The sequence below is a fragment of the Corvus brachyrhynchos genome, unplaced genomic scaffold (assembly GCF_000691975.1).
Source record: "Corvus brachyrhynchos isolate BGI_N302 unplaced genomic scaffold, ASM69197v1 scaffold23, whole genome shotgun sequence".
Classification (NCBI taxonomy): domain Eukaryota; kingdom Metazoa; phylum Chordata; class Aves; order Passeriformes; family Corvidae; genus Corvus; species Corvus brachyrhynchos.
Window position 1 is genome coordinate 1,229,087 of NW_008238983.1, and position 72,089 is coordinate 1,301,175.

General features: G+C 36.6%; 2 long non-coding RNA genes across 2 annotated transcripts; both read right to left on the minus strand.

Moving 5' to 3' along the window:
* Positions 1-6,296: 6,296 nt before the first annotated feature.
* On the minus strand, positions 6,297-33,607 carry LOC108447760. Its single transcript, XR_001863440.1, has 3 exons — positions 33,260-33,607; positions 22,354-22,429; positions 6,297-6,364 (listed from the first exon to the last, which is right to left on the minus strand). It is a non-coding gene; the product is annotated as an uncharacterized LOC108447760 (long non-coding RNA).
* A 9,395-nt stretch (positions 33,608-43,002) lies between these two features.
* LOC108447754 lies at positions 43,003-50,093 on the minus strand. Its single transcript, XR_001863435.1, has 3 exons — positions 49,589-50,093; positions 49,042-49,144; positions 43,003-46,529 (listed from the first exon to the last, which is right to left on the minus strand). It is a non-coding gene; the product is annotated as an uncharacterized LOC108447754 (long non-coding RNA).
* Between the last annotated feature and the right edge of the window lie 21,996 nt (positions 50,094-72,089).

Sequence of the window (72,089 nt, forward strand, 5' to 3'; positions counted from 1 at the left end):
ACCTGTATGGGGAGATCTCAGCTTCAGGGTGTCTGTCCTCATGCACCTAGTGGGGAAAACTGCTTAATTCACCCACATATCTATGTCTAGCTTACTACTTACCTTGGTGCTCCTTTTAGCTTATCGTGTCATGTGAACAAAGTAATCATGTTACTCTCGTGTTGATTAGTTTCTCACATCTATTCATATTTTGTTATTGCATTTCTCAGCACAGGAAATTACCTCTTTTGGCCCTGTTTGCTTCTACTGACCCTTACTGTCCCTTACTGTCAACAGCTGTCAAACAGAAGGGGAAAGAGAAAAATATTTTTGTCTTGATTTAGTTTTCTAAATAATGGTTTTTAGTTGTTTCTCATCCAGTTGCTTTTATTCCCACACTTGTGTACAGCTTTGGTTACTGCAGCTACTGTTTAACTTTAGAATAGAGGTGACCATACATTAGTTGGTCCCATAATTACATACTATTATGTACTCTTCATCAGGGATTGGGATTGCCTATCTTTTTTTTTTTTAATTTCTTTTCCATGAAAAGTCTTTCCTGGAATTAGTTTTTGGGTTTCCAGTTTCCTGAAGGGGGAATCAAGACCCTTTGCAATTTGGCACAACATCATATTTTCCAGGGTGCGCAGATACATAGCATACATATATTCCATATATGTCTCTGAAAATAAATTTGATAGATGTTTCCATTTACCAGGAATTTTGAAGGGATTACTGTAGGTAAAGAAAAATAGTGCTTGAATATGCCTGAAGGCTGCAAGATCAAGCTCTTAGTTTTAATATTCTATTTTGCATATTTAGAATAAATCACATGGTTGATCAATTTTACCATTTTTCAAGATTTCTATGGAAATAGAATGCTTAAAGTTTTGCATGAAATTCTAGCCTTGCCACAGTCAATAGCAGTATTCCATTAGTGGTGGCAGGGAGAGATTCTAGCCATACCTGCAGTTTAAGGCTTTCTGTCAGGTAATTTCTACTATTTTTCTCAGATCTCTGGCAGAATTCTGTCAGAAGAATGCTAAAGTAGTGTACTAAGAATCTAAAAATGGTCTCTAGCAGTGTCACAGATTTAGTGTGTGAGATTAGAAAGGGCACATAAGTTTTACATTCTTGGTTTTTTTTCCTCAAATATAAAGTCTCACTTGATTCTAATACTTGATGTTAATGGGACATCATTGTTCCTTTATATTTTGCATTTCCTGGAAGAGAAGCTCCTTCTTGCTATGTGGAATTAGTTGAGTGTTTTTTTAATACTAATATACAGTGAAATCCCACTGGTTTTTTCAAGAATCAAAAGAAAGTTTATATTTTCTTGCTTAGATAATTCTATAGAATTATCTGAGGAAAAGTCTGTTTTCCTATCACCCACAGTGTTCCAAGAAGAACAAAAATAATATTTCTACAGCTGCAGCCATTGCAAATATTTCATAAAGGATTACAGGAAATAATACACAATTGATAACTGCAAACATATTGAAAACACTCTTTTTGTCACTTTCTCCCAAGCAAGCACACTGTTCTAAGAGCTTAAAAACTGACTATTTGAGGGTCTTATGTTCTGTTATTGTGGCTGTTGCACTTTAAATGAACCAATCAGACTAAGGATTTAAAACTTAAATTTCTGAAGTTCCAACCTAAGACAAACTAAAACTATTGCACTTTCTCAGCCAAATACCCCCACACTAACTGATTCTTTATTTACATCAGTATGTTTTCTTAAAAAACTTTTTCTTAGATGAATATTCAGTCTTTGAGGAAAAACCCAAATAAGCAAAAGAAAAAAGACAAAAAGAAGGCATTTGATACCATAAAGAATATTAACCAACTGCATTTGTTTAGAAGATTATCAAAGAGCTTTGCTGTTCAACTAATGTAAATTTGTGTGCAAAAACCCCAGTAACCTTCTGCAGAACCTGGGCTTTATGACAATAAACCTCATATATAAGAAGCTCACATATTGTTCTCATGACAACATTTTAATTTGCATAACAAGATGAACCTGACAAATCATGGATCTTTCTAGAAGGAAGAAAGGTTAGAACAGATGTTCTTGGAAAGACCAGCTACCAAAGACACGATGTCATTATTCGTTAATATAATTAAAGGTAAAAAGATAAAATGCAGAATTTTTCATCTTCTGAAAAAATTGTCAAGACTACATCATATCTGAAGAAATATGAAGTAATTGTCAAGGTAGCTTCAGTATAAATGAAGAAGACCAGAATATTCCCACTTCTAGGACTTCATTAATTTTGTTCTTCAGCCTTCCTTACCCAGTTGGTTGCCTGACAGCTTGCCTACTAAAACTTCTCTTTAGAAGTTTTGCAGTTTTATAGAGCATAGACTACATTATCTGCTAAACTCCGTCTAGAAAGTTGTAGAGTACCATATGAAGGCATTGCAAGGAGGTTCACAGAATGGGTAAGGGGACCTCAGTGGATCACAGCTGCTGGAAATCCATCCATTTGAAAGCCAAAGCATGCCTGATTACTCCTAATTGGTCTTCCATCTTTCAGTGACCTTAACTAGGCAAACATTTCTAATAAGTTCAGCATGGGACTGGGCTTACTGGAGGCAAAGACAGAAAAAAAGGAAAGCATCCCTGCCTCACCAGCTGTTTCCTGCCTCCTGAGCTAGCCAAGATAAATCTTAAATTTTACATATACAATTTCTAGTGAAAATAGCTTTTGATTTTCTGCACATTTTCAGCATCTGTCCAACATAAGCAGATTTCTCTGGAATCTGGGAGACTGAGGAGGGAAATAACAGCAAGAAAATTTGTGCCAGCCTTTTCTTGCAGCAGTTCTAGAGCTCAAGTCCAGGATATATATTCTGGTGTGTTCTGCTTGGAGGCTGGTGATTACATGTCCAAGATGAAAAGCTCCTCTGCATTATGAACCTTTTAGTTACAAATGAGCGTTTCTTGAAGCGTATTAAACTTGACACATTAACTCCTGGATGAATTGCTTACAAAGGGAGCTGCTTAAGACTATTAAGATATATACAGTGAAATCCTAGGTGCTGAGTAGAGTTAACATTATTCCAAAGTGTATTTCTTTTTAGAGTGTCTGGTTTAGCTTAAGTTTCTCTCTTTAATCATGCATAGTGCCCCAGGCTGCCAAAAAGGCAGCCATCAGCATTGCTTAGTGAAGGCAGCTTAGTGCCGTCAGCCATCTTATCTCCCCTGCTGCATGGGCGATAGCTTTTATCTGTGAGTATAAACATTAAAATGGAACTATAATCCCACCTTAGTCCTACAGAAGATTTCCAGCTGTTTCTCAGATATGGAGAAACTCCTCCCGTTACAGAAAGGAATGTCTGTCTCTGTGCTTCTTTGTGCATATGTATGTTTGGACAGTGAAAATCATGATGAGCAGGTATTTGGACAAAGAAATTGTACTGTAGGAACTTTTTGGAAAAAGCTAGCTAAGACAAAGAGACAGTTTTGTATAACAATCCCAATCTAACATACGGAATGCAATTTCAAATATCTAATTATAATGTGAAACCGTGACTACAATACACCATTCTACTTTAATTTCAGGGCATTTCCTGTACAGCATCTCAGACCATCAGTTTAATTTTGAAAATAAAAGACAGAAAAGGCACTAGCATATGATATCCTAAACATAAGTTTGTTCCAGCATTATTTATGAAACAGAAAGAAAACAAATTTAATTAATCTCTTAGGATAATTTTACCATTTCTGCCCCGGAACTGAAAGTTCTTTCATTCTCAGTCATTGGTCGAATGCAATAACGTTTTCCAAAGCTTGCTAAGCATGCAAATCTAAAAAATAACACTTTTTTCTAAAATCAGTAAAAACATTCAGGATTGTTTAGAGTTATATTGTCTCATCATTCCGTGAATATATTACTCTGTCCTCTTCTCACTGTCCCTGCCTGCAGCAACATCATTATTAGATCCTTTGTGCTATAGCATTACCGTTTGGAACAACCTCCCTGCAACTTTTTCACTGCAATAACTCTTCTATTTTTTCTGACCATAAATTATTAATTTCTTACTCTTAGTTGCTTTCCTCTTCTGTTAACGTTGTAGGAAACTTAACTTTGGGAATACAAGGAATGTTCCTGGTTGAGCAGGGGTTGACAGAAAAGAAGAAAAGATGGATGGTATTGGGATGTCCTTCTTTTGCTTTTATACTGTTTCGTCAGAATGGAGTGTGAATCAGACCAGGGAATACAGAGTGTGAAGATCTCATCCATCAAGACAGAAAATTCCCATTTTCCCAGTTGACCACTGACTTCCATTGAAACTTTTGAAAGACTCCTACTTCATTCTTAATTAAACCCCAAACAGGATGCAAATGATGAAAAAGGTGGTTATGTTTAAGTGCACAAGTAATTGTCTTAATGTCAACTCACATGCTTGGAGTTCTTCCCTAAACGTTTATAGGAGTCCTTAACATATTTCTATTGGGTTATCAAAGCCATACAAAGGGTTTTGATTCCCAATTATCATTAGAAATTAATTGAAACAGGGTATTGAAATCCCTTATGTACAGTTCTGAATATGCAACTCATATAATGTGGATACGCAGAAATTAATAGGAAATGTCTGCCCCCAATGCACTAAAGCCTTGATCTTGGCTTTCAGTTAAATTGAAAATAAAGTTATTGTATTTTTTTAAGATTCTAACAATTCTCTTAGAATGCTATTCCCTAGCATTAAAATTACAATGAAAAACTCAGCAACAAATTATAGAAATTTAAACTGTCACATTTTAAAATCTCAAATGTATATTTATATAGCAGATAGAGATAGTTACAACAAGGATAACCTCTGCTAATTTCAAAATACAGAACCACATTTCTACTAAAAATGTACACAGAAAGGCATTATTATGTTTAGTAGAATCTCTATGCTTTTTCTTCCTTCTCACTTAATGCCTTTCAAGGAGCTTTGATTGTAGCTGTTTTAAAGCCTCTGTAGAAGCATTTGACATTCTTATCCTGGGATTTGATCCAGGAATGTGTCCTCAAATCAAGACAAGTCTTACAAGACTGGGATTATTACTGTCCTCCCTCACTAAAATCAATAGTTTATATCAGCTAGATTAGAACAGACTAGATATATAAACTGTTCCTCGTGTCATAGCTAACTGCACAAAAGTAAATGAATTAAACTAAATAAATTGAAAAAAAGCCTTGACCATTTCCATTTGGAATATATTCTCTTGATGAAAAAAAAAAAACCCAAACCAAAGCCCAACCCACTCTATTTTCACTGAACACTTTATATATATGATCACAAAACCAGAATTACCCAAATTATTCTAGCTCCTATTAAAATCAGAAGAAAAAAAATCCCTTTCTCATTCTGTAGACCTGGATCAAGCCCCTTACAAGCAGCTCCAGTAAAAATAGTGGAATTGCTTCCAACAGAATTTGGCCAGAACTTTTAATAATTATTCTGATATCATCTGAATTAAAAAAAAAAAAAAAGTGGAATTAAAAAAAAAAAAAAGGTTCTATTTTTGATGAAGCTCAGGTTTTTTTCTAATGTAAATTTTTATCTTGTGATGATTAAAATGGAACAAATTGTTAAAATAGTTCCCAACTTCCTAGTCATACTGAATGAGGGGGAAATTTTACACTGAAGAGATAATTGGCATATTTAGCTAATCTTTTATTAATGCAGCACAATTGTAACATACATCTTGTCTCAGAAAAGTCAGCATGGAAATTTTTATGTCATTATGCTGTGGCTCCACTTTTTAATAATTCTCTGTAGATTCAGTTTTTTGCAACAAAAATGAGATTTTTCATTTTTATGTGTGCTGTATACTCCGCAGTTCTATTCAGTGAAGAAAGAGCAGGTTCCTTTCAGTATTAAATCTTTATGCAATGTAGTTCTATTGTGGGAACTATGCAAAACTTTCAGTTATACATTTTAATCTAAAGAAAAATAATCATATTAATTGCTCTTTATACTTTTGAGTCTAGCATTTTATACAAAATCATGTTTTATGGAATGTGTAAACAGTACATTCTCAATCACAAGATGTCACCTGATTAACAAGAGGTTTGTGACATCTCAAAAAATTATACAGAAAGGTATCAATTATAACTCTTCAGTACATTCATGTGAAAAGTTTGACTCCTAATTTTGCAATCAGCATTTCAGATAAAAGAGATTTCTCCAAGAGTACAGAAATTCAGGCTATAAGTTAATGATAGCTATATACTTAACAAATTGTCACTAGACATAAAGAATAGGCAAGAATTCCTTATTAATGGAGGGACAAATAAAAAATTCCTCGCTTACCAAAGTTTAAAGAGGGTAAGAGTGTGTAATGTTCTCAAGTGTCCATTCCAATGGTTTAGGAGGATTGCAAAAACTGAAAAGGAAATAGTGTTAACAGAATCCATTCCATATTTAAAATGTAGCCACCTAGGACAGAATTTGGTGAATCTTGTTAGTGCTACATGAATACTCACACTAGAAAGATATGATCAATAACATCAATACCATTGCCCTTTGCACTGATTTTTTACTATCTGGATTGTAGTACTCACATTAATTGGAGATCAAATTCTCCAAATCTTTGAGCACCCAGAAAGGACACATCATCTAGGAACAACAAATATAATGGTAGATAACATTGGTCCTAATAATAAGGTATTATGTGAATGAAATTAGGTTTTTAGAATCACAGGATGGTTAAGGCGAGAGGAGACCTCCTGAGGTCATCTAGTTCAAACCTCTACTCAAAGCAGAGTCATGATATTGCTGTCGTATTTGTGCAGTAGCACAAATGCTGACTAGAGGGAAAGGATCACCTCCCCATGGCCTGTTTGCTACCATGCTGCTCATGCAGCCCAGGATGTGGACAGCCTTATTTTCTGCAAGGCACATTGCTGACTCCTCTTCAGTTTACTGTTGACCATCCCCCTTCAGTTCTCCTCTGCAAAGCTGTTTCCTAATCAGTCAATCCCCATCTTGTGCTGTTGTGTGGGATTATTCTACCCTAGCTGTATGAAATGGGATTTGCCTCATTCATTCCCATGAAGTCCCCATCAGCCCATCTTTCCAAGCTTTTCTAGATCATGGTGGCAGCCCTGCCCTCCAACATAATGACCACGAGCCACAATTCCATTTCGTGTCATATTCCATGTCATTAATAAAGTCATTCAACAGTTTTGATGCAAGGGTCAGTCCCTAAAGACTATCACTAAGTGAGCAGCTGCCAGAGATCCTTCCAAATTTCTATTCACTTTGTAGTCATCTTATCCTGTCTCTATCTCACCGATTTGCCTATAATGACACCATGGTAGATGGGGTCAGGAGCCTTGCTGAAGTCAAGGAAAGCAACATCTGCTCTCCTTGTTCACAGAGTTGGCCTTTTCATCATGATTTAGCATAAGAATATTTGCCCTTGGTAAATTCCTGAGAGCTGTTCCTGATCATTGTCCTGTTATCCACGAATTTGTAAATGGCTTCTGTTGGATTTGCTCCATCACATTGTCAAGGACCAAGAAGGTGAGGCTGGCTAGTTTGCAGTTCCCTAGTTCCTCCCTCTTGCTTTCTTGAAGAAGACTGTGATGTTTGCCTTTTCAAACACCAGCCAATTCCCTGGACGCAATTCCACTGCAGCCCATTAATTTCTGTACGTCTAGATAACTCAGGTGCTCCCTAATGTATCTTTCTCTACTGTGGTTACTGTTTCACTTTCAAAGACTGCAAGCAGTACAAGGAGCTGAGTCATAGAAGAGCAGACTCTACCAGTTTAAAAAAAAAAGAAAATTAAAAAGGCAGAGAGTACCTTGGCCTTTTCTGTGTCCTGTATCAACAGGTTCCTTACCCTATTGAATAGTGAATTCACCTTTTTCTTAGTCTTTTTGCTGCTGCTATATTTACAGTACTCAATATCCACTAAAAGTAAGGGGTAAGAATAAATAATTTTGTGTTTGTTTTATTTTTCTTCACAAGATAGAGGGGAAAACATGTTGCAACCAACTCTGTGATCAGAAACTAGAGGTGAGGGAGACCTATACAAAAAATTATATTTTTCTAGACTGCTGATGTTAAAATACTAGCAAATAGTCCATCAGCTTATTTTTCACTAACCTGAAGTCTACATTCAACAAAAATATTACTTATTGAATATTTATAAATTTAAATATTACAAAAGACATCACCATGGGTGACATGCATTTTCTGTGAAGCATTCTAAACTGTTTGCTTTTCTTGTTGCAATTGGAAATATTTCTAGAGCAGCACAAACAGATTTAAATTGAGCTACAACTGTTCCCCACTTCCTCCCTCTTCTTTTGTAGCAGCTCCAGCATTCACTTGGCCTACCAATGAATCAATTCAACTTACTGAGCTTGCAGGAATCTATTCTATTTCTTTTTTGGGTTAGTTTTCTGCTGAGTTGGCAAGTGAACTGACACATCAGAGAGCCAAGATAAGCAAATGTGCCAGAGCAAAGGGTGCACTGACATTTAGATTTACTTAATCTCTCATGAAGCTTCACCCTGAACTAGTACCCAAAATATAGTGCTCATCTAGATATTTGAAATTCTATATTTTTCTACACATTTTGTTTATTCTTTCTATTTATTATTACATTAGCAGCTAGAAGTGAGTTAGAATTGCCTGTGAGTTATTGTTCAAGTACAGCGTAAGAAAAAGTCATCATCAAATGGCCAGAGCAAAGTAAAACCAGAGAAACAAAAGAACAGAATCTTCTCCAAATAGTGTCGGTATCTTAACTGAAAGCAGAGCTGAGGTCTTCTTAATTCAATTTTAATGCCTGTCTGCTAGAGAGAAAACAGGATTATGAGTGCATTTCCCGCTCAGAAAAAGTTTGCTCCCTGCATATGAATATTGGTCTTGTTCTTCTCCCTGGCTGGGAAGTATCTTCTAAATACTGATGAGGTTTGACAGTCCTCCATAAAGTCAATAGCAAAACTAGTAATTCACTTCCAGCTCCAATTTATTTTATTAAAATAATATCTACTGAAGCTTGGAGTGCAAACAGGGAGATAGGTCTCCCTGTGCATGACCATCCATGCAAGGCAAAGATTAAAAGCCAAGGAATAACAAAAGACCCATCATTTTGTAGACATGATTCAACTTACAGAGGTTTCTGATGAAAATGTTTATTTCATCACAAACAGTAAATATGAGATCTTTCTAGTTTTTTTGGGTTTTTTCTTTCCATTAGCCTTATTTGTTCAAAAAATTACTAAACTTAAGGAAATGCTGTTTGGTTTTTTGTTTGTTTTTTTTTTTTTGAAATCCTGGCTACAGAAAACCCTTGTATCAAAAGAAGAACACATTAGCAAAGCTACACCTAGTTAATTTTAATGCTGGAACAATCTCCTGGAGGAACGATAACCAAAAGCATTGAAATCCACGACAATACTCTTCATGCGGCAAGATGCTGGCTGTGCCGGGGCTGCCCGGGCCGGGCCCAGGCGGTCGAGCGGCGCCAGCGGCCCGAGCGCGGGGCACGGCTGAGCCCCTCAGCCACGGGCGGGCGGGCGAGAGCCCCGGAAAAAGCCTGGCCAAGGGAGGGCAAAACGCTGCCCGGCAGCCAGGGCTGAGCGGGGGAACCGTGCGGGAAACAGCCCTGCGAGCCTGAGGGGACAGCGGGAGTGGGGACGGAGGCGGGAGAGACCCGGCACGGATGGCCCTGCGGCCATTGTTACGAAATGGTGAAAGTTAATTATTAAATAAATTGACACTATGGAACATTTAAGTTCTCCAACAGATGCTATAACCTAATAGATTTTGCTCATTCTTTGAAAGGTTGAAGATGGCTGGAGAAACAGAAATAACAAATGACATTAGAAATTTAGAATTCCTATTTTGTGTTTGCTTTACTATTCAAAACTGAATGTTATCAGCTATAAAGTCAACAGGACATAAACTCACTTTTAATTTATTGATTGATAGGAATACGTTGAAGTATATACTCAAGAGATTAAGCCTACACTTAAGAGATTAAACCTTTGCTGCTGAATTACAACTCTTTTGGGATGTTATGGCAGTAGTAGCATCATTGATCTTTGACAGGGATACACACAGTTAATTAATGTCTCAGAGGAGCAGGAAAAGGTTTTCAAGCTCAAGTGCTTTTTTAGCACTTTCCCTAATTATTTACATCTGAAATGGAAGTACATTGTATTATATAAATTCTCTGAGATGTACATCTATAAAGAAGATGTCCAATCTAACCATTAAAAGCATTAAAAGTAGTTCTTCCTAACAATACCACTGTGATTTTCCAAATCAGCTTGTTAATGATCTTGAACAAAGTGGAGCTACATCAGTGATGCAAGAGAAATACCATATCCTCTTACAAACTTCTAAAGTCTTTTGCAGGAGTATGCCCCTGGGCTATCAAGCCAAAGGCAGAATGTACATTAGTTTTAAAGTGGCTTAGGTTTCAGCTAGAAATCATTGTTATATATAGGAAAGTTCCATCTGAAAAAGGAAGATTTTTCTTTTGAAGTTTGTCTTGTGAGGAAGGAAATTTGGTCTGGATGGCTTTTTTGGGGAAAGAAACATAGGAACAAGTGCTAGAGAGTGTAGAATCATAGTTGTTGACTGAAGCTTATATGAGCATTACAGTAATACAGTGATAAATAGATAGCAAATACTATCTGAACTTTAAAATTGAGGTCAGATGTCTTTCTCAAGCATATGTTCTAATACCACAGGTTATTTGTTATGGTGCAGGAATTAGGAAATACAGCTTTTGAGGCTGAACAATGTCCAAAATCTATGAGAGTATGAGCTTTGGAGCTGAACCTTGCCTACCAAAGCATTTGTTCTCCTGCATATAAAAATGAAGCTTTTATGTAAGAGATTTAACATACCAGAATAAAGTGCATCAGCCTGCTTTAGGAAATATTATTTATCAGATCCATTGTGAGAAAATTACCCTTTATTTATCTGGCTGTATACACATTGCATACAGGTTTTGCAAAAACTTCTCTACTCTTCTTGACAATGATATAGGCTGCTGTATAAAAGTTACTGTGCTATTTCCTCTCTACAGCACTGAATTTTAATGTGTACTTGATAAGATTTGAGATGCAATGATGCTTAACACTTTTGTACTTTACAATTGTTGCTCCTGAATTTGTACTTGCATATTTTATTAGTTACTGGTTTTGTTGTTGTTTGGTACTTGCAAGGTGCTAGTGACAGTTTATGTTCTATTTTATTACACAGTTAGACAGTACAGTTTAGTACAATATAGTGCAATTAGAACTACTCAAAAATCTACTTAGCCTTCATATTGTAAAATCACAAGTGGTCAAAATATACAACGTGCCCTTTTCATGTAGACATTCTGTAGGAATGTGCATAAACAGGGCTTTTATTTTATTCTTTCCTTCTGTAAAGAGGGAGTAAACCGAAATGACAAGATAAATCCTGTGTGAATATTCCCTGTGGGACTTTCAAGAAACATAAAAAGAAACTTGATTAATTTCTGGTCCAGAGCATAAAGAGTGATAGAAGTTAGAGAAGAAGGACTGGAGAAAGCTAAACAAGTAGAATTGAAAAGATTCAAGCAGAGCTCTGTTTGGAGTTTTATTTTGCAAAAGATTTTTTTTTTTTTGTCCCTCATGAGAAGACACTGGTTCCATAAGAGTCAAAATTTCCTGTGAAGATATTTCAGGGACATATATTAAAAACATGTATGTTCTTTGGGATTAGGATAGAACTACTTGGTTTTGGAATCTGTTCCTTTCTCAGTCCTTACTTATATCTAAAGGATCAGAACATGTAATTTTATATTCTGATGACTGCAAAAGTAACTTGTTCACCTGGGATGGGAGAAAATACTTAACAATGGTGATTACTTGATTAGTTTGAAGAGATAGCTATAAGGCTGAACAAGCCAGGTCCATAATAATAAATCACCAGGTGGCTAAAATACTTGTAGCGAAATAACCAAGCCTGAATCTCCCACCTCCTAACTCAATACCCTCCTTAACAGGATTTTTGGTATTTTCACTTAATCTATAAAGTAAGTTAATTAATCTCTAAAATCTACAAAATCCCACTCTTGAAGAACTGGAAAGGCATTCTGGGCTTGAAAATATACAAAAGCACCGGAGACATTTTCAACCCAGCATTAAGGACCCGGATAACAGGAAAAAGAACTCACATAGCAGTGGACTTGAATCCTTGATAGTACCATCACATAAGTCCTAACAAACATTCAAAGTCACAATGCTTGTCATTATCAACAATTTTTGCACTGGTAGTCTGAAGATGCAACTGAAGCTTTACTTTCTTTTTCTAAATTTATCTGAATCTTTTCAAAACAGATTTTTAAATGTTATTGTAATTTCCTGGTTATGAATAGATCAAAAATATAAGATGATCACAGTTTTCAAACACTTTATTTTCAGATTTTTGCTCTTGTTCTCAGGAAATAAAGAAAATTGAGTGTAACATGATTGTATCAGTGTTCAACCCTTTATCAAACACAAATTTATGTGAAATAAATATTGTTTGAATTTTAGCTGGTCTGTGTTTTACTAACTCATGAAGGCTCATTCATGAGCTCCACCAAACGGAGTCCTTACTGTAAGTGTTTCTCATAATTTTAGAAGAAGAAATTACAGAGAATATTATTTACAGTGCATTTTACATAAAAGTGTTAATGGCCTTTTCAATCTGTCTTTAACCTAGAGCTATAAATACAGGCTAACTTGAGAAGCTGTCAGTTTTTCTGTAGTTACATCGGCATAACTATGTCAGCAGGGCTTCAGAGCAGGCAGTGTGTACACTAGCAGAGGGAATTTCTCCCTCAGTAGTTTTACTACCTCCATGCAAAATATGCTATAATCTGGCAAGCCTATTCTGCTAGAAAAGCTGCCTTTACATGAGGGAAGAAGAATGATTTCAGATGGAGTTTGGTTTTCTCACATTATACACCGACAAAACTAGGTGGCAAAACTTGTGGATCAAGCTTAGGTATTTGTCCTTGCTTTGCTGGTCCATTTCCATCTCTATACCATGTTCCTGTCAGCCAACCCTACCTAGCCAATCTCAGTACAAGGAGTTTATTTTAAAGTCAATAGAGAAGAATAGAAAAAAAATGATCCCTAGGCATGGTTAGGCCATAAGATAGCTGAATGCTATGAATTTTCTTATTAGTATTTCCAGCCAAGTGGTTTCTCTTCTTCCCATACATTAAGCCATGTATATTGGTGTTTCCAGATATACTTCCTAAACAGTAAGTCATGAAAATAGTATTCCCCCATAACATTAATTCCTAAACCATTAAAGGCTACAATTCATGTGAGGGGAAAAAAAAAAAAAAAAAAGAGCAAGAAATCATCTCTTTGCATTTCTTGCAGCACAAAGTTCTGTATCAACAATAAAATCAAAACACAGCATAATTGGTGAATTAATGTGATCCTTAGCTGGATTACAAGAGCACTGAAACTCTGAAATACAGTCTTTGCTATATTTTCTTGACAGCGGTATAAAGAGGAATAGGATTTCACCTGAAACAATCATGAAAATCTTCACACCTTTCAGGAGCCTCTCTGTCTTTATACACCTATATATATTTTAAATATAAAATGAAATTTAGCTAGGTAGTTTATGTAGTAGACTGATACTATGTGATTTCCTGTGCTTATTGCAATGTTCCAGCTGCAGCATTTTTGTTAATGTACCCATATTTCCAAGGAGCTAACTCTCTGGTATAACACTTCTCAGAATGGCTTCTGCTCAAAGTCTGAGAAGTTTGGGCAGCTCCAACCTCAAGTGTCTCTCAACTATCTTGTAATTTGTCTTTGATACGTTATTGGAGCTCTCTCATTTCATGGTATTAAGACATTTCCTCAGGCACAGGATGCCTTTTTTCCAGACTTGTTCCTTTGAGATCTGGGCAGCAAATTTGGGTTTAATCCATTTCCATTTTCATTGCAGTTTTACTGGAAGCAGCTGTTACCCCTTCTTTAACAGTTTGCTGGCTGTCAGGCAGCCTGAGGGACCCACCATATGACATCCGTCCTGGGTTCTAAATATACACCTGCACAACGTGTTTTCTTGGGGCAAAAGTACAGCAAAGGGACTTTTGCTTCCTTTTGCACAAATGTATTTTCATCTCTTGACTGAAAAACTTTTATTTATTCCCTGTAGTTATACTCTGCAACTTTTCATCTTTTGAATAGAAGGGTTAATTCTACTTTTAGTACAGTCTGAAAATGTAGTACAGCTTCATTGCCTGCTTTACTAGACATAAACATCAGCACTAAAAAATGCAAATGTGTTGCCCCTTAAATCTCATTTCAGCTTTATACAGAACATCTAGGCAAATTTCAGTTAAGAGACTGAGAGAACCCATGGACATATCCCATGAGGCTTGACCTAACTATCATATTATTAGAAGTAGGCCCAGAAAAGATGTGTGTAAAATGACAACATTTTTGCAGAACAGAAGATCACAGTAAGATTAAGCATGATAGTGTACATGTCAGCCATAAATATAAAAATGTCAAAAAGTGAAAGAAAATTCTCTAGCATGATAGAGACAAAAAAGATAGTAACAATACAGAAACCTGTTATTACATTTTTAGTCTCCTGGACTGTATGACAGACTGATGGGTCATAGTAATGGAATCAAAAGTGAAGGCTAGAGCACAACTGTTCACCAAAAAAAAAAAAAAAAAAAGAAAAGAAAAGTCTAGAATAATAGTACATGTCAGAGAAAAGATAATTCTGAATAGCTGTGATGCACATTATTTCTTGCAAAGTTGAACAGTGAGTTTATATTTATTTTACTTGTAGGAGGTTGTCTCAGTCTTTAAAGACACTCAAGTCCATACAGTGCAAAAAATACACAATATTTAAAGAGGGGGGAAAATTTACTCAGTGCCTTAATGAAAAAAGCAGTAGGCATCTCAAATTACCTAACTATATACTACCTTATCAAAAATGTTCTTTAATGCTGTTAAGGGGAAAATGCATACCTGTAAGGTACTGATATTAGATACTGGAGATGGAAATGACCAAAATTATTAATCAGAACATTCTGTTCTTCATCCCTGTTATTTCAGTTGTGACATGCAGGCAAAATGTAATTTATGCATTCAGATTATTTTTTTAGACCTTGTCTTCCATGTTAGAACATGTTAGAACACTTATTATTACAACCAAGAATTTGTTTCCTCAGATAACAGTGAATAGTAATTTGACTCCTGTAAACTCATTTTTGGCAAGTATTTCCATAACCTATCCTGGTAATTTCTAAAGATTGTATATCAGCAGTAAAACTCTCAAAAATGCTGCCAATATCTGCTTTTTATAACATTTTAGGGGGGAAGGATTAATATAACTAACTAGAAATCTCCTTTACGTTGTTCCTCCTGTTTACAAAGATTGTAATCCAGTCAGTGAACAACAGCAATAACAAACGACATGTGGCTTAGATGATACCGTAAGAGCACTCAAAGATAAAGGTGAGGAAAATAATTGTGAACTGCTTGAAAAAGATATATTAAGTTGTAGTATAGGCCCTGATCATTGTTCTATTTTCAGGACCAGGCTGAGATATTTACATAGCATAAGTGGTGTCAGAGATCTCTAAAAGTAGCTCAGAGCATTTATTCCTGCTTAAGCTCTGAGCACCTCCATCCACACTGCTTATTTTCTAGTAGAAATCCACTGTGATTTCTGAGATTCTGAAGGCACAGAGCAGGTATTACCCTCCCTTTGAAAGCTGATGAAGAGCATGTTAAATAATGTAAACAGAAACAAGGAAACAAAAATAAGTCCAGCACACACAAGTCTATCTAGCTGGTATTTAAAATGGCTAAAATCCAAATAACATCATCCCCCCCCTCAAAAAAAAAAAAAAACCAAAAAACCAAAAAAAACCCAAACAAACCAAAAATATCCATAAAAGAACTAAAAGGATTGTTTTAGTCTACAAACAGGTCTAATAGAATGGACAAATTAGCCAGTGTAAACAGCAGTTACTGCATTGGGTGATTCACAGTGAACCTAAAGATACACTGTTCTGCAGGTGTTTTACTTTGGAGGAATGGTATGGAAAATCATTTGATGGGGAATAAATGTTTAAACACAGAAAATATTTTCACATATGCTTAGAAGTTCTGCTAAGTCATATCCAAGAAAAACCTGTTTCACTGATCAACATGCTTTTAAGAATATTGAGGAATTCTCTGCTATTAGTACCTGTTTCACTAAAGAGTATGTGATTTGTAGATTTGAAGCCTTTAACTTCCTCTAGAAGATCAAGTGGGCAATAAAAAACAGATGCATCAGTTATCTGTAGTTATTTTTAAAATGGAGCTCAACATAGAAATGAGTGAAAGTAAAAATGCATGTTGATGAAGTATTTCAGGCCTAGAATCAGATTTCAGGATGAACAAATGAAAAGAGTAGAGCTCAGAGCAGCTGGAGTCACATTTCTAATTTGGATTTGTGAACCTAGATGGCTGGGCTGAGACTGTGGTCTGGAATTTTTCCACAGTTCAGTTCATCTTTTCATTTGGGCTGACAGCTAGCAGAAATAGGAGTGCTACAATTGGCTAAATTAATTGCCATTTTCTTGTTTGCCAATACTTTTAGCTTTAATAATCTAGCCTATTTTCAAGACCTACCAACAGTATATTCATGTACTTTTTATCTCTTTACATCAGTCCAAGACTTTCAGTCAATTTGCCCTACCATACGTCACATATGTAGCTACACTATTTATTGATTCCTCACTTCCATCCACAAATGGCCTATAAAACCTCTCAAAACAAAGTGTATGATTTACAAGGCAATCTCAGCAAGAAACAGCAAATGGTCTCATACATTCAAATGCCCCTGTAAGATCAAGTGAATATGCTGGGCAAAATATAAGTTGTTCTGTACAAGTCTGAAGTGTGCTTCAAGCACTTTTTTATGTGTAGAGATGATGAGGTGACTCAGATGTAAAATATTTATTGTCAGGGACCAAGACCAGTCGTAATGGGTAATGAGTGTTTCTTATTTCCCTGTAAAAATAATGTGAAGGAAAGGTGTGATTGTGAAGCTGAGCTTAGTCTCAAGCAGGGTCCGTTTCCTGCAAAAGTCACCGTGCTCCAGATTCAAGGTGCCCAAGTTACATGGAAAAACACAGTCCACCGCATGTGGCATGGAATAGAAATGTTTAAATGGTGCCATTTCAAGCAGTTATTCAGTCCCTATACATTTTGAGATAGATTAGTGGAGTCACTAATGGAGTTGGAATGAAATATAAGACACAAAAGTATTAACTTTCTGTTGAGACCATGAATAGGTGGCAATAAAGAGTACGAAGTGAGAAATCTTCAGGAACCTGACAGTAGTACTCCTAAGGAAAATTTTGCACTCTGATACTTTTTTTGGCCTCATAGTATTACTTTCAAGGTCAGCCTATGGCTCCATATGAAAATTGGGAAAAATTATATTAAAAACTATGTACAATTTTTGCTTATTGTCAAAATTTATGCTATCACATCTTTTTCTATAAAAAGAGGAAAAATAAGTGAGGCTTACGGAATTGTATTCAATATGCAGTATGTCCTGCATAGTCACATCGAATGCGACATTAGGCATTTGAGTCTTATAAGAAAATGTTCAGTGTGCTGGTGATCAGGTATTTAGAATTTTAAAGAGCAGAAGCCTGATCTAAAGTTCTTAAATGTGTGTTTAGATATCTAATAAAAGCCTTGTGCTGGTTTTGGCTGGGTTAATGTTCTTCATATTAGTTAGCATGGGGCTATGTTATGTGCTGGAAACAGTGTTGATAAATAAAGATATTTTAGTTAGTGCTGAGCAGGGCTTGCACAGAGCCGAGGCCTTTTCTGCTCCTCACACTGCCCCACCAGTGAGGAGGCTGAGGGTGTACAAGGAGTTGGAGAAGATGCAGCTGGGACAGCTGACCCCAAAGAGATATTCCAGACCACAGGGTGTCATGCTCAGCATATAAAGCTGAGAAAGACGGAGGAAGGAGATGTTCATTGTGATGGCGCTTGCCTTCTCCAGTCACCGTTAGGCATGATGGAGCCTGGCTTTCCTGGAGGTGGCTGCCCATGGGAAGTGATGAATGAAGTCCTTGTTTTCTTTTGCTTTTGTGTGTGGCTTTTCCTTACCCTCTTAAACTGTCTTTATCTCAGCCCATGAGTTCTCTCACTTTTACTCTTCCAATTCTCGTTCTCATTCCACCAGGCGAGGAGTGAGTGACTGGCTGCATGGGACTTAGTTGCCAGCTGGGTTTAAACTATGACAGGCCTGTTAAGATTATAAGATGTGTAGCTTTCTGTCACTGGACTGGGTTTGTGTGTTCTTTTGCAAAAAAATGTTACATTCAAAGAAGTATTTCAGTGTTAAATCTCTAAAAAGAGATTTAACAACACACTACAGTGGAATTCTAATTAGCACAATGCAGCTTATTCAAATCAAGATATTAATTCTTAAGGATCAAGATATTAAATAATTCAGGCTAGGTGTATAAATAATGTACTTGCTAACAATAAGTTTACTTGGTCCTGAGAATAACTGGTTTAAAGTAGTGGAATGATGCCAAAAAGGTGAAGATATACTGCAGAGGAAGCATAATGAAAAAGAATGTGAAAAATATGAAGAAAAATAGACATATTAATGTATCATTAAAATTTTCATTGCGGTAAATAAAACATGTTAAATATCAACCTATAAATATGTAAAATTACACGGCTTAATTTTACTCAAAGGACTGGAGAATATTTTCAGGTATTAGTTCCTAAATAGCAAATATGTTTGGGTTTTTTTTAATGTCAGGTTTAATCCTGAATGATACCATTTCGGAATCTGTGACAATACAGCAAGATACATTCAGTAATGTCTATGGTACCCCAATGTGTACCCAAATGTGCTGTATAGACAAATACATGCCGGATTAATTTTTTACATCTTGTGGACAGAATTTAATACTTTAGCTTTCAACACTAAACGGCAAAATAAAGAAACCAGCTGTAGACAGGGTTTACTGTGGATGAAGAGAGTTACAATTCCATTTATTTTTGTATTTTAGGGGTATAAAGGGACAAAAATCAAAGGAAACATCTCAACACTGGTATTATCAGAAGACGAAACTTTTTTGAGCGAGATTACAAATGATTTATAGAGGTCAGGACCAAGTGAAATTTCTTAACATTAATCAACTTTCTTAAAACTTTTTGGAGGTATAAAAAATATATGACTTTTACCAGCTATTCCCTCTTTCTGAGTCCATCGTTTACGCACTGTACAATATGATTGCCACTTTGAATTAAACACCTTTTCACACCATTTGCTGTGCAGATGGCAAAGTGCTCTGAGAATGACAGAGCTGAAACCCCAGGAGCTCCGAGCAGTGCACTGGAAATACATCACAATAAGCAGATACCTATTATCTACTCTTGACTTGGCTGTAATCTCCTCCTCCAAATCCTTGTCTATCTGCTCTTCCCTTTGACTTTTTACTCAAAATACACTACCTCTGCACTTTTTTAGAAAGCTTTGGAGAGGAGATCTCTGTCAAAGTCTAGACCACCCTCTGCAAAGTTCAACAGTTTGACAATTTGCACCTCTCACTGCCTGGCAGCCAGCAATGGGTAGCGTCTCTTCTGTGCTCTCAGCTGTGAACATGTTTGTCAGTGGTGTGAGAGAAAGAGCTGCTTAAAGCAGCTGTAGAGCAAGTCCTGTGGTGCTCCCCATGCCCCTGGGCCATCCAGATTCTGCCAGTCGATGTTCTGGAAGATGGGTAAAAGAACAGGGACATCGCATCACTTCTTCTCCACGTATCCTCCTGATTCTGTGGCTTTCACACCTCCTTTACAGCTGCACTCATCCCTTTCTCAGATTTCATATCTTGCTTTCATCTTAAACCCTTGTACCAGATTTTCAAATGGCCATTTCCTAGCCAGATTTCAAGAATTCCAGTCTATTACCCTGCTCATTCTGCCCATCAACCATCTTTGACAGTTAACTCTATTTTTCTCCATGAAACATTCTCTGTACTACATTGACTTTTGAGCCTGTGCCCCTTCCCATATCTCCTCCTAGGTTTTTAGTCACTCTTTACTTACTGCCTTTTAAAGGACTTTTTCTTCTTTTAATTCCTACGTTTCCTAGAGTTCAGTCATGACTCCTCATTCTCCATACTTCCTTAGGTTAACTTCAATCATAGATGCAGATTTAATTCTGAACATTTTGCAGGCAATGTAGTGCTCTAATTCCATACTCCTAAAGAATATCTTAAATTCTCATCTTGTCTCTCTAATGTAAATAACTAGCACTTCAGCCCTCCTTCTTTCTCCCAATCCATTTTCTATCCCTCACCTCACTTCATGCTTCAATGCTTACTTTGACATCATCAGATTTTGATGTATCTCATCACCCACAAATCAAGGTTATGTTAGATATACACAGATTTTCTGTATATGGTTTTCAACTTTAGCTCTTGATAAAATGGCAGCTTGCCATCTCCTTGCAACACCTTCCACAGAAGTTGGAACAGAATAATTTTCAACTGTCCTCCTTCAGAATGCCACTTAGAGAATTTAATCCCAGCTTCCCTTTTGCCTATTTCTCAACTTATTGTGTCTTCATTATATCAAACATACTACTTGTTCCCAGGACTCTCAAATTACCTCTCTATTGATTTATTTAAAAGGAAAACTTTTACTTCTACAGAATAATTTTCTATAATATCTTCTTCTTATTGAAATAGTCTATAAACATCTGGCTTTATCATACTTTAAATCCATCTTAAAAATCCTTCTTTTTAAAGGCAGCTTTAATGAACAAGGGGCTTATAAGAAAGATGGGGACAGACTTTTTAGTAGGGCCTGTTGCAATAGGACAAAGGATAACTCTTTTAAACTAAAAGAGGATAGCTTCAGATTAGAGATAAGGAAGACATTTTTACAATGAAGGTAGGGGAACAGGTGAGGGTAGTAGAAGTTGGAACAGGTTGCCCAGAGGGATGGTAGATGTTGCATCCCTGGAAACATTCAAGGTCAGGCTTGGTGGGGCTCTTAGCACCGCGATCTAGTTGATGATGTCCCTGCTCAGTGCAGGGGGGTTTGGACATAGAAGATCTTTAAAGGGCCCTTCCAACCCAAACTATTCTATGATTCTGTAACATGAAAATTTTATACTTCTGCTGTACCAAGATCACTATCTGTCTTTCTCTTGTGTTCTTCCAATTGACTGTCTCACACTGTTTCTTCTTGTTATATTCTGCAAGCTCTTTGAAGCTTGGATGATCTTTCCATTTTGGTTTGGGTCAGTATGTTCCCAGTTCATTACAATATTCTTGCCCCTTCATTAATTGCCTCCCAAAATTGCTCCTTTTACTGGGCCATTATTCCAGAAAAGGTCCATAAAATGTTTATCACTTTCTCAAGGATTTAATTTACTAATTAACAATTTTTTAAATAGAATAACATAATTTAGTATATTTTTGGCAAGGCTCAGATTTATGATATGGGTGAGTTATTATCGTGTTATCACAAAGAACTGGAGATCAAAATTTAAATGCACGATGGACATACTTATGTCTGGATTTCAGAACAGGACTGGAAGCTGATCTTGGCTTACTGGGGAGTTCTCAGGGACAATTCATACAAGTAAATGCCTGTTTAGGTGCATTTTATGCAGCAGTGGAGTACTCCGCTGTGTCCTGCAGAAAGGAATGAGCTCAAACAACATGCTAAGGGAGGGGAATAACTGAATGAAAAGTTAAAAATACCCTGCTACTTTTTTTGCTAGGGAAGAAAACAAAAGACCAATCTACAACACTGAAGAAAAAAATAAAAGATCCTATGCACAGATTTCAGAAAATGAAATAGACCTGTGTCCAACTATATCTACAGACAGAAGCAATAAGTCAAACTTATTACTGTGGAAAAATTGTATAAACTTATAAAACTGTAAAAAGCTTTCTATCACTTCTAAAAAAATGACACAAAAAACACCTTCAGAAACACTCTTGTTTGTAGGGACTTACAACTAATAATGCATTCTACTTTTCCAAGAAATATTTTTGCAAAAGTGGTATGTGATATGAACATATTGTACTGCCCTCTCCTCACCCAGCATAAATATATATTCTAAGAAAATGAATCATTATAAAATTTAAAATGTTGGGGGTTTTTTTGTCTTTCAGATCAGAGAGGAAATTATTGTCTAAAAGCTGTAGCCAGAAAAAGGATAAAGAAGTGCACTAACATTTACAGTAAATATTGATATATGCAGTAAAAAGAAAAGAAACTTAGAAGTGCAACCACAGTAATTAGTAGTGACTTAATTTACAGCTATTGCAGCAAGGAGTTAGTGAAGTACCTCGAAGGTTATTTTTTTCAGACTTCTAGCTCAGTGAAACAGGTTTCCTCTTCCATTTTGTGGCATCCACGGATCCCTGTAAGGAAGAGAGAACTGCATACAACTGTATCTACCAATTGGATTCTTTTCTAAGCAAAGTCTCAGCAAATCCAATCTGAGGTCTTCTTATGCTTAATGAAACAGCCTGAATCTCCTGTTCAGGAATCCTGGCTCCTTCTGCCTCGTGCTGTATGTAAGGATATAATTGTCAGAATTGAGTTTGCTGTTTATCTCTTTTAAAGATACTAAAAGTAGGGAAATCCAGTATTTTGTTTATTTCAAGTGACCCTTTCAGCTTTACTCAAGTCTAGAAATAATCTGAAATACTGTGCACCATTATTGCTATCCTAACAGGAAGGAAACCCTCTTTGTTCAAGAGCCCAGATCTGCCAATCCACATATTAGGCAAGACTGTTTCCTATTGCATAGATTTCCCAGACCAGCACATAGATAATTTCAGACATGATCTACTAGCCAGTTACAGCTGAGGCCCAAGGACAGTCATCTTTTTACTGAAACAAAGAAAATCTAATGGGAGAGCAGATTCCTCAGGAACAGCAGCAGGGTACAGCACCCTCCTGACCCACTGCCCGGTGCCTCATGCCCTGGGAACACCAGCTCTCTTTCTCTGGCTGTCAAACGGGTAAACCTCCCCATAAATCTCTCTCTCAGAGTCCATAACTGGTGTAGCAGAGGTTAAATAATCTGTGCAGTGTGGGTATGAAATCACACACTGGTCTTAAACGCTTTCTTTTAGAATGTTAGCAGTGATCTTAAAAATACTGCAAGTTTTCATGTATTTCTTGCTGAAATAAAACCATTTTGATGTCAACAAAGAGAAATCATATGATTTATCTGTACCTAGATGTCTACTATAGCATGACATTAATTACTTTCTGGAAACGTTTATTTCTCTTTAATGACTAGAGTGAAAGAGCCTAGGGTGATTCCGATGTAGAACTCCAGACAATAAATATACTTGGATTAGTGAATCTCAGATCTGAGTGGCAGTCAGCTGCCTGTGTTTAGCTACAACTCACCTGAGACAAGCCCCTAAGTCAGATTAACCATAATTCACAAACCGGTTTAGCAGTGCTTTACTTGTGTTCATTCAGCTCTCATATCTGTGGAAGTACCAGTAAGAAAAAAGTAAAAATAAGTGCTCCTTGGGCAGCCCAAGACTCTGAGTTGTATCAAGACCTGTGCATTGTAACTGGGCACAACCAAATCTCTTACCTGGACTCTGTGCCAAAAAAGAATTGCTTTTCAGTTGTGCTCAGCTCTGGAGTGGGATGCCCTGCAGCACTTATGGCCAGATATGCAGGAAACCAACACCTTTCCTCTCATTGGGATGAGCCACTTCAAAGGATACTGGTATCATAGATCTTTCTATGTAGGACCTAGGTACCTAGCTGGGGAGTAGAAGGGTCTTACTGCTAATTTAATAATGAATTTGATCATGAATGGCAGTAAGTTTATTAGCCAGTGGCTCAGTGTTTAATAGGATAAACTCAAGATCAGCATCCCCATCTGTCAGTACTTTGTATAACTGAGATGAAACAGGTGGCAAAGCTAATGGAATTGAAATTAAACCATGCAGCCTAGGTTTACACCTAACTGCATCACCTTTTACTGTCTTATGATTGGCTGCAGAGGGGGAAAAAGCTTAATATTCTTTATTTGTAAAACATCTGAATACAAGGAATGGGAAGGAATGATACTGCATTGCTAAGGCCACAGGAGAGGAGCTGTGCTCCTGAGAATATGCCCAACATCACTGATGAGTTCTCAGACTTTATTGAAGCATGAGCATTTTTTTCTCTAAGCACAACCAGGCTGAAGCAAAAAATTATGTTTCTAACACAGCTAAGCCAGACTCAAGTACAAAAAGGGTAGGCACTTTCACCCATTCCTACAGTTTCAGCTGTAACATTTTAAAATGATTGATTTTTCATCAACACTAAACTTGATTGCAGGAAACTTTAAAATAAAATAGATATCTTTTAAAAGGGAATGAATTTTAAAAGAGAAACAAAGCTGCTTCCTTCCAACAATTTAATTGGTTATTTAATGTGTTTTACTCTGAAAAAAACACCTGGTGTATGCATTATATTTTCAACTCCCAGCAGACTGAACAGGAAAAGTTTAGTTAATAATTTCTATTATAAAAACTTAAATGTTGTATGCAAAGGGTCCTTATCTTTCTAATTCTTAAAAGTGTATATAGATGAAAAATTGATTTATACCATTGAGAAAAATTATGTACATTTTGACTGTGATATTTCTTACCTTGCAGTGGACTAGATTTTTCTTTACAGAAACAGAACTCAGCATTGAAGTTTAATGTTTGCAAAGTTTTAGAATATTTTACCTGTAGTACAGTCATATCTTTGATATTTTTGGCACCACATAAACTTAAACATAATAGCATAATATAGTCCTCAATTTATAATAGGTTTGCAATTGTGACAGAACATGATATTTTTTTAAAGGTGTGGTTTAATGTAGGGTAGTGTTGATTGACAGAAATGTCACTGAATCTGGTAACTATAAAATTTGTGTGATCTTCCTTGAAAAGCTACTTTATGAAAATTAGTTAATGCAAATATCTATTTTGGTTTAGTTTGTTTGGGCTTTTTAATAGGTTGTTGGGGTTTTTTCTTCCTTGATCATGAGGAATTTAAATTAAAATTTTTCAGTAGGCTAAAAGTACTAGAAATTCCTGGATTTTATTACTTCTGTCACTCCATAAAATGAGAAATTACAGTTCCTTCTTTACCTTCTCCTTCCAACAAAGCAAAGCAGAATTGTGAAAAAAAGGGACCAATCCAACAAGCTTTAGCATGTTTTTTTTTTTTTTTAAGGTTTGTGGTACCTAATTATTTCTTACATTATTGGATCATTAATCTGAGTAATTCCATCATTTTTTTTTAGTTACTGGAGTAGCCTCTGAAATAAAATATTCCCCATAAAAATATACAAAGGTTTTTTTCTCATATTTCTGTGTTTTACGAAGTTTAGTGGTTTAAAAGCTACATTTCCTGCCTGAGTTATTGAGATTCCTCCACCAATCAAGTCTCAAGACGATTATCTCCAGGCAAAAAGAAGCTTTGAAGACTAAAATGGTATAAACTCCTAATTTTGGAATGACTTATGTTAGGGGGAAAGAATCCCATCTGGAGTCATAATTTTTTTAAAATCATAGTTTTATCATGACTTGGAGCCTAATGTTTTCCTAGTGCAACATCTAAGTACACTCTGGACACCACAGAAGAGGGATTATGCAGTATGGTGGATCTAACTGAGACATATTTCTTAAAGTTTATAGTGAATATACAAAGGAAAGTATCCAAAATGAGTAAAACATCTTTCCATATTAATCTCTTACACTCCTACTCTCCTACTCTTCTTGAGTGCTTTTTGTGTTTCATGTAATTTCTGAATGAAACATGAACTATATTTTACAAAAAAAAAAAAAGAAAAAAAACTAAAAAAAAGAAAAAAAAGAAAAAAGGGGAAAAAAAGAAAAAGAAAAAAAGAAAAAAGAAAAATGTATTCTGATGAGAAGTTAAAATGTATTTTATGTTGCAAATATTTTATGGTGCCTGAAAATATTAATTTATTTCAATTTTATAGGGTTTTTTTTTTATCATCTGTTATGATACAAAGCAGAAAAAGAGGACTTTTACTTTCTCCAGAGTAGTGGTACCTCAGGCCTTCTAACTGTGCTAAAACTCTTAGGGGAACCTGTTGGGAATTGAAGTGAGATCAAGTGCCTATGGGTTCTCCCCACCTCCTGATGGAATGGTCGAGCCATGATGAAATTTCTGGTAGGACGTACCTTAATTGAGACTGAGTTACTCTTCCAGGACTATTTTTGTCTTGCTCATATTCCTTCCTTTTCAACTGCCATAAAATCATATCTGCTTCCCCCCGATAAGGTTTATTCTGAGTTTGTGCCTAAATTTGGAATGAACTGTTGGTATGTTACCAACTTTTTATAATTTATCTTCCTCACAATTTGATTATCAGTGAAATTCCTCAGATGCTGCAGAAAGACAGATAGAGGTTTTTTTCTTCATAGGCTTTCTGTTCTCACTTCAATCTTCAGTGCATAAAGGAAAAAAAATAAGTTCCCTAGAGAGGCAACTGTTCTCTCAAGCATCAGGACAACTCTGCTGTCTCCCAGCAGGGGAGCAGCACCATAGCAGTAAAACCTGATCAAGTCCTAGAGCCCTAGTTTTTAATCTGGAGGTGAAGTCAGTGGCAAAAGGCAAAGCAGCCTGAACCAGTTACCACAATGGGGAAAAGCAAACCCCAAGAACACAGAAAAAAAAATCCCCTGCAAATGCAGTGATGGCTTTACATGAGTGTATCATTCTTACTGGTTGTGATTGTTCATGATTTGACTTTTTAAAAGGAAAGGGACTGAAGTTTACAGTATCAGTATGTAAAGAACTACTGTACTGAAAACAAAAATAGGCACCATATATTAACAATACAGAAAAGTATTCTGGAGTTTATTTTTAGTTTTCCAGATTATCCAAAACTATTTAAACATGTGTCTTTATTTGCTATTTATAGTGGTGTCCATGTCCCACTCTGGAGAGGACCGGGGAGGTTCTAATGATTCCTGTGGGAAAATTAGACACAAACGAGGTCGATGTTACACTGACAGTTTATTAATAGGGAAATTTGCCCTAGCAACAGAGATAGGAAAGGTAGAGATAAAGGAAGGAAAAGAAGCAATATAACGGAGAGCTGAGAGAGTGAGAGAGAAAGAGAGAGAGTTACCACCATGGATCCAACGGTGTCCCATTGGTCCAATTTGATCAAACAGTGGCCAGCTGATGCATAAACAGGGCAGAAAGCTGACAGGTGATGCAGTTCATAATTCCTTATAGACAGCATAGCCCCTCCCACAGTCAGGTCATCTGAAGAAATGATTGGTTCTTGAGGAGGGTTGCCCAAAGATATCGCCCTAGCAGCAGAGTCTCTCTCTGCCTTCAAGGGGGCTGTCCAAAGAAATCCTCCTAGGAGCAGAACCACCCAGCAACAGAGCCTCTCTCCATCCTCCTCCCCCTGCCGACCATGGATCCTAGAACACTCCTTTTCATGTCTGCTGCCATAGGTCAAATGCCGCTTCTCCAGTGCTCTTCTGAGTGCAGAAGTGGCAACTAAAGCGGTTAATGTTAGTCCTTGTGGTAAAACAGATTTCTAAGCAACAGCTCAAAATAACGTTCAAACAATGCTGAGACATTTTCATCTTAACATTTATCAGTCCCTCTCAAGTGGCCATAGGAATAAATGTTTATGCTACCATATGTCTTTTATGAAGTCTATGGTTATTCTGATATTTTGAGGTTTTCTGTGCATTCAGGTGTTCATTGTGCAGTGTCTGACAACAGACGCTACAAATTCACATTGTTAGGTTTTGTTTCAGAGGAAGGCTAGTGAGGACCACTGCTACTCCAGAGAAATCTCAGAAAAACTTGTATCACATAAAATATTCCATGAACTAGAACTAAGGGGACACAGATAGCAATACAGGCCTTGCTGTCCTTCTTCAAGCTGGAAATAGAAAAGCATCTACTGCTCTTCTCACTGTAGAGAGAGCAAGATGTGTCCCCTCCCTGTATGTCATCTGATTTTTCATACCTGCTGACTGTGCTGGCTCTCTCTTGCCTACCGTGAACCTAGAAGGAGATAAAGCTTCTTTCATTCCTAAATAGATTTATTTAAGGAAAATTTAAAAAAAACGTTTACTCAAGAATGATGACTCCCTTGGTGTGCCTCTCACTGTGGGTCTTTTGCACACAGTAATATTCCGGTGTTATAAGGATCTTGGCTTATAAACTTTCCAGGGACAGAGAATAGCCAAGATGCTATAAACATTTCACCTCTTTACATTCATACTCTCTAGAAACTTCAGTATGTTCTATTTATTGAGGAAAACCTGGAAGGATCAATTCAAATGAAAAAAAATTCTACCATGTGTGTCTGTACTTGAAGAAAGAAATTTTAATTTATGTTCTATATTTTAAAATTTATGTAAGTGTAATTATATATGTCTTATAATTTACAGTAATTACACAATGGGGTTACAGGTGTAAGAATAATGAGAACTCAATGCTAAATATTTTCAAGAGGTTTTTTCCCCTCCATTAGTAGAATATCAGTTAGATAGACTAGTTTCTGCAAAAATACTAAGAATATATGTAGGATTGCTGCTTGCATGTTTTACTTAACATGAAGTCTTTTTCTCAAAAAATATCTTCCTTTGTGATCTGCAATGCTACCACTTTGATATATCTATTCCACAGAGGTACCCAGATTACTAGGAATTATTTTCTTACTTATTTTGTGAATGGTTCTGCATTTCTCTAAAAATCAACTTCCTCCACTGCAAAAAACCCCATAAAACTACCAAACTACCGAAACTAAAACACTCAAACAACAACGAAAATAGAAACTCAAAACAACTCAACAAACATCTTCCTCTATTTCTGAATTTCACCCAGGTGAAGGTTGGAAAGATTTTCAAATGGGTTTGGGAATAAAAATTTTGACATTGGAGATGAGAAAACAAGCTTAAAGCCAGGTTGGATAGGGCTTTGAGCAACCTTATATAGTGGAAGATTTCTCTGACCCTGGCAGGGGGTTTAGAGCGGGATGATGTTTAGGGTCACTTTCAACTTATGCCGTTCTATGATTCTATGAAAAGTAGACAGTTTTGCAAGATGGGTGGAACAATGGGTAAGATATTTTATTACTATATAAATTTTCAGAATCAGAGCATTGCAGCCTTTCAACTAAAAGATTAAAAATCCCTTTGAATTTCAGAAGTCTGGAGTGCTGAAATCTCATTGACTTCCTCACCAATAGGAAGAATACTGGTGGTGTGAAAAAGTGAAAAATTTGGGCTGCCTTTCTAAAAGGCCATTCTTTAGTACTGATGTGGTTTTCCTGATTTAAAAAAGAAAATCAGAATAATTTTATAATGCTAGTTTACTATATAAATGGTACATATATTTTTTGAACTCTGGATTTTCAGACAGGCCTTGTAATTTAGCTGCATTTTATTATTCTAGGAAAAACTCAGAGGAGGATGAAAGTGCTATCAAAAAGCTAAATAGTTCCTGGAATGTGCAGTCTGATATCGCTATGAATCCTGAAATAAGCATATTTGTTTCTTCTAACTACTACTTTTTAGTGGGAAGGAGGGCATCATATATTTAACAACTGTCTAAAAGTCAGATTAAGCAAACTTGGCTGCCTCAGTACACATGCACAGACAACTGGAAACAATCCATTTTGAGGAGGAAAACACATGAAAAAGAAAGACTGTAATGGTCATGCATTGAGGTAACAATTCTTTGCAGCATAGAGACCTAAACAAGCTTCCTTGGAAGAGGATAAATTCTAGGGCTTGAACTTTATAGTTGGGTAGGTTTTTTACAGCCTTAGATAAGTTGATTTCATCTTTCTATGTTGTTCTTTGTTCTTGTATTCATGAAGGGTAACATTTTGATAAAATGGGCCAGAAAATGGGAAAAAAAATGGAAAAAAAAGTCTTTGGAACTGGACTACTTCATAAGTCTGGAAGACCCCAATTAATTTCCAAAGCAAGTTATTTATTTCATGTTTCATGGAAGACACATGAAAGACACATTCTCTATTTTTTAAAATGATGTTTAGTCTACAAATGCAAAATAAAAGGGTTAATTTACCTCACATCTGGATTTGACAGCAGAAAAGACAGATGCTGCTGTTATTGGCTTCTGAACTTGCTTTTATATCTGTCCATTAGCTCCATGGAGATGTCAGCAACTGAGGACCCATTTTAGCAAAAAATTGAGGTTAAAGGCCACCTTTCTGTTTCCAGTCCCACTACCACAAAGTTTAACCAATCTTGTCTTGCTACAGCCTTGCTATTGGAATTCCTCCTGCTCCATTCATCTCTCTGAAGCCAAGCTTGAGGCTATAGCTGATGTTCAGTAAGCAAAGTGGTAGAAAAGCCTGTGGTTTTGCACTCTGCTGTCTTGATTAGCAGAACATGAGCTTCTTTACTTTACAAAAGGGGAACTGGATTATTTGAAATATATTTTTTTTTCCTCCTCTCTGATGAGGATTCAATCATCCAGGAAATGTTGCCAAGAAACTGACTTAACAAAATACAGAAATCTGCTAACAGAAACTGGGCAGCAGCCAACTGGTTGACATCCAGCTATGACAAAAAGTGAAAGCAACATGTAATTCAAATACTCGAAAAGGGCAAAGGAATTTGTTCTATCAAAGGTGGCTGTTCTTCAAGGAGAACTTGTCATGAATGTTCTTCATCTTCTTGTCGTGAGCAATCTTCATCTTGAACATCATTACTGTTTGAAAGTTAAAGTTTATAATAGTTTTCAGACATGTCAGTGTCTTAAAAAATGCTTCAGACCACTAAATATTCATGCTACTAGAGAACAGAATGATTAATGGAAATGCTTAAGAGTAAGAAAAAAGTAGTTCTCATTTTTGATATCCTCTATTATTACCGCAGAGGGAAAAGAACTCTGACAAAATCCAAATCCAAGCAAAATTAAATTTTCAAATGAGATTGCAGAAACTGGACATGGTTCTTCATTTAGCTGTCTATTCAGAGTAAAAATTATATACCTAGGAACATTTTAATAATATTCTTAGCTTTGAAACTAAATTTTACTTTTTCATGCTGTTCTAATAATAAAATTAAAATAGCACTGACATATGGCAAGATGGCACGTGGTAGAACTCGGTAGGCGTAGCTTTTCCTAGGAAAATGGTTTCATTTAGAAGGAATTTGCCTTCAGCACTGAGGCTTTGAAACTACCTTCCAGCTGTGGAGCCATGTGGAACCATGACTTCTCAGGTGCAGGGTTTAGATATTTTGCTGGATCCCGGGCCATTAGGTTTATGTTCAAACTGTGAAACATCAGTGCATGATTCCATGCCAGCGCAAGGTCTGGAAGTATCCCAAATGCCTGTGTCTTGCCTCCCCCGGCTGGATTCCCATCAAAAGGCAGAGTAGAGGCCCAGGGTTGGAGGAAGCTGGACTTGGTTTGGACAGGTCTAGAGGAGTCCATCATCATGCCAGGGTATCCATATGAGCTGCAAACTAGTTGCAGTACAAAAGTCTCCCACCTTCGCCTTATCAAGAAATACTTCACTGATATCAAGGCTATTCAAAAGCAAAGGAGTCATATTCTATACAGAAGGCTACTCCTCTCCTTTGCAGTTTGGGAATAATATGAGCAAGCAGGAGAATTGTTCTAAAATATATTGTCAGGGCTGCCTTGTCCTTGCAGGGCAAACCAAAGCATATATTACAATCCTTCCTAGCTTTTCCTAGCTCTGGTGTAATACTTATACGAACAGTTTATAGCTACCCACAGTTCCCCAAAACACATTATTTACAATTGGAACTGTTACTTGCAACTTGGAGGTAGCTCATGGCCACTATTTCCTGGTTACTTGAGACTAGAGAAGCAGAATCCTCAAGTGTATTTTCCACCCACCACCACAGATTGCTTGTTCAAATACAATGACAGTCAAAGCAGTTGCATGAAACTGACTCAGCTGGTTGTGTCATTACCTGCTTATTCCAAAATGTATAAATGTGCAAACATATTGAGACACAGCACACATTACAACAAAATAGTGTTAGATTGAAAGCAAAAAAGTAGTAAAGACAGAAAAGTGTGAAAGCTGTCTAACATTTTCATTGTTATGTTTTGGGTTTTTTTTTTTCCCTAAAGGTCATGTCTACATATGTCTCGACATTTACAAAATTATTATAGTTGAGTACAATTTCTTCCAAACCAAAGAATAGTGTAATCACTACAGATAGTGGAATGGATTCTGATGTATTACTATCACAGTTCTTCTGCCACAGTAATCATATGAGAATAAGCTATTTCAGCAGAAATGTTTTTATACCAGTTCACCTATACCCACCTTGGGGCTGGTAGTTTATACGGTGAAAGTGATGCAAACATCACACATAAACAAACATTTTAAATTCCATAGGTGAAATTGCATCTTACCAACTTCAATATGAATGGGAATATCCAACTGTTCAGTTTTCCCATTCATCAGATAGGATTAACAATGTTTGCTTACCTCATAGCAGTTCAGGGAAGAATAATTATTGTCTGTATATTTTCAATCTTTTTAGGATGAAAAGTGTTACACAGATACTAACCACTGCAAAAGAAGCTTTAATAACCTACAGAACAAGGTACTGCTTAGCTACGCCATGCTTTCCTCTGGAACTGCCTGCTCACAGGCATTAATCTCATCCTGAAATCTAGCAAGTGAATGTGTTCCGCAGTTTAGGGGATTTTTAGGTCTGAGCAAAAGCAACTGCAGTGCTATTGCAGCGTGAGTGGGTGAAAAAACCCAAACTTACAGAATCGTTAATTGTGTTCTCTTCCGAGGTGAAGAAGTAATTTTGTGAAAAGACAAAGTTGCATTCTCCTACCCTGTCCAAAAGAAACTCCTGGGGCTGCCCCACCCGTGATAAACCTTTGTTACCTCGCATTGGGCAGGACTTTATCTTTCCACAGAGAACCAGTAAGGGCTTCCCCTATGACTTAAAGCAAGGACTATTAACCTCACAGATGTCACTGGGTTTTACATAGCAGTGCCACCATAAAAATTTAGAAATTTTACTTCATAATATTGTAAATCATCAGTTTCATTTTCTCAGAAGTTTTCAATTAGATCTGGCCTTGAAAATGCCATTATACATGAACATGCTTGATGCTAATAATAAAGTACAAAGAATACAGATAGAAAATTACCAAATTAGTGACCTATGTCAGAAAAAAAGCAAAGGGCTTACAGTTGTATTTCTTTCTTAATTTTCTTCTTATTTTTGAAAATTGAAGGCGAAAGCAGGAGTGGCACGATGTGAGGTTTCCCACGAAACTACAGAGCTAGATCACCAAAGCAACCGTAACATAAAGGAAAAAAATGCTGCTGAAGAACAGTCTACAGAGGAGCAGCTTTGTGTTATTTGACTCCGACTTTCTTTTACTACTGAGCAGATTTTTGCTGATACTTAGATGTATAGTCCACTGTTAATTATTTTAAATGTACTTATTTGTCTTCAAGAAAAGTATATTGTTATTTGAGAGAAAAAACAATTTTTCAGTTTATTTTTATTTTTTATTGTCTTACTAATCAGTGGAAAAATATACAGATATTTTTCTTAACATGCTTTTAGTAACCATTCCATGTATGACTAATATTCTTCAAGTTTTCATTTAAAACTGCTTTTATTGCTAAGCTCTGCTGCCATTACTTTGTGTAAGGATTTAATCACTATTCTGAGTGTGCACACAATTTCTATTAATGCCAATTAATAAGCACTGACTGAAAAAAAGAACCATGTAATTGTTTCTAATTTTCATTTTTCACAGAAATTGTTTCCGCAAAGTATTTGTTACTTTTATGGTGACATAAATACATTTCCATTAAAGCTAAGTCAACAGCAGAAGATTTATATGTGTATTTTTTTCCTTTTTCTTCCTATATTGAATATATAAAACCTATTAATTTGTGAATTTAATGGAATTTAATAATGTGAATTTTTGTGAATTTAATGGAAATTCACAAAAATCAATTATGTTGGACTGATCATGGATTTCCCTTGCATCTGTTGAAGTATGAATTATATCTATTAGGTCTGAAATTATAAAGAAACATGTAATATTCATAGTTTGGGCATTTTCTCACAGAAGCAAGACCCAAGTTCTAGTAGAATTCCAATTCCCTTGAATTCTGAGGCAAAGTTCAGTGAAGACAGGCCTGGATTTCAGCATGCTTATTTTGAAGCATTCTGCTCACATGTGTTACTACCTCAATGTGAAAATCTGAGTCAAACAAAAAAGAGAGCTTCTAGAAAGAGACAAGGTAGCCAGTTCTGGTGTCTGATTTTTGATAGCTGTATGGAGACAGCTAATTATCAATTCCACTTTTGCAAAAATAGTCTGTTTGGGGTCACCTGAACAGTAGAAAGCAGGTGCTGTTTGTACAAAGAACTTCCTCTACTGCTCTTCCATATGTGGTTTTAAACACGCTTATAAATAAGTGCACTGAAATGTCTTAAAAATTTCAACTCTTTCTGACAGTTTTATCTTCATATTGCTATACAGTTTTAATTTTCTTCTATCTCTGAAAACAAAGATTTTTTAATCTGTTGTAATATCTTGCACCATATATAAATATGTATGTACATATATAACATAAGAAAGATGTAATATTTTACACTTTGTCCAGCAGGGGAACAGGTAAAGATCAGCTGGATATTAATTTTTAGTGTTAGGTATAGGTTTTGCTTTTCCTCTTTGAGCGTCGTAAACCACAACTAATATTAATTTTTTTTTTAAAGAACCTACTACTCTCTTCTAAACAAATAGAAACAGTACTATATTCTGAACATATATATATATATCTTCCAATAATTTATTAACATGCATATGTATCCACCTTAAAATATCACATATCATTTGGCAAATGTGCATATATATTTTGGGAGAGTCCTGAATGTTCCTTCTTACAATTTTTTACATTTTTACTGGGTTTTTTTTAGTTGTTGAAAATAAGTTTTCATGGGTGGACTAACTTAATATTGGAAGACTATTTGCCTCTAATATATGTATGTAAGTTTTAAATCTAATTTTTTTGTAGGTGGCTTTTTCCCCAAATAAGAATGTTTGGTGACAAAGAAAATTGGTATAATTTACTCTTTTGTCAACGAGAAATGAAATTGAAAATGGAAGACTAGTATATTATGAAGCTGTGACTGTTTATAATTGTGGACATCAATCCCAGTTTTCAGGATAGGCTGTTTTACTTTTTTTTTTCCAAAAGGCTTGATAAATAATCTACACATATTTATTGTAAAACACTTGTAAAACACCAAAGGTTTGGCTATGAAGGACTGTGGTGGGGAGCTGATTTATCTTAAAAATGCACAGAAATCAGTATACTGCTGATTCTAATCACACATTTCTCTAAAACTTATTTGAGTGTGTTTTTTCAACAGAGTAGAAGCTGAAAATCTGTCTCAAGCAGAACGCCAAATTTAGCAGTATGCCAGAGTGGCCCAGGGTAGGAGTGGCTCAAGTGCTATAGCATCATTCCATACTTTCACAGATTTTCTCAAGTTTGCAGCACTATTTGGGTGGAAATGTATGTCTACATGTACTTCACAATTCCATAACAATGACTTTAATAAAAGGTAGGAAAAAATAAGCATTTACTGTGCAAAAATATAAGATCATAATAGATAAATTGTACTATACAGGCATGGTGTAACACAGTGTGTGGGTTCATGAAGGGTAGCTGTGTCTCCCTGAAACGTCCCTGGCTGTGGGATCATTCCGGTGGGTGCAGTACTGCACTCCAGCAAGCTGACTCCTTTCACCTGCGCGGCTCTCAGGTGTGGACTCTCACGCACACACACTGAAGCTGGATTGCTCAGCGTTACCAGAGGTAAAGAGTCAGGAGGGCTCTCCCATTTGGGTATTCCAGGGATGACAGTTTATTGCTGCACCCACAAAAAAAACCAGAGACGAAAGAGAGCGCTCCAGCGCAGTGTCCAGGGTTTATGTAGGGGAGCAGAGGGAGCATCAGAACCAATGGTCTGAGGGCTCGGGGGCGGTACAAAGGTGGGACTGGGGAATGGGAGCCAATGGGAAAGGTCTGGGGGCGTGTAGGGTAGCAAGCCAATGAGACAGACCAAGTCTGCATAGCACCACTAAGCCTGATGGGAGAGGCTTTTCCTTTCTCACCATGAGATTTGGGGGTGTTCTTTAACTTTGGAATCGGTCCACCAGCGGGCCTCTGCTATTTTGGGGTTCCTTGGCCCCTCAGCAATCATAGCTGCTGGCTCAGTCACCTCAACAATGGTAGACTGTTGTTAAAATTGAAAATTAGTTCTTTACCCACCCCCACTTCCCTCATCATAATTTCTGCTTTCTAGATGTTCATTGAAGGTGTTATAATTTTACTAAAACGCAATATTATTAAACTAAAGCTTGAATGCTGGGTTTGGTTTGGTTGGGTTTTTTTGTTTGGTTGGGTTTTTTTTTGGTTGGTTGGGGTTTTTTTGTTTGTTTTTTGGGGTTTATTTTTTGTCATTTATGCAGTGAAAAAGCATTGGGATTCCTTAAAAACACACTTTTTTAGCTTTCATGATGTTACTGTTTTGGTTTAAAAAATGTGTAAAAATAAGGTAAGCAAACATATTAAAAGCACATTAGGAGCAGGACCTGTACCAAGGAAAGTGAAACCAGTGTCCTATTCCTAGCTGGTCCTGTCTCCCCTCAGAATAAGCTACAAACTACATGATTTTTAACTTCCTGACTGGGTAAAAAAAACCCAGTGGAAAAAAACTAAACAAATGGATCTATAACTGTTCATAGAATCCATGAATTTGTCTTGAATAGGTATTCCTGAACAGAAAACTGTGGTATATGCATAAGACTGGGGGTTTCATTTATTCATATCAGCCATAAGATTATTCGAGTATGTTTTAATTCTTTGCTTTTACCTCAGTTTTTTTCTGTAAAAATATATAGAATGTACATGCTAAGCTTTATTTTGGAAAATAAAACAAATATCGGTAAAGGATATATGAAAACAAAAGAGGATTTTAAGGAGCAAGGAGATTCCCAAGTGTTCTGTGGACCTTAAAATATACACTTTCAAATTAAAAGATACTGAAAACTGGATGAAAATGAGAACCAAGTTTGTAATCAACCATAAAAAAAGGAAAGATCTTTTGATGTGAATCTTACTTTTTAACAAGAGAATGAAATTTCTATTCATGTTCTTGAACCCACATCTTCCAATACTTATTCAAATATTTTTTTTACTCAGAATTCATAAAATTTGCTGTTCTTACTCTAACCACTTTCAGAAAATGCAATTATAAATATTTACACCATTCTAGTTACATGTACTTCAAGAGCCGAGTTGCATTAATTTTAACATCTTCCAATTAACTGAAGAAGTTCAGTAATAGCCAGTTTAAGAGGTTTTTTTCCCTTCTTCTTAAGTGAAACCTCCTGGTAGCTATTTGTCCTTTTTTTTTTTTTTTTTTTTTTTTTTTTTTGTTTTTTTTTGTTTTTTTGTTTTTTTTTTCTTTTTGGTCATTATTTGTAAATCAGTATTTCAAGGGTTTGGAAAGAAGTATGCTAGTAAGAAGAGCAACATAAAAAACATTAGAATGAGGAAGCTAATACCTAAATTTATTTAGAATAAATCATGTCAAAGCTACCACATTTTTAACAAAATATGGTATATTCAGGAATCATCAATAAGGAATGAGCAACTATTTATATTTTCTAGATTTCATTTTTCACCTGTAGTAATTGGTTTCATTGCCCTTTAGTAATTGGTTATTTATTTGAAAATCAGAGTAAAATAAAAGCCAGACTCGTTCAAAGAAATGACTTCCAAAGCATCTCTTCATCTTTATGGATGAGGAAAATACTCAAGAGCACAGACAAGTTTATTTCTATTAACTGAAAACCTGAACAGCTGAACAGGATGTTCAATAAGGCTTTGTGTCTAACAGAAGACCTTTTTGTCTTCTAACTTATTGAACTTATTCCTGATTTCACACCACACTTCTGCAATATTTTGGGGGATTTTGGGGCATTTTTTTGTTTGGTGGTATTGTTGCTGTTGTGTTGTTATTGTTTATTTTTTTTCCCCAATACTCTTTTTTCTAATTAATATTCCAAAGTCTTATTTTTAGAGGATTGAAACAGAAAAGAAGTATGGAAGACTTTTAAGGTGGAAAATTACTTATCTAACCAAGATGCTTGGACAGAAAAAGAGGTGCAAATAATTAAATGAATTTCAAAATGGCATAACCAAATTTTACATATAAGGTTGACACATAACCATGTGATATAAATACAACTGTGTGTGCTCAGGGCAGGGTACCAGAAACCTTCCCTTACTGCACTTTGTCAGAGCATATGAACAATTTTGCCATATAGCTGAGGCTTATGCACAGAGAAGTGCACATATTTTGTACATAAGTGGAGCTCAATATGCTTTCCCCAAACCCTTGAAGCCTCCTGTGAATCGCTGGATATTTTTTGCAACAGGCATTACTTCAGTTGCAGTTCTCGGTTTGTTGCTAGCTTTCTGAACACACCTGCCAGGTGTAGGTTGGGCACATGGTGGAACTAAGCTCAGAGATTTTGTTAAAATATTCCTAAATTAAGACTCCTGCTATAGCAAAGTATAAAATTGAATCGTTACAGGTCCAGGTCTAAAAACCCCTAGCTGAATTCCTTTATCAGACTGAAAACCATGCCTGGCCCTTGAATAAACAAAGCAGCAATGACTCATCCAGCCCTTCAGGTTTCTGTGATTCCTTTCCAAACCCACATTTGAAAGCATGGGCAACATTACCTCTGTGACCAAAAAAAATTTCCTCCCCCTGCAAATCAAGATAGTGAGGGACATATTTTTAAACTTAGAAAATAAACATTGGACTTCAGTTGCAGGATCCCCGTATATTTGCAATGACTGATAGAAGATGGAAATTATGTGGGCAGATGACTTCAGGGATACAGCAATAAAAATGGCTGAAGCTTAAGACATGCTGCGACTGGAAAGGAAGACACCCTTAGAGAGAACTGTAGAACTTGGAAACTCATGGTTGTAGGACAAATGCTTACAACTCTCATTATTCTTTTTCCAGCCCTCACTGTAATGTCTCCCAAAGAAAATGATTCTTTTTAGCTATATAGGATTTCAAAAGATGGAAAGCAGAGAAAGAAGAAAAAAAATATATTTTCAAGATTCAAATCTATCTCCAAAGCTAAATTTACTATAGTCTTCCTTCTGAGCAATTACTTATAAAAAGACAAAACCATCAACAAAAAACCCCCACCACCAAACCTTTATTCATGCCCAACTGAGGATATTAACTTTCTGAAGCTTTTCAAAGCTGTTTTTCTAGCTTCATAGAAAAGTGCATGGCATGCACTGCATAGTCCCGGTCTAATCAAAAGTTATTTCATTAAAAAATTGCTGCATTGGTGTTTTTTTCCAGTAAACTACACACAGCATTTTAAGTTATCTATCACTTTTTCCCTTTGGATTTTACTGCTTGCAAATGGAGTTTCATGCTTCATGAAACAAAGACTTTCAGGCTGCTTAGGGAACCACAAGCTACAGGACAGGAAGATGACAATCTGAGGTAGAATCTGAAATCCCAGACAAAAGCACATCAGACTCTGGGAGTCTGTTTACGACACCTCCAGTTGTAAACCCCACAGGACTGAGGAATACCAAATTCTCTGATTTCACTGTGAGGTTCTTTACAGTTCTACAAGTCACTGGCTCTGTGCATTATGCCGACCCAGCTCCTGGAGTCATAATATTTTAGAAAAGATTGGCTGTTTCACATTCTTTTAAGGTGCCCTATTATTTTTGGAACAAGTGTTGCTATTTCTTGTGTTTGGTAGAACAGTACTCATCCAGCTGCATAGTCCTGTTCCCAGTGATGCCCAGGGGTGACTCCCTTTGAGAGGATAACAAAGAGGGTTGCTAAGAATAATATGAATGAAAAAAATTATTTCTGCCCCAATGAGCAGAGCATTGCATACCCTGAGGGCAGTGCACAATTACTGTATTGACTCACTGAAAAGCAAGAGAATTCAGTTTGTCTTGAGGGAATGAACCTCTGGTATCCCAACATGCACATAACACATGCTTGCTCCTTTCCTATTCAATCCAGTTCACTGCCTCATCTTTTCCTGGAATGAATACTGAGTAGCAACTGGATTTGCATGCTTTGTTTTCCGTTAAACAAAAATAATAATAATAAAAAATTCTCTGAACTCATTCAGATAGAAGGGAAATACAAATTCCTCACACAGCAACAAAAAGTATTGAATTAATATTATTCTTTAAATATGCAACTGTGTTATACAGTCAAGCATTGCCTACGCTACTGAATTACTTGATGTGGCATTACAGTGATGCTATGGAGGTAGTTGAATCCATACACTTTTAAGCTCATGAGGGACCACCCTGAAGCAAAGCTAACAGGATAAATCAGAAGTTACTTCAAGATGAGGAGTAATTAAATTCGCAGTGCTGGATAACATAAGAGAAGGAAGTGAGCAGTTATGCAGCCAGAGCAAAAATAATTGTTCACACAAATGCAAGACACAGCAAATGATTAACCTGAAGATACACGAGAAAAACTCTAAGATCACACCAAAGTTACAGATACATGTTTGACATAACATGGAGTTTTATACATCGCTGCAAAGGCTTCTGCACAAACAATATACCATGGGTATACAGTGGGTTGCACCTTTTACATTGAGTGGTCTTGAGGGTGTTTTTTCTCATCCCGTCACTGACCTAATGTCTGGTCTCTGGAAAACAGTTCATAGCTTCCCAGTGCTGAGGATGAAACAGGGAGCAGGCACTGCTTGGTCTGTTCTTCACAGTATCTCTCGCCCTACTGGCACACCCATCACCATGTAGCCAGTCTCCTCATAAGCACAGTCATTTATATGTGTAGAGAAAGCAATTTGAAAAGAACCAGACTAAACTCTTTTCCAAAGGGACACTTTATGTCTATATTCCTATAGGAGTTATGCCTGCTCTTAGAGGTCTCACACTCCATTGAACTCATATGATTGAAATTGCTCTCTCCACAAAGATCTCAGATAATCTTTCGTATAAGTCATATTTCCTACCTTTTACTTCTGCTGCCGTATTTTGGGTGGCTTAAACTGATGTGTGGACAGCTTCTCCACGACCCTGTATCATCACCTCTTCTGTGCTGAGACCTGAGAGCACCATGCCAATGGCAGTCACAGCATCTGGACCATGTGGCAAGGGGGCCCAAGGGCGCAGGACTCACAGCAGCACTCACCTCAAATGACATAATTGACCTTGGTCATAACCATAACACTTGGGCATGTCACTGCTGGTAGTTTAATAATTTCTTAAGGAAATAAATTAATTAATCAAATTATAGTCACAGATTTGCTATTTGAATATCCCCATGTCTATTTCAGCACAATACAAAACACAGGTATTAGAGTGATTTTCATGTACTTTATTTCTGAGGAAACAGATATTCTCTCCTGTGCCCAGTAAAAAAAGATTAAAAAAAAAAAAAAAAAAGTCAGGCTTTCACAAACTGCAGTTCACATCTTGAATTAAACATTACTGATTTTCTGTCTTACTTCAGTGGTAGAGATTCGTGGAGATTTCAGTAGGAGTTTGCAGCACACATCAAAACATACGTGTCTACTTGTTTGGATTCCCACAGACTTGATTAATTCCCATTGAGTGAGTAGAAACATTCTGATTGACTTAAATAGCTTTTTGATCCATACCAGTCTCCCTTGGAGCAGCCAAATTCTGTTGAATGAGAACTAGCCCCCTAAGGGTTATCACAGCATGCATCTGTATACTTGGTTCATGAAACTTTTTCTTCCCTGCTAGCACCATTAACTTTTTTGAAATTGTACTAAGGGTTCTTTTGCTAATCATAAAGCTTAATCCTAATTTCTCTCTACAGCCATCTAATTCCAGATACAAAGAAATCTATTGGAAAAATATGACACATTCAGAAATTCACTGGTATCTTGTGGGAGTGTGTCTTGTTTGGTTCAGTCCAGGTCTCCCCTTTGGGTTTCGTGTTACTGTACCAGCCCAGTTTATACCCGCCTGGTTTCGTGTTCATAACCCTGCTTTCTCTATTTGTCTCCTCCCAGACCCCTGCCAATCGCTCCGGCACCCCTCCCAAGCTTCTAGAAAGTTCTGGCAGGGGCGTCGAGTGATTGGTCTTGGGGGGGAGGATCCCTCCCTTCCTTTCCCAAGATAGGTTCCCTTGTGTGTCCCTCATCCCGCAGACCCGTCCTACTCCTTCCCTGATTCGATGCCGTGGTCATCCCTCCCCTGTCGCCACTCCCCCATAAGACCCCTGGCAGGCGGGCTCAGGGTTGCTCATTGCTGGGCACCCCCGGGGGGCGAGGTCCCCTGTTCGGAGACACAATAAACCTTCTGGACTTCATCCACGATTGAGCCTGCTTCCTTCTTCCACCACCTGCCTCTATTGCCGCGGTCCTGTGGAAGGACCCACGAGCCAGACCTCTGCTCTCCCGGATTCCGGAGGCTGGCCCCCGCAGCCTGCTGCGTCCAGAGCTGACCGGGCAAAGTGGGAATTGCTCCAAAAAGGACGCAGAGGCAGTATCTTTTAGTCAACATTATTTTTCTTAATAGTTTTATTCCCTGCCTTTTTAAAGTATCCACTTTACCTAGGTATTCCTCTCAAATGGAACAAAACATTAGATTACAAAGAGTAATGGCCACCTGCCTACTACTTCCACAAGCAAATGCACTATAAATTGACCAAAAGCAGTACACTGCTCTGTGCTTGCAAGATGAAAATATGTAAATTTGGACCCTTTCTATTTACAAGAAGTACTCAAAAAAATCTATTATTGGCATTTGGCTGTTAGAAAGCATTACAATCAGAAATAGAGATGCAAGAAAATTAGTTTCTGTGCTGGACGCAGTCCAAACTTTATGCTTAGTTTACTCTACTTTTTCTGAACAGAAATTTGCCACATCTTGGGGCATTTCATAGTCTTTCATGACATGAAAAGCAACAGATAATTTTCTTCTATCAGATGCTAGCAAAAGAAAGAGTTCTAAAATATTATTATAAAAATAATAAACTGATAAAATAATTATAAAATATTATTAGTCTTGTAATCCCTAAACCAATCTTTCACGTTTCAAATAGTACAATAATCATATTCAATAATGCATTAATATTTCAGAATTTAAAATTTTATCTCCTCAGAATTATCTCCCCTTCTAACAGCACATTTTGTAAGTCTATCACAGTTTTTCACTTTCTAAGGTCTTTGACACTAGAATCCTTTAAATAACAAGATGAATACATTTTAATTAAAGAACTTCAGAAAATTGCAGCATCGTGTAATTGTTGATGATCTACCCTGTCTAGGCCACGGTGATATCTCAGCAGTGTCATGCTGGATGATATAGCTGTTTTTCGTGCAAGACATTGCATCTCCTCCAAAGATGCACCTTTCATATAATGACAATGTGGACCTTGTTACCAGTCCAATTATAATAATTTTGTTATTTTTTTTGCTTTTGTAAATTCCCTATGAATTTGCAGTTTACTGCATGTAGATTTATTTCTTTTACTTTTTCCTCTGAGGCAAACATGGTTAAATTGTGTTATTTAGCCCTTGTTCATAACTGCACTGCATTTGGAACTGCAAGGCTCTGCTCACAAAATAGTTGTAAAGGGATGGGAGGAGTTTTCAACTCTCCTGCAAGCACCCAGATGCACATGATGGGCATATACACAAAATGCAGCAGTTCCCACCCAAGGAAAATAATTCTTTAGTGGAGTCTCTAGCAGATCCAGACACCGGGCCACATCCAGACTAGAGGCTTAAATGCTAATTGCTAATATACACTGAAGTTTTCCATGTGGAAAAGTAATTTATGAAATTGTATACATTTCTATTTAGACTGTTCGAAATGAGCATTTCATTTTGAATAATATTTTTAGAACATAACACAATTCTTTTCAACTGAAAATGAAAAAAAAGGTTTATATTTAAGTTCAGTTTTACACTTTATCTTCTTTTTCTGCATTTGACTGAGAAAAAAAAGAAAAATAAGAATGTGAAAAAATTTTTCTCATACAACTTTTTTACATTTTAAAAAAACCCCGTTTTCTGGGTTATCCCAGCTGGAAGCCAAAAAGTATGGAAAGTAGTTATTTTCCTATTTTCTCCTTTGCCTTGCTTCCTTCAATACACTTAATTGATGGCAACTGATTTTTCCAAAAGAATTAAAGCAGCGGGGGGAGGAGAAGGTGATATCCATGGTGTGGATAGTCATAACAGGGCCTGGAATCCCTTATGACAGCATTTTAAACCAGAAAAGGACATAAAACCTGATAATGCTCACTATTCATTGCCATTCCTGCCTGAAAGCAGATTATCTGCCTGAAAGCTAAAGTATGTGTAGCAAAGAATACCTGGTGGAAGTTACCATTCATCATCTATAATCAAGCATATGACTGTGATATTCTGCTAAATTCTATTTATGTGTACTAAACTATATATAGAAATGACATTGTTATGAGTACACAAGGTAGCTCCAGGTAGATTAGTGTTGCACTGTTCTCTTCTGTAAATACAAAAATATAATGGACATTTTATGTGAATTTGGTCCATTAAATGAGAAAACTTAAACTTCAGCCCTGATTTTACCTCATAATTAAAAAAAAAAAAAAGAAGTTAATTGCAAAGTTTTATTTGTTTCAGTTTTAGAATGTTGGTCAAGAATAAGGCAAGGCAAACCACCGGCCAGTTTTAAAGCTGTGTGATATTTTTCCACACATGAAATTGTTGCTTATTTGCACACATATTGTATACTGTAAAGCACAGTTTCTTCTATCAAATCTCAAATGTGTGTCTCAGTAAGCCAAAGCATGATGAGCCATGCTTTCAGAATAAAAAGCATAATTACAGAACAATTGCAACCTGTGGTACACAGATCAATGAATTGCAGCTGAGCAACCTCCTGCACCTACCAGCAAATGTGTATGAGTCCCCTGGGCCCTGCCAGAGCATAGAAAAGAAAGCCAAAACCCTGTAGTCTATTAGGAATACAAATTCAATATATTTCTCGTAATTACTTTTTAATTTCCATCTCATTTATGTATAGATACTACAGAAGGAAAAGGAGTTCTATTTGTTATTCTGCTGCTGTCTTGCTTATTTGACCTTAGTCATATTACAATTACTCTGTTGCTTAATTGATTCTTTTGCATCATATGCATAATTAAAACTACTTGTCTTTCAGGTGTTAAGTGGACCTAAGATTACCTTTTATACTGTAAGAGAAATGTTTTAAAGAAGAAGCTCAAATGAATATTATTTTTTTAATGTTCAAATTGTTACTTTAGAGTTCTGATTTACTAAATTATTTAATTTTGTCCATGAGCTACATATTGCTTTAAAATGTTCAATTCTAATGCAATTTAACTTAAGCCTTCTTTATACTAGAAATATTTTTTCTCCTTTTGTTCAGACAATGAAAAAGAGGAGCCCACAGGCTAGGAAAAATGTTGTTTTGTCTTTCTTTCTTAATACTGGTCTGTAGGATATTGTCCTGACTATTGAAAGAAAGACCTCATTCAGAAGTTTTATATAAGTCAAGTAGGATTGCAGAGTATAGATCAAATTGTACAGAATCTTCCTGGAAATTAAGACAATGGAAATCAATGACCATTATAGGAGTAATTTATATAGAGAAATAATCCTTTTTTTCCTATGAATTGGATCTTACTTTATTAAATGTACCTATTGACTTCTGTGTGGCCATCTATACACTAAGGAAATAATGCCATGGGGATTTTATTGTGCCTTATTGTGCAGTCTCACTCCAAATACAGACAACCAAAATATCCAAGACTCTCTGGGATTTGAAAAAGAATAAGCAAGTACAAAGAGCAAGGAGGCTGAATATAACATATAATGACCAGATACTAAATACAGAACATATAAATTTTGGTATATTGTGTATTCTGTAATGGATGGTAAGACAGATGAGTGACTAGCACAGTTATTGTTACTACACTCAACACTTACATTAAATTTTACTTTGAAATGCTGACCCTGCTGTTTCTCTTGTGGATAAATTATACCTCATTGTCAGTTCTGTGCTTGAAGCAGTCTTCAAAGGAAAATATAATTCCAGATGCACTGTATGTACAACAGGACGTAAATCAAGTCTTCTGTCTTGATTGTCTTGTTTTTCCTCCTTGTGGTCCTCTGCAAAGCAGCAGTATCTCTTGTCAAGATAAGTCACCTCTGTCACTCAGCCTTCATCTTTGTGATAGCAGTCAAAAATACCCAAGAGTGAAATGCAGAAGGCTCTTCTGCTGACAGAATACAATATCGGTGCTGTCTGTTCATGTGATTACTTATCAGCTGAATTTACTAAATACAGAATATGCTGTGTATCAAATACGAAGTCATCCAGGAAAATAATGCCTGTGAATTGGTCAAAAATGAGAATTAATGCAAGTTTTAATGGGTATTTCACAGATATATGATTCAACCATGAAAGGCTCAACTACCATGAAACTTGATACTATAAGAAAATTTATACAGAAATAGTAGAATATATCTATTTTCAATAATTTGGAAAGTCTGTGACAGGATATTGCTGAAAACTCTCCTATGAAGAATGAACATGGCTCACATGATTTAAAGTTATTCTCTGAGTTGTGCTGGAATGTCCATCTGGACATTCCAGCACAACTCAGAGAATAACTTTAAATTTGTTCTGCAAATGAGCCACAAACTGAAAATTTCCATTTCAGCCTATAAGGAAAAAAATACTCCAACACATAAATTTGCTCAAATTTAGGATAATTTTTAAATACTTATCCTTGCTGTTGAGAGAGGTACTTAACGTACCTATAATGTATGTCTGTTGTCAAAGCAAATCAATAAATTTCAGGGTACAGTACCAGTTTTGCTTGTCGTAACTGTGTAACTTTAAGCTACAGTTATGTAGCATAAAGAAAGCTTAAAGTGCTTTCTTTAAGATTCAGAGCATTGTAAAGACCAGAATCTCATGCAACAACCTTGTTGGATCTCCCAAATTGTTAAAGTAAAACCGATTTTTTCCTAATTATTAATACAGAGATTATAGTTATTGTTCAGTAGTTCTGATTCTATCTCATAGAGGGGAATGGAAAATATCAGTATAAAATAGGGTAGGTTTGTCACTATACCACAGGCAGAATACTTACAGCAAACACTGAGGTGACATACGAATTCTGAGGGCTTAATTTAAACATGAATTATTTAATATTACAAGCCTTTAACTTGCGTTGCTAGGGACTTTATGTTAAAACTCATGCTCACTCTGATTTGAGCTGCTTGAGCATGCTGAAGTGATAAAGTTGATCTTGCTTACAAATTAAATTTTTAAGGCTGGTGGATTAGTACGACCATAGGCTTGATCCATATAAAGTGCTGAAGCTTTCTAGATTCACGTGGGATTAAGAGGCAAGCCTCAAGTAAAACCTTTCTCTAACTGACACTTTTACAGACACTCCAAACCCAATTAGGCCGTGCTGCTTCAAGGTATGAGTTCTATTGCCAACTACACCTCTAAGTCTATCATATAAGTTACTTAACCTCTCTACATATAATTTCTATATTCTATAGAAAAATGATATCATCATCGCCCATGCTGTTGAAAGGCTTTCAGATTTGGCAATGAAAGACTGTGTACTCAAAAAGCAGTGGTAACTCATGGCTACCAATTTAAGAGTTTAAGCAAAGTGGAATATCACTCTGTGTTCCGTTGTACCACTGTATGCCTGCTAAAACTGTTATATGATCTGTTCTTGTGATAACTTTACATGTCTTGTGACACAAGTTGAAAACATGAAAAAACTCATAATATGTACTGTGGAATTCATTTTCTCATCACCTTTATCTAACATAGCCTCATAAAATACCCTTTATCTAAAATAGCCTATGTGTTCAAGAGTATGGTCAAGCCTGGATATAGACAAATCCATCTATTAAATTTTGCTGGTGCTGGAAAGTAAGGGGAGTTCTGGCATGAGGGAGAGAAAAGGATGTTAAAAAACCCCAAAAAACCAAATTTCCATCATCCTTATGTGGTCCATTCTTCTGTGTTTGACTACTTGCTGAAAGCATGTCCATGCAATGTTTGTGCTGCACCCTGAAGATTATGAGATACATTTTCTCAAACTTTTTACTTTCCTTATCTATGAAGAAGAAAGAAACCTAAGACCAGTATTTTCCAATAACTTTTACAACCTGTTTGAAAATTCAGCAGGGAGCTATGATGTAAAGGTTGGTTTTCCTGTATGGACATCTGAGCCATGCCACATGGCTGCCTCTTATACCAGTGCTGACCTGCATTAAAAGTACTGTGGTGCCTTTCCAGACGACTGCTCCCAGAGCAATCACATTCCCTCCCTGCATCATAACTAAGTCAGCTCTTCTACCAAAAGATTGGGATGGACCCCAACACAGTGTGACAGATGCTTTCAGACATGTCAACAGCTGCCTTCTAGGCAAAGATTGATCCACAATACCATTAATATTTTAATAGCTCTTGTCAAAAGATTGGATCACTAATTTATAATATCCAAATATGACCATTTGACCCCCCTCCTTTTTTATTTTTTTTTCTGTGCCAGGAAGGATACTCTGTTAGATACATGATGCTGATACACTGTAGAGACATAAATTGTCATGCATGTTCATTCTTTTTTTTGAAACGTTATCTGCCCACTTCTCTTCTATATGTCTTCTAAAAATCCACATTATCCCACAATTAAGAGGTGGGGATTCTTGCCCTTCATAGCCATGAAACCATCATTCTTTAGGGAGAGGCTGTTTTAACTGGCATCAAACAATAGTCACTTTGTCATACTCTTAGTGTAATAACAACCAGCAGAATGAACTGACTTGTGTCAGTCACAGTGACATGGTTTTAGTGGTGAGCTCATACCTTGTGTATATGATCACAAGAGTGGTCCCAAAAACTGTGGCTTCCCCACTGGGGTATCTGTCAAATCTTTGGGCCAGCTTCATGAGCCTTCTTTTCACTCACCCTGTGTCAAAAAATATGAGCTATGAATGAAGCACCAAAATAGGTGAGGATGCTGAAGATCTGAGTTGTGATACGGATACAGGCTGCCAGAGTGCTTTGGCCCACGGAAGAACAAGATGGGATCGTGGTCATTGGTAGTGTTATCTTGGCTGGTGTGCAGTGTGGGTGCAACAGATCTTACTGAAATACAGGACTGTGCATGGCAATATGCGGGTCAGGAAGCCTAGGATTGCTGTCATGAAGACTACTCTCAAAAGCAGCCTGTAGCTATTACACCTCTATGATAGCCTCTGTGCAGAGCCAGAGAAGGATCCTTGGCAAAATATAAATTTAAAATGATTAATTTGTTCCTCCCTTTTTGTACCAAAGGCAAGTTGTATCACACTGTCAAACTGTTTCGGCAAGTGCTGCAGAAAAGCTGGTGAAGGGTAGCTTTTATGCTTACCTGAATTTTCCTCCTTGTTGTATCCATTTTTAGCAGGTCCCACGGGGGTGTCAGAAATGGAACTTAGGCCTGGAGGTAGTAGAAACATCAGCAGAAGATAACGAGAAAGGCTGCACCTTTGCTGCTGCTTTGTGTGTGCAATATACAGCAGCTGCTCTTGTAACAGCTGGAAGGAAATAATTAGTGTAACAAAAAGTCATGTTATAGTGTTGCATCAAAAAATTTTCAGCGAATGAGACCTTGGGCTTCAAATATCGAGAGAACTAAATACATTTAAGTGGATTCTTTCTAGCTGAAATCTAGTCAGCTAAAAACAATGAGATAAATGTCATTTCAGGTAAGCCCCTGAGTCCTCCAGTAATTTTGTTACATGCTAGACACCACCTCACTGATTCTTTGGCCAGCAGAGACTAACAAAAGGAACATCACAAAACACAGGACACAAAGGAGATGCAATTAACTGTTTCCCTTATTTAGCTGATAATATTCTGTGGTTTCTGATTGGTTTGGGGGACAAGTGAGGGAAGAAGCAAAAAGAATTTATTAATTTAAAGATTTTTTCGATTCAGTAAGTAAAAAAAAAATACCTATCCTTCAATTTATTTGACCTTGTATTAGATCTTTTATTTCATCTTTCCCATTAGAACACATCACCAACATAGGTTTCTCATTTTTACTTGCTTATAAAAGCTATGAAAAACTCAAGACATTTTCCTTTTCCCTATTTCCTCACCATAACTGTGAATCCCCCTAAGTAATCTAAAACCCTGCCAACAGAATGGTAAAAAAGCATTTTCATTTGATAAGCACCATGTTTGAAATCCTCTTTGCATTCATAGAATCACAGAAGCATTTAGGATGGAAGAGGTCATTGAGTCTAACCATATACCCAACACTGCAAAGACCACCACTAATCCATGTCCCTAAGTTCCACATCTACAGTGCCATGTCCTTGTAATGCCTCCAGAGATGGGGACTCAAGCACTTCCCTGGGCAGCCTGTTCCAGTGCTTGACAGCCCTTTGGGTGAAGAAATTCTCCCTAATATCCAATCTAAAGCTTTCCTGGTACAACTTGAGGTAATTCCTTTTCGTCCCGTCACTTGTTACTTGGGAGAAGAGACCGACAGCCACTTCACTACAGCCTTCTTTTAGGTAGTTGTAGAGAGGAGTTTGTCAAAGAAATTATTCAGAGAAACTACTTCAAGGATTAACATTTATCTACTCACTAAGCCACATTTATAATTTCAATTATTAATGATAGCTTTAATTCTATTAGAACATGAAAAGACATCCACAAATATGACAACAAATAGAGGTAGTAAGGAGGATCTTTTCTAATAACCACTGTATCTCCCCTTGTCCTCTGGTTTTAAATAGCTCTGAGTTCAACTAATATTAGCAAAAGACACGTTTAAAATCCTGAGCTTAAAATTTCCATATACAAAACTGCCCACTCTCATTAGAATGACTGGAAAGATGTTAAAGAACATTAAGTAGCAAAGCAGGTCAGGTAATTTGGGATGTTCATTTCAAAGCAGTAAGCTGTCCTATATTGCAAAGGCTTTTGAAGATGGAGCTCAATAGTGCCAAGTGAAAAACTACTTTCTAATTTTTTTTTCTTAAAGGTAGAATGATTGTGCCATCCAGACTAGAGTCCAGGATGGTTGAACAGTATAAGCAGGAGATGGCAAAACATGGGTGTCACAAGTTGGCCTGACAGCAATGATGAGTAAGATGATCCCTTGAGATCTGTCAGCATCAGGGAATGGTTGCAGGATACCTCTTCTCTGCAATGGCATGGGCCCCACAGAACATCAAGCTGAGCACATGGGGCAGGGCACGAGTGCTGTAGCCATGCTGGACTTGCTCCATCTGCCACCCTACTCATCAGCACCCCCAGATGAGTGGGCAGTTGTGGTTGGACTAACACCACCAGAATAATTCTTACGTCTGCCTTCTGACTGCCACTTCCTTCTCACGCATTCTTTAACTCTTTCCTATGGAACAATAACCAACTCCAAAACAACTAATTCAGCTTATTGCCTATTGTCTGTACAATCCCTAGCTGGCTCCTTTCCTCAGGGCAAATGAGGTCCCACAAACAGCCACAGTCACTGAAAAGAGTGACACTAATGAACCCAGGAGCCTTTGCCAGGGACAAATCATAACAATTGTTTACTGTAAAATCTTCTCCCTACCTTAACCAAACGTTAGAGAATTGTCAAATGCTTTTTCCTTAGGCTAATACCAAAGCAAGAGCAATAGGTTGGTAGTCTTGCCTATACATTTTTCTCAATGTCAATAATTAAATTTAAAAACCAGAATTCTATATTTTTTTGTCTGAAATTAGTACTGACCATAAAAAGAGACTATTATATGATACATATTATCATCATGAAGTTCATGAGCGTGAGATATATTTTATTGGGAAAATAAAGCCATCAAAGCCATCTTAAAGCCATCAAAGCTAAAAAAAAAGGCTGCTGAAAAAGATCACAAATCAAAACATCACGTGAAATAAGCAGATAACTGGAGAAAAAAAAAAAGAAGAAGAAAGGAAAAACTGGCATGCAGACATATTCCATGCAAAAGTAGTGCTAGTTAATGTCTTTTAACAAATCTGATTCTATTTCCATCCCCAAAATATCCCTGCTTCAGAGAATATGTAAGAGAGAGCAGTCAAAGAAAGGTTTGGATTTTCATAGTATTTGCTCTTATGAGGGAAAGAAAAAAAAAAAGAAAAGGTTAAATTTATTCTCTTTGGAAAAGGGAAGACTTTGAGGTGACCTACTTAGCTTCAGTGGTCTTTGTTACTTGGCAACATATGAAATAAGATGGCAAACAGAATAAATGTGTTTAAGAGCCAGCAAAGACATTTTTATGGACAAAGGGGTTAAATGATACAGTTACAAAGCAGAGAGGTGAGGCTAAAATAAATCTAAAGGATGCAGTCTTACTGAGGCATGTGGCCTTTTCCTGGACAACAATCTTTTATGTCCTTATGATAGGTTTATTAATCGAAATAAAAGACAAAGTTTTACATACGCTGGCTCTATTGCAGTAAGTTAAATGGTAGGTATAAGAAAGAAAAATATGAATTTTACGAAGCATTTTTCTCATTAATGCCTACATTTTGTTTTCAGAAGTAACCACATAGTTTCCACTGATTAGAGGTGGTGAGGGGGGCATCTTTAAATCTATTAGGGCTGAAAAGTGCTTGACTATTTGAGACACTGCCTTTTCCCCATCCCACTTCTTTTTTGTCCCCAGATACCACTATTCTAAACAAAGTAGTGCTCTTCGGTAACTGCTAATGTCATCTAGACAGAGAATCATGCTTTGGACCTTTAAAATATCTCAAAAATGTGTTAAAAGTCTTTTTCATCCTGTGAGAAAAAACAAGGAAAACTAAAGCGATTAAACAGCAACAAAGACTTTGAAGGTGGAAGACCAAAAGTGGCTACTCCAATCCTTCTTGACATCTATCTTCTACATTTTGATGTGTTTTACAGTATTAAATTCTACTAATTGTCATCTGTGATAACTCTGCAAAACATCACTTCAGAAGATTAGCTCAAGATCAACCTTAGTACATTTAATGAAAACAGTTATTTTAAAATATTTCCAGTGGGAAGGTTGAGGTGAGAAGAAAGGAGGTAATTCTGGAGTCAGGACCTGGTAGTGACTGTGGACAATTCAGTAAAAGTGGATTCCTGCATACAGGAACCAGCAGGATGCTGCCCTTGGCAAGGTCAGGAGGGCTTTTGGATGCTTTCTTGGGGAATTTACTGTAGAAGGTGACATCAGAGAGCAGATGGTGCAACCCAGAAAGTCATGGTTGTTGCCTGCAATTTAGGCATCTCTGACAAGAGTTTGGCCGCTGGCCAACCTGCCTGATTTCCTCATAGCAACTCTGAAAATAATTACCTTGTGCCCCCACTGGCATAGCTACAGGGGAAGGCAGGAAGGGTGAGGGCAAGATCCATATAGATGAGATAGGTTCCTCATGAGCTGGGAAGGTCCAGACTCAGACATGAGAACAAGAAAGCTTGTGACTAGGTAAAGTTGTTCTCTGTATGTACATAAAGGTATATATATCTGTATGCATGTAAATTTTGCATTTCTCAGAACTAGTAAAAATTATTTCTTTTTACCTGCAAGGAAGCTTCCCCAGTCATAATCTTAAACATCTGTGACTAGATTTCAGCAAAATCTATTCTTATATTGTAACTTCCTAGTAGAAGGAGGAATAATTGAAACTGCAGATCACTGAAAGCACTCAGGTTTTTAGATGAAAGTTGATCAAATTAAGCAAATTAAAAGCCATCACAACATTTAAATTTAGCAGAAAACTACATTAAAATTTGTAGTTATATGATTTGTTAAGTTCTAACTCTTTTACAAGTAACTGTGTGCCAGTTTGGACAAATTTGGAGGAAAATATCCTCTAATATTTTACAACCACCCTCCCCCACCAGGTTTGGGATAAAAAGAAATTTTCCTCAGAGGAAAGTGAAAGAGATAAAAACTATTAATTTAACAAACACACAGGAAAAGGATAATAATGCTAAATGATAAAACCTCTCGCTGTGGAGAGAAACCTGTGAAGATTTCAGAGTCCTTCTGTAGGTGTGGTCTCTCTCCTCCTCCTCGGAGCTGGGTCATGTGGGCCCACTTTCAGGGCCTCGGTGGAAAATTCTCGTGGTGTGTTCTGATGCTGTTGAAACAGTCCAGAAGAGAAGAAGGGAATAACCGAAGTCCCAGGAAAACAAAGTTCAATTCTCCATCTCCCTCCAGAGAAGAGGAGCTGAAAGCTGGCTGAAAAGCAAGAAGGGTGTTTCCTCTGCTCTTGCTGCTGCAGAAGCAGAGGAATGTATATCTGTGTCCTTGAACAACTGCTTTGAAAAGTTCTCTCGGTTTTTTCTCTCCCCCCTCTCAGGCTCAGTTTAAAGGCACAGAAAGGCACAGGACTGATTTCTGGGCATAGGGCAGCGACAGGGGATACACATCATAAAGTCACCCCAAGACAAACTGTTGAGGTGCGCAGTTACCTTAGAAAAATTGTACTTGAGAATAATATGAAACAAAATGGAGAGACACTACATCATTGCTATAAAAAATGCCAGCAGAAAATGAAATAATCAAATTTTATCATTCATTCCCTTTGACCTGCAAATCATACCAGGTTTGTCTGTGATTTTTCTGTCTGTTTAAAGCAGATTGTAATAGAAAGAAATGTAGTGAGGAGTATGCAATACACTGTCGTCCTGTCTCAAGAGAACAGAGAACCGGGAAATCCCAATTCAAAAGATGAGAGAAATAATGAATCTCAATGCTTTTAAAAACAAACAAACAAAAAACCAAACAAAACAAGCTCAACACAACTTGGAGATAGATGCTAATCTCAGTTGTTTCAGCTTTGATTATCCAAAAGTCAACTTGTTGAAAATTGAACATATTGTTCTTCTCCCATTTCAAAAATCAAATAGAAACATATTTTGCTTACAATGAACTTTAATTGCCTGAATTTTTCAAAGGACCCTTGAGTCAGCTAGATAATAGGGGTTTAGCTCTCTTCAGAAAATGTAAGCAGAAAATATGCATCCATAGAGCAGCATAATGCAGTTGTCACTGCCTTGGACAACAGCAATGCTTCCTAGATATATAACTTTTTATTCCTTGAGGGTTTTGATTTCAATCTCTTCATGGAAGTAGGAGAGATTAGATTCTCAGATGAAGAAAATCATCATAGTTTCGTGGCTTTTAATGAATGCAGTGTACATTAGTCAAGAATCTCTATTCCCTTATAACAATAATCTGTGCTTCAAGGAAATCTTTCTCCATAAAAGTCCATCTTAATGGTTGATTACCTGTTTGCAATATGGTAATTATGTACACTTACAATTGCTTTAAGTGTAAACTGTAGGTTGAATGTTTGTGGTCTTTTCCACTGTAATTAATTTTTAGTGCACCATGTGTGATAAGTATAGTAACTTTTATCCATTGAAGGAGAGATTGTGTTTGAACCACAAGCACGATGATATTTATGATAATTATGTAAAAAGAAAAAATGCTGAGATAGATCTTAGGTCCCCTGAAGGGTGATTTTGTGGATTATTAGCAGCAAACTATTGATACAGCTATGAATTGATACAGCTATGCTGAAAATCGGTCAGATTTGACTCATGCCGTCTACCCACTAACATATCCAAACTTAAATATCAAGAGAAACTTCCATGTTCGCATGATGTATTTTCATCTTAAAATGTGTCTTTTAGCTTACAGGACTCATGGTAAGAAGTGAGCATAGTTTATGCCCCTCCTCTCAATTTATTAACTTGGAGGAATGACATTTTCTTGTGTGTTGTAATTGTGTCTGTATTCATTTATGTATAGGTACATAAATGTCATCAAAACAACAACAGTAACAAGAACAACAAAAACCAAAACCAAAAGAAAAGCACCACCTCCTCCCCCACCCAAAAACCACTACCCCCAAAAACCACCTCCTTGTAACTTGCTAGGAATACTTACCTGTACCTAATCTTGTCTATGGAAAAGGCCAGAAAAATGATTAGTGCAAACGCCCAACCTAAGCAGAACACCCTTTCCTTCCCATTCTCTGTTTCCTCCCATCACCTGGCACTGCTTCTTCACGTTGCTTCATTACTAATAGTCCCTCCTCCCTGTCAAACTGCTTATCACTTCAGAATCATATCAGCTGTTACTCCAGAGTTCAAGCTCAAGCCAAGGGACATGGCAGGATTTATTGGCTTCTCTTCTCCCAAAACTTTCAATGTTGTTTTTTTTTTTTTTTCTGAGCAATTCCAGTGGTGAACACACAATAGCAAAATAAATTTTATAAATAAATTACTTTATGTCAGGAAAAAATCTTAGTTCTAGAAGGAACTTTACATTCCTAATCAACATCACTTCTCTATAAGGGGTAGTGAGGAAAGTAAAGACAAGGAAAGAGTTGGCTTTTATGCTGTGGTGTTGTCAACCAAGTCTTTGAGGGTGCATGGGCTTCTCTTTCTGGATAAAGGGATATGTATTGGTGATACCTATGGGGAATTGTGGGTCATATTCCTTATAGAGATGTACAATTGAAGATTTACCGAATGTATACAGAACATTTCTACCAATGATGGTGGAAACAGCAAGCATTTAGGGGAAAAAGCTTTAAAAAAAAAGGTGTGGAAATAAACCTAACACCCTCAAAGATTTATATGTACAGGAGACATAAGCTATTCACTTGATGCAAGTTTTTCACTGCTATTTTATTTCTAATATGAAAAGAAAGTAATATTCAATAGAATGTATCTTGAGAAAATCCTAAACCCTGCTGGACAGAAAAACTTAAGTCTCAAGAGCAATCATAGCTGTGAATATTAAAACCTTCTACAAACCCAAGCAGGAAAACAGAATCCAGTTATTTTTAATAGGAAATGACAAGTGAATTGTCATCTGCAAGGATTAAGTTAAATCTTTAATCTCCCTTTTTCTCTATATGGAAAACACCACCCAAACAATTTCTCTCAAAAAATGATGAAACACTATTTCAACATTTTTCACAGAGGCTACTTTTCTTTCATCACAAGATATTTTTTTTATGGTTCCATCATCTTTATTCCAAATGCATTACTTCTTTAAATCTATTGTAACATGGTGGGGGAATGGATAAGGTTTACATTTTTAAATCTCTTGCTGTTTTACTACATTCTCAGCTCTTGTTATGCTGTCACAATACCAAGAGTAGATAAATAAAAAAAAAAAAAAAATTACCAAAGCCCTGCACCTCCATCTTTCAGAAGGAACTTGGAGCTGTATCCTCTACTAATATGATTCCAATACTGATGCAGATAGTGTCTGGAAGGTGTGTGCCAATGGAGTAAAAGCATTTGGTCAAGAACCTCAAAATTAGATGATTTTAGAGCCGTATGTCTGTACACTGTTTAGGTCTCTGATGTTAGAAGATATATAAAGTGTGATGTAAGGTAACAGAAGAAAGATGTTCCTCCTGACAGAAATTACTTCTGTGAGCATTCATTGCTCCCCATCTATTCTCAAGTTCAAAAAGAAGTAGAAGCCAGGACCAGAAAACGGGGAGTCAGAGGAAAATCTTTGTAGAATCACTCCTAGCACACAAAGTACCTCCCAGCCACTTCACACTGACTTTGTGGGCTAGAAAAGTTTCATGGAGGAAATGTTTTAACCATCACTCAAGATTTACATAGAACACATGGTGGGGTGGAAATCTGTGAAATGAGTACCTCACATGTTTGTTCCTACGTGTCCTAAATAATTTCCAGTAATTCTTGTCTATTCTTAAAAGTGCCCACTAATGAAAATGTCCAAATATTGATGTATTTCAGTGCTCCAAGGCTTTTCTCTTCCCAATTTTTTGTGTCAAGGCAGGAGAGATATTTTGTCCATCTTTGTACCATCCCTTGAACATTGACGATTACTGTGTCGATCTCTTCTTTGCCCATTTTCCCAAGTGCTCACTGCTTTGTTTTTTCCAGGTTTGTGACCTGTCTAATTTGTCCATGCAGATCTTCCACATCTGTGTTGTCGTCATTCAGGGCAATAGCCATAAATTAATTATTAATGCACATATTAATTAATGCAAAGAGATTGCAAACAAATTCAAGAAATCTGCTTTGTCATGATTTGCTCAAATGCTCATTACAAATTATCAATCCTTTCAGCTGCTTAAGATTCAGTAGTGTATGTGAGATATTATAGCTAGATCATTAGACCAGGGCACCTGTTTTTCTCTCTCTACTGGCAAACTTGCAGTAGATACATTATTTCAGACCTGCACTTTCACATATATGTATCTAGGTATTTTGCACTCTCTTTTTAAAATTGGGTTTAGATCTGTAGCTGAAAATTGATCATTTTCCTAACCAAAAGATGAAGTTATTTTGTGTGCATGCTTGTTCTCAGGAGGAAGCCATGTGATTATTTGCTCTGCTGCAACTGTGATTGTATCATCCTTATCTTTACTGGACTTCATGCTTGAGTTCCCAGAGCCAAGTGTTCCAGGAATTTGTATCTACAAAGCTTGTGGGGCACAGTTTGAGTGTGAGGCTGTCCTCTTTCTAGCCTGCAGAGCTATCTGTCTTCAGGCAGAGTATGGCTATGTATTCACTGGAATACGCTATATGAATAGCCAAGGATTATTAAATGATAACCCATCGAAAATGTATTTATGACGTTTGGACAACTAAACCTGTTCAGAGTAGTGTTGGCTTAGTGCTCATTCAATCAATAAAACTTAGGGCAGTCATTCCTTCCCCTCCCTCTCCCCATCAGTAATTTATCCAGCAGAAGACCTCGACAGGTCACAGTCAGACAGGACTTGACAGTGGATGAATGAAAGAAAAAGGGGAGGTACCTATTTCAACAAAACTATTTCATGTAGTCCAGGTATTAATCTCATGTAATGGTAATAGGAAAGATGAAACATTATTTCTGTTCACATGTGGAGAGTCAGGACAAATTGCAAATCTTCAGGCGCTTGCCGTACTGAGAAATTCCTGATACTTTCTTTCATTGCAAGTCAATCCTTCATCTCCTTTCCCCTCAATGACATTTAAACATTTCAGTGACTCCATTATCCCTTAAATATGTGAGAATTTGTGCCTAATTTTTAGACAACACTAACATTATTAGTACAGCTGAAGCTTCAGGTAGACACACCTGACCTAAAAACATCTGAAGCCTTCAAATGTCCTGAATTCCTTAAATACTACATGTGTTAGTGTTAGGAGCAGCCATTGTTAACACTTTCAGAAAATCTACAGCTGATGAGGATTTATGATGTTCCCCGTACTCTATAACACTGACAAATGTGGCATTCACAGCCCAAGTCATATGAATTATTCTTGAACAAAGTTTACTATTTGTACTTAAAACATGAAGTATCTATTTGCAGAGTTAAGAAGATTGAGGGGAGAAGACTGAAAAAAACAATCCTAAAACTCATGTAATCTACACTTGCTGTGTAAGGGAAAAAATATTAAATTAAATTGTAAGACATTGAAAACTGTAGTCCAAGTAATATGTCAATGTTACATGAAGACCCCAGAATCTTATCTATAAAAATACATCTATAAAAATGAGGGGAAATTTAGTGATCTCCAAGTCCTGAAGAAAGCATTTTTAAGTAAACAAACAGCAACTATTATTATTATTATTAATTGTTGGTTTGTTTTATTTTATATTTCTCTTCTTATTTCTACTACACCACTGTAAATCCAGAGTAATCTGATAGGAGAAAACAAAAAAAGGAATCTAATTTTATACTGGATATGTTTCTTCTGCAGTAAGCATCATTACAGTTAATTGCAAGTACTAAATGCAACACAAGACTGAGTCTGTTTTGCAATTTTGACTACTGCATTAGCATTTATATTTGATTCAATGTAAATGATTTTTCATTTTGAATATATTCTCCTCACATTTTATCCACATGTGTTTTGCCAGTGAATCAAGATGTGAACTAAGTGCCAATGGTAAACTGCAATAGCTCAAGAGGTTACAGCCTGTTGTGATCTCTGATCAGCAGGCTGGGTAGCTTGTTCACATAATGAGATTTTGTTTCGTTCAAGTTCAGAAAATCCTGGCCCACCTGGTTAATGTTTTATTGGGAAAATTCAAATTTAAGTCTCCACTTTAAAGAAAGCAAGCTGAGTACTGAAATCTCACTCTACCAAGAGCACACAATCCCTGGTGATTGTCTGAGCTACTGAGTATTCTACTTCATCTTTCTGTGAGAGCCATTTCACTGTTTAAAAGCAATCAATCTTTGGAGCAGAGACAGAAGTAATTAGTGGCTCTTATGAACAGAATTTTGTCTTCCTCATGTCCAGCTACATCCCTTCTTTGCTTCAGAGCTTTGACCTCTCTGGTGTTATATATGAGCAATCTCCGTGGACACAGATACAGAGAAAATTAAATCTCAGGACTCCTGAACAGTGAGGGTAGTTACAGCACCTGGCAGTAGCTGTACTAAGGAGAGGCTGTCAGTCTTCCAAAGTGTATTTATAATGCTGACAGTGGTAGTGTGTGTGACCTTTCTCATGTCAAGACAGCATAAATGACCCATGGAAGAAATACATACTTTCATAGTCATTTACAGATGGGTCATAGTCATTTACAGATGGTACCCAAAACTTAGAATCTGAGTTCCACTGATGTTTCAATGTGCAGAATCTGACTTTAGATCTTTATTTTGCTCAGTGGTTTACAAACATTGCTGATTTTACGTTTCGGGATTTGGTTCTGAATAAATGTTTTTAACTGTAAAGCCGTCATTTCTCCTGTCAGTACATATCAGTTCTTAGCCAAGCCTGCAGCTCTAAGTTAAATGCAACAATGCCTTACATGGAGAAGTTATCTTTCATTTGAAAGAATACTAGATGAGGAGGGCAAACAAGTTCCCATTTCTCTTAGGTGCTGCTGAATCTAGATATCCTCGGTAATAGCTATGTCTAATTATGTGTTACTGCCTAATCCAACAAGCTGCCCTCATAAGCGCTTCTGGCAGTAGCTTTGTTATTAATTTATATGTTAATTTTCCAGTGATGTTGAAAATTGTAGCCAAAATTTTTTACAATACATTTCCTTGAGCAATCTTCTAATTTTAGATACCATGACTTCATTAAACTTTCAGTTTACAGTAATCCTGTGTAAGGCTTGATCCAAACCCATGAAAGTCAATGCATACCTTAATTTTTAGCATATACAAGCACACACATCTTCATACAAGAATTTTGGTGTTGGTACTGAGAGATAAATATGACAAGAAGTTTTTGCAAGTGTTAGTACTTTACCTTTCACTGACATTTGTCCCAAATTTGACATTCCTAACCCTTTTTAAACTGATTTCTGATGTCTCAAAGCCATTTAGAAAAATATTTAATAAGAACTAAATAGAAAAAATAAAATAATTTCTCGAAGTCCAGTACTGACAGCCTTACCATTCAATTCAATATTAAAGTTATATTTTGAAGTTTTATCTGTAATTCAACTTAGCATTTGAACTTTGACCTCTTTTCTTAATTAAAATCTAAGGGTTCATATGAGAGTTTAGAAAGAAAACAAAAGGCAGGCAAGAAAATATAAACACATTAATCATGGTGATGATATAAAATATAAATGTTGGGACAGAGTAGACAATTCTAGTGTTAATTTAGACAGACTTAAGACTACTTTCTACTACTTATGGAATACTAAGCACTGATTAATTTTGTGGTGTCAGGTGTTTTCTACAGGAAGTTCATTGATACCATAGGGCCAAGCACCAATAGATCTTTCTCCTTCCACACTAAATCTAGATGTGCTTAGTGCAGCATTTTCATGATTTCACTTAAAATGTAATTTCTCTATGTCAGGTGTCAGCATTTTATTATGAAGGCTTATAATTATGAGTAATTTTTAAATCCATTTAAATGTAGGACTAAAATATAGAGTATGGAATTTAATGACTAACATTTTATTGTGAAATTTCAAAACATCTCTCTAGCCATGGTATTTGAAAGCTCATATAGTGATATCAGGCAGCACAAAAAACCCCTCAAAATTTCAACTACAAGTATCTATTTCTGAGCACATGTATAGTAGTGACATAATATTTTTCCTGTGAAATTATGCAGGCTTTTTAATACTTATACACAATACAAACATGATTTAAACGTTACATCAGAAAACACAATACAGGAGTATAACTTTTAACTGGAAGCTCTGGCTTTTGAGTCCAGAGGTCCTTCCTTCAGCCAATGCAGAAGTCAACCACAAACACTTTGAGGAAATGTGATAGTGAACCAACTATCTACCTGGACCTGCAAAATTTCTGAAAATCTCCCCTTGAAAAAAAATATAATAAATAATTTTCAATTTCAGATTCAACCCAATGGAAGGTTGACAGTCTAGGAAGCCTAAAAAACATTTGCATTTCACTTCCTCTCACAGAAACTGCTATTAACTACATGATAATAGCTGCCTTTGTGTTATATCCTGACCACAGCACGTCTTTCCCCACAGACACCCTGAGCTCTTCTCTCTGTCTCCTCTTCCAGCTTTCAGCACACCTAACTCTCTACAGGAAGAGAAATAAGAGATTAAAGCTTTCATCCTAAATTCTGAGGAGATCTCTTTTATATTTGAAAGAGTGGGACACTTTGGAATTTAATATGTTGAGTCTGTCTCCATAATTTATCTGCCTGTCATATTTGAGGCTTGGGTGTTCTCTTATTTTTTTTTTTTTAAGTGCCTTTTGTTTACCTATATTTGATTGTAGGAAAGTATTTAGTAATAAAGTGCACAGTCAACCATGGATCAATGTCTCTGGGCAAAAGCTCATTGTATTAAGTATTAGAAACTGTGCGGAAGAGACAGATAATAAACAATATCTTGGATATGATTGTAACAAAACAGATGCCTAAAAGAACAAGACTATACCAAAAGTGGTAAAAAAAAAAAAAAAAGAGCCATTTTTTAAAAAGAAAAAGGGCCATTTATCTGTAAATGAAGTGGCATGTTTTTTCATGTGGTACCTCCTTCTGTCACTCAGTACAGCCTGCTCAGTACTGAAATCAGGGTTCCATGAGGATCTAGTATCTGCTGTCAAAGCTGTAGTTACAGAACTCCCTTCCCCCTCTTCACAGATCCTCCTGCTATAGATTCCTGGTGGCACATGAGACAAGGAGAGGAAAGAGTAACATCTGAAAAAAAAGGGGTGGTGGGAAATGGTTTAGCATAAAACTGAAAGCTTACAAATTCCTTCTACAATGGCTCCCCAAAACAGTGTTTGAAGATTGAATCCAACCAAGACCAGAACATCAGAAAGAAACATCAGTTCAACCCTGGCTGAGCAATGGTTAATAGACACAGCTATTTGCATTTTATATGTTTTGTCCTCACCTCTTCTCTGCTGGCTCACCAGGAGAGGAGACCTGTACTTACATAAAAGAATAAATATGAAATACACTGAATATCATGGCTTTAAAAATCACTGTCATCATTGTATTTTCTAGTAAGAAGTGAGTAGCGAATGAGCTGTGAAATAGTTTAGCTTGGTGCTTGTTTCCTATGAAGTATTCACCAGTCTCTGTCTCTGCATTGCTGCTACAGTTGTTGGGCTGGCTGGCAGCAAGAAATCTGACACAGCGATGGGAATCATCTCTGCTGTTTACCCTGAGGGTGTCCACAGAGCAAAAGAAAAATGAGGGCTTTGACCTTACCGTTTGACTTGCTTGCTTGTTCTGAGCAGGTTGCAATTACAGGCCACCTATCATTTTTCTATACACAAAAATACAGAGTAAAAGTGCAATTGCAGTTAATGAGAGCTCAGAAGCAGATGTTGTCTTTTCCCAGCTAATACAGGGATAGGGGTAACACTAAGAGGACCTTTTTCCATGCTAGGGCTAAATAGCATATTCTTTATGAATTTTTGTTTGTGTTGGAGGCATGCATGCCAGGAAAATTAAAATATTACAAAGGTACAATAAGAAACAGGCATCTTGCCTCTCAGGTGATGGCTGCAAAAAGTAGTTTCTGATCCAGAATATGGTGACTTATGTTGGACCAACTTTTCACCCTAGCCCTTATTACAGGGATAGAGGAGTCTTTCTCAGGTGTGAGTGTTTAGGATGTTACCACTTCTTAATAGATGAAGTCAAGCTTGGGATTCTGTACTACTAATAAGGACCAGGCTGTGAAGTATCTGGACTGAGAGGGGTCAGAACTAGATGATCTTTAAGGTCCCTTTCAACCCAAATCATTCTATGATTCTATGACTTATGTCCTGGTGTACTAGTATATCCAAACTAAGATATATATGTTCAGCTTTTATCAAAACACTTAAAATATTTTTTTCTCTTCAAAAAAGGAAAATAGATTAATTTACCAAAACAAAGGACAAACAACTTCAACAGCAATTATTTGCTCAAAACTGGTATTCAGGCATGCAGACTTATGATAGAGCATTTTGTTTTTCAGTTGACCTTCAAGACATGAATGAAGATAATCCATGTCTGGCTTGAGACAGATATTGTAGGGCTTCTACTAAGTCAATTTTCCTAATGCATTTCAGGTTTTTTTTTAGATGTCTTTTCCTTTTTATTGAGGAAAAATATATTAAAAATCTATTTTATAAATAATAAAGTAATGAAGTCCTCAAATTGCAGGAAATGACAACAGCTAAGTGATCCAAGCAATTTTGACGTTTTCTATACTCTACATGGCAATCTCTAATTACATGTTATTATTTCCACAGGACATAATGCCTCCGTGAGAGAACTGAACAAATGGAGACAAATTGACAAATTGCATAATTACAGAATTCTGAATTTCAAATAAATTTTGAAAAACAAAGTCTATGTATCACTATTAAAGAAATTACAGAATTAGAGACAACGCAACTTCAGAAATCTCCCTTGTAGAGATCACACGTGTAACATATTTGATCTTTACATGTAAGCCTTTCCCAAATGAAAGCACATTTTGCATCTGTTGAGAACAGAATTGGTGTTTACATCAATGGCAAGACACATATAAGAATGGATCAGCGTCAGAGTAAAAATATATACAAGCAAAATGTACTTATATTGGGGTCCTGGGTACAGTAGACAGGTAGTAGGGTGAAGGAAAGGAAGGGAAGGGAGGAAGGGAGGAAGGGAGGAAGGAAGGAAGGAAGGAAGGAATGAATTCGGGAGAAATTCCATTAAAAGCTGAATTCATCTTACTGAGCTGCAATACATAATAATCTTTGCCTATTTTCTACACTGCAGAAATGATAAGTCCAATATCCCTCCCTTTATGAATAAATTTGTGTGAGTAATAAATGCGCAACCAATTTATCTACTTCAGAATGTTCTAAAAAATACAACTCTGTAAAAATCATACCAACTTAGTCAATAGAAGTGTATTTGTTGCACTTTTGTGTATGAAAAAATAATGGCTAACTGGAATCTTCCTGCATATCTCAGCTCCTCAATGACCACTTCTCAGTGTTTAGTTTGATTGGAAGAAAAAAATGTAGAGCAGAAGAAGGAACACTGCTATCATGGTCCTCTTTAGAAGGAACTCTGCTTCCTGAAGAGGGAAGAAACTGTAAGTGGCAAATACAATCCCCTTAGTGTGCTATTGCTGAGACACTGCAGCACCAAAGTATGTTACTGTAGATGTTAGAAAGACAGGAAAAAAAGCAGAAATGTAGCCCACACATGCTCTCTCCAATAGTAATTCTAGGGAAGAGACTACCTTCTGCATGTCAGGTGTGAACGATAAGCATCAATCCAAGGATGTTGCAGGTCCATAATTTCACCACAAACTTGGATGCAGGAAGGAACTTCCTGGTGCTCCCAGCATCTGCTGAAGATGCGTTATTCACTGTGCATTGCACAGGTTGTAGAAGGTGCTCAGTTTTGGCTGGCTCCCTCTCCAGAGCATGCAGGATTCAGTATCTGTGGGTGCAGGCGGACTTGTTCTCCATGGTGCAGGCTGTGCCTGTCTGTGTCTAGTGTGTGGGCCCTCCGCCTGCAAGCACCAGGCACTCAGGCAGAAAAATGTGCAGACAGGAGGCAGAGGCCAGCTGGGCTCGTGCTCTGGAGACTGCTGTTCCTGAGCCATGTACACACAGCCCTGGCAGACCCTGTCTTATGTATGTGATCACCATGCCACTCCACTAATATATTTCCTTTTCTTTCTGTCTTCCCATCAACAAGACTTTAACCTTCTTCCTTCATTTCTCCATCTCTCTAATAAAGTTCTTTCACAATCATCTTCCTTTTTCTGATATTTCCCTTTCTTAATATATAAATACAATATACATGTGCATAAATAAAGCAGAAAAACACCTAAGAAAGCAAAAACTATTGTCATTATTTTATGTTTCCAATTAATTCAAATGACAAATTTATGGGAAATCAATGTGGTATATTGGAAATAAATCATTCAAGCAACATGGCAAGCTAGGGAAAAGAGCCCTCTTGGTAATTGAAAAGCTAACCAAGCACGTTCCACTGTAATTCATCACATAAGTAGCTTAAGGAACAGATTCATTCTATTTTGCTGTCTATAGCCTTTTTTCCCCCAATCTGGAGGCCACAGGAAGTATTGTGTGTGCATTGCTAAGTATATTTACAATTTTTCTTAATAACATATTACAAAAAAATAAGGTTCTATTTTCAAAGATTATGCAGAGTTTATTTCTATTCTCCTTCTTCAGGCTCTTTTTATTTATGCAATAGTCCACATGCAATGGATGGAGTTCTATTACTATGGCTGGTCTGGTCTCCCCTCACATGGCCTGTCAAAACTTACGTAGGTCTACTGAGCAAATGTAAATAAAAATAAAACTGCACAACAGGAACTGCTGCAGTGCACCTTTCTGGCCATGGACAGGAAGATTTCTTTTTTCTGTAACCTTTTCTATTCATTCTGGGCAGATTTTCATTTTCCTCTCCAGTAATGGTTGAGTGGATTTCAGCCTTGTTCCTCATTCTGACCAGTGTTCTCCTACAGTCCCTTCTTGCTTTGAAACATCATCCATGGGTCATCCATCATGCCAGATAGGAGGATTAGTATTTCTTTAATCCTATTAGTTTTAATATCAATAGGTTATTTTCACAGAGTCATCTTTTGCTAAATCCTTTCCTGTGCGGTGTTTAAAGTTTTTCCTTGGCTGTTTGCTTACTGTGTTGCCTGATGCGTGGGCAATCTCCTCAGAGGTAGGAGAAGACCAATCAGACACACTTTCAGCTTGATTTAGAGCAGTCACAGGAAACTAGATCTCTGACCTTCCAGAAAGGTACTGTCTGCAGCCAACTGCAGAAGCCAGTCTCTCTTAAATAAGCCATTCAGCTTTTGAACACTCCTAATCAAATAGATGTCCATTGGCAGAACCGAGACCAACCTTTGCTCAACTCAGCAAATAGTCTGGCAGTTCAGGCAGGAGGAGTGGAAAGGTTAAAGAGGAGTGTGGAGAGTTTCTGTCATCTCAAGCAGAAAAGAAAATCCTCACTGACTGTTACATCAGGATACAAAAGATAATGACTTTGATCACCTCATGGAAAGATTCCTCCTCTTCCTGAAATATAGCATTTCGTTTCATTGGCCTTTATTACAAGTGGCCAGCTTTCCTGTTTCAGCATTTAAAAACGTTATTTGCCTAAAACAGACCCATGTTTTTTCAAACGTCACTGGAATACAAGAATATATTTAAATTTTATTGAAATTTATTTCTATTGATATAATGGCTATGGAATAAAAACATGAATCAGTTCCTCCTGCTGTATTTACCACACCCATATAGCAAATACTCACAGGATCCAAAGCTGACAGTACCTACGGACTAATACAACTTTCTCATGGGCAGTTTCAGTATGTGCCTATGAACTCATTGCGGATCCGTGCATGACTTATACTGGACCAGATGGTGATCTCAAGAATTATTTCTTTTGATTTCATTTCAGATGTGATGCAGATAATTTCTTTCTCAAAATTGAAACAACCTACAGCCATTATATCTTTTTCTTTGGCATGCAGTCTAATCTGACTAATGACTGAGATTTTCAGACCAGTGAGTTTTGCTTGGCTTCTATTAGATCTAACATAACTGATATCCTGGAGTTTTACTTGTTTCTCACAATCATTTTATAAGTCAGTAAACATATTGATTGTAAAACAAGCAAGATATCAGCCAAGATGAACTTATTTGCATTTCTCTAACAGTGCAGCCAACACAATTCTAAATCCATTTACTTCCCGGCACTAATGTGTGAAAAGATACGATGATGATATGGATTGCGAAATCAGACATTTCATTCAAAAATAAGATGCTCCATGCCTAACTCTAATTTAGCACAATTAAGAATTCATTTATATCTGGAAACCTGTTATAAGTGTAAGATAGTGTGAGAAAAACAATGAAGAGAAATAAAAAAACCCAAACCAACTCTTCTTCACTCACTAATATCTGAGATTATATGAGATGAAGGAAGAGTTTGCCACTGACAGGAAAATGAAGTACTATCAGTTTCTAAAGTTTAAAGAAAGGGAGAAGGAATATGAAATATCAAACTGTGAAAAGACTCTTTCAGCAGGTTTGGGGTCAGGAATTGTATTCAATTTTGTCTGTCCCATTTGTTTCTGAGTTTTCTATTCTCTTCTCTTTCTGGCTCAGATCTCCTCTCTCTGTGGCTCAGGACATTAATCATTATAGTTCTAAACCAAAGATTTTAGCTAGATCTGCACAAAACTTTTGTAATGAAACTGAAGAAATTCAGACTAACCTGCTTTGGGGTTTTACTCCTGAAAGCAGCAAAGAGAAATTCAGAAGTAAGAGAAAAAGGTTGTCAAAAGAAAAGTGAGCTAGATGTTTCATTTCTAAGTTTAATTAAAAAAATCCAAAAGTTCAGATACATGTTCATTTAGAAAATGGCTAAAATTATTTCTGATGTTATTTTCTAATACTGTTTTTTACCACTTTCTACTGGAAATTACTGCCCTTATGGCAGTAGAGAGCTGTAGGCCTGGAACACAGGTGTGTGTCCTTTCCTGGTCAGTGCACTGCCAGCCAATTTGATCTGTAGCCACCTATAAATTGCCGTGTGAACCAGCTGAAATGAAGTTGTCTTAACTTCCAGCTGTGGGGCATAACCTCACATTCTTATGCAGTGTTGTGTTAACCTCTCCAGAAAAAGACATTTGATCATGTCTTCACTCCCACAACTTTGATAACAGATAATGTGGAGAGGCACAATCCTGTGCTGGGCCTGCTGACACGTGCAGATACTGCATGGAGCTATCACACTGCAAGAAGCCAAATTTCATGAAGGAAAGCCCTAAACAGAGATAAAATGTGGAACAGCTCTCCTGGAAGTAGTGACCAAATGAAAAGTGACAGGTTTTGGCAGAGTCCTGCCTTTCTGCAGCTGGTCACATTGTTCCGAGTCAGAACCATGTTCTTGGAAATTATCTGACATTACAATTACAATGAAGTTTTCATGGTCAACATTGTAAAACATAATTGGAGTGTAAGCTTCATCACTCTGCATTTGTATTGTAGAGGAACATGAGGAAAGCAAAAGTTCATTCCAATTCAGATTATAGAGATAATCTTTTAGCTAAATGAGTTCATGAGGTGTACAAACTCACAAGTAAGAGAACAACTCTGCATTTTTTTTAAGTTTACATTTCCTCTAGTATGTAGTAAAAATATACAAATACACATATTATATATATTAGAAATATAAAACATACTAATGTAATAGAAATACAAATATAGTACAAATGCTAGTATAATAGTACAAATGCCACTGGTTGTAAGTGATTAGTAAACTAGAAAAAATACTAAGGAGTCCAAATAAAATAAAATTTTCATCCTGCCAGATGTGAGAAAATGGCGGATGGACTCAGCTGTTCTCTGTGGTGGGATCCTTTTGGAGTTGGCTGGCTGCCCTGGTCTCCCTTGTCACAGAGGCCGCTCCTACAGGCACATCACACCCTTCCCGTTCCCAAACCCCACCACTGCTCCCCTGCCAACACCTGGAGACCTACACCCAAGTCAAGAGAGACAAACAGAAAGGTTTTAAGGTAAACTTCATTTTACATGTTCATTAAAATGTCTGGTTTTGGCTAAGATGAACTGCACTGGAGAGGAATGTATTTCTCTTCCCTGACTTTACGGAGAGACTAAACAATTTGATCAGATGTAGATTTTCATATAGTGATTATCTGAAACTAGGTGAGAATGATGCCATTGAGTAAGAACAAAATGAACATCTCCATGCAAACATTCTAGAAGATGAAAATTGATCAACATCACATAGCTGGGGGCTGATAATGCTTATGAATATTATTTGTAACAGAAAATAAAATAATTTTTACTAGGAATTGGTCTATTTTTCAAGAAAAAACTAAAGTGGCTTAATTTTGATTTAATTTTTGTGGCAGCATATTTCATTCAGATAGTGATTTTGTATGATAAAGGTTATGTTCATTTCTCATAGTACTCTGAAAAAAACGCTATAATTAAGAAATAAAATCTGATTGTTTCAAATAATTTATTGGTGATAATTTCCACTTCAAGGGAAATTTCAGAAAAATTGATACTCTATTCTGATAAATATTCTGCTCCTGCAACACCCCCACAAAAGCAGGCATACCCAGCTAACTTGACTCAAGGTACAAAGGGTAACATACAAAAAGAAGCCTGAAGCAACAAGAAGAAAGTGTTTGACAGATCTGAAAACTTGTTTATTGTTGCTTGCATGCATACTTAGACACATTCTAATTTATTAATCTATACATGAGAGGATATTTGAATGTGTACAAAAATTTATTTAATCATACTTGAAAAGAATATTTTATCACACATAATCTATGCATTGTTGTTTTTCAAACAATATTTAAAATGTTGCTGTATAGAGATTGTCTCAGCTAAATAATTTCACATTCTTCTCTTTATATTACTGTTTATTAATAATGTCTGTTAATGGAACCAGCATTCCTACCTGGAATATATTGACTGAACTCTTAGCTGATGTCAGCCAAGTTAAATACACAGTGGAAAAAAAAAATAAATATCTTGCTTTGTCAAAAAAAATAAAAAATTATTGTAATAAAGCTATGTACAGCAAATGGACTTAATTTATCTGAAATCTAAACAAATTACAATTTTGAGGTGACTAATATGCCTAAGGAAAAGGGAAAAGACACAACAATGAGGGATATTCTGTCTGAACTAGCTATCCTTAGAAAATATTCACATTTTGTTTTTGTGTAATTCTGATATTTAAAAGCTGCCTTGTTGTCACTCTGACATTAGCACTCTGTAACAAGTATCTTGAGAATAGGATTCCTCAGCAGTCATACACACTTTCTTTCCCAGACATGCCAGTTTTTGCACATTTTCCGGGCAGATCAAGCATTAAGGAAATTTGATATCAGCTATGTCAAAGTGCTCTGCTTTAACTGCAAGTGACATTGTCATTTATGCTGAAAGATTAAGGGGGAAAAAGAAAAAAAAAACCAAAAACAATTCAGTGCAAGATTTGACATAACAGCAAAAATGCTGCTATTCTCCTTTGTAAATCATTTCACATTCCATCCTGTTCCAACAACATAGATTTGAAGTAGTCTCAAAGCATGGACAGTTGTCCTAAAGACAACACTAAGAAACAGAACTCCTAAGACAAGACTAAGAGCTTTAGTGTTTATGTGGACATCACTGGACTTCCAGAGGAAATCAATATGGCCCAGTTAGCCTCCCCTCCATCTGATGTTTCTTGGAAGGAGAAAATGGAGAAATGGTCCCCAAAGATTCTAGTTTTAATTAGAGAAAACTCTTCATTTTAATGGACATGCTCCAGAATGGATGATTCTGTATTCTTTCTTATATTTTTTTCTTTTATTAAGAACCAAAGATTTAACATTTTTGCAAAGCATGTCTAGGTGTGTGTACATATGTAGGTGTGTAAAAGATGT